General features: G+C 45.5%; 1 pseudogene; it reads right to left on the reverse strand.

Annotated features, from left to right (window-relative positions):
• Nucleotides 1-45,566: 45,566 nt before the first annotated feature.
• Nucleotides 45,567-47,167, reverse strand: LOC113891781 (annotated as a pseudogene).
• Nucleotides 47,168-64,644: the final 17,477 nt, after the last annotated feature.

Genomic DNA, 64,644 nt, shown 5'->3' on the forward strand with positions numbered 1-64,644 from the left:
AATAGTGAAAGAAGGAATTTTAATTCACCTGTAACCCACAATCCCCCAAATCTACCCAAAGATCTCTCTTTGCTTACTTTCTTTCAATTTTAAATATTTCCTGATATAAAAATTACTATTGCCCAGCTAGCTCAGTTGGTAGAGCATGAGAGTATTAAAAGGTACTAGCTTTGTTTCATCAAATTGTTATTGCTGAGCATTTAAGAGTATTTCTCATTTTAGCATTATTTATTTCTCATCAAACAGGTAAAACTTTATAGCTTATTATCTACTTGGTATAAATCCCCAGAAATGAGAAATGAAATCCCTAGGCCAAATAGGAAACATTTTAAAGGGTTTTGATTTGTATGTGCCACCAAAGAAGCAAACAAGACAAATTGTAGAGTACACAGATCTTCATGAATGAAAGCGACAGTCTTTGTTAGTGGGTAAGATATTATATTGGAAGATTCTTACCTCTTCGTGGGGAAGAAAATATTATTTCACTCTTAATTTGGTTTCTTTTCTATTTTCTGGCAACAATGTATATTTTTCATTTCAACTTTCCTACTTACGTTTCTTGCCAATTTTTCTGCTAAAGTGTTTACACTGCTATATATTTATAGGAATTATTTCTTGGGAATACTAGACCTCTATCAGCTATTAGAAGTTACATTCTGGGGTGGGGGGGGAAGCAGTAACATTCTGAGTTTGTGGTTCTCCTCTTATTTTTGACAAATAAGAGTTTAACAGTACTGTGTAGTAAAACTCTTTAAGCTTTTTCTGTGTAGTTTGACATTTAGGATAATATTATTTTCTTGTAGTTGCCTTAACAAAAGACCACAGGTTGGAGGGGAGCAGGGAAGGAATTGTAAGCAGCGAAAATGGATTTCCTCACAGTTTTGGAGGCTGGAAGCCCAAGGCCACGGCATGATGAGCTGTGGTTTCTCCTGAGGCCCCTCCCTGCCTGGCACAGGCAGCCTCCTCAGTGTGTGCTCAAGTCATCTGCCCTGTGCACATGCAGCCTGTGTTCCTTGTGGCTCCAAGTTTCCTCTTTCATAGGAAGGGGCACAGCCTGATTGGATTAGAGTCCACTTTAACAGCCTCATTTTACTGTTTAACTGTTTATAGGCCACAGATACATGTTTCGTCACACTTTGACATACTAGGGGTTAGGGCTTAAATATGTGAACTTGGGGGACAAAATTCAGTTCATAACAGTTTATAAATATCTTCCTTGACTATAGAAATATTTTTAGTTTTCATCTTGAAGTTCATGGCATCATGTTTCTATTTATATTCCCCTTGGAATTTATTTGGATGTGAGGTATTTTTTTTGGGGGGGGGGGGATACATACAGAAAGTGCATAGGTAATACAAAAGTCTTTAAATGTAAAAGAGTAAAAAAGAAACCATATTCACATCACCTGTCTTCAGAAGTGAGATCAGATCAGATCAGATCAGTCGCTCAGTCGTGTCCGACTCTTTGCGACCCCATGAATCGCAGCACGCCAGGCCTCCCTGTCCATCACCAACTCCCGGAGTTCACTGAGACTCACGTCCATCGAGTCAGTGATGCCATCCAGCCATCTCCTCCTCTGTCGTCCCCTTCTCCTCCTGCCCCCAATCCCTCCCAGCACCAGAGTCTTTTCCAATGAGTCAACTCTTCGCATAAGGTGGCCAAAGGACTGGAGTTTCAGCTTTAGCATCATTTCTTCCAAAGAAATCCCAGGGCTGATCTCCTTCAGAATGGACTGGTTGGATCTCCTTGCAGTTCAAGGGACTCTCAAGACTCTTCTCCAACACCACAGTTCAAAAGCATAAATTTTTCTGCGCTCAGCCTTCTTCCCAGTCCAACGCTCACATCCATACATGACCACAGGAAAAACCATAGCCTTGACTAGAGGGACCTTTGTTGGCAAAGTAATGTCTCTGCTTTTTAATATGCTATCTAGGTTGGCCATAACTTTCCTTCCAAGGAGTAAGCGTCTTTTAATTTCATGGCTGCAGTCACCATCTGCAGTGATTTTGGAGCCCAGAAAAATAAAGTCTGACACTGTTTCCACTGTTTCCCCATCTATTTCCTATGAAGTGATGGGACTGGATGCCATGATCTTCATTTCTGAATGTTGAGTTTTAAGCCAACTTTTTCATTCTCCTCTTTCACCTTCATCAAGAGGCTCTTTAGTTCCTCTTCACTTTCTGCCATAAGAGTGGTGTAATCTGCATATCTGTGGTTATTGATATTTCTCCTGGCAATCTTGATTCCAGCTTGTGTTTCTTCCAGCCCAGCGTTTCTCATGATGTACTCTGCATATAAGTTAAATAAACAGGGGTGACAATATACAGCCTTGACATACTCCTTTTCCTATTTGGAACCACTCTGTTGTTCCATGTCCAGTTCTAACTGTTGCTTCCTGACCTGCATACAAATTTCTCAAGAGGCAGATCAGGTGGTCTGCTATTCCCATCTCTTTCAGAATTTTCCACAGTTTATTGTGATACACACAGTCAAAGGCTTTGGCATAGTCAATAAAGCAGAAATAGATGTTTTTCTGGACTCTCTTGCTTTTTCCATGATCCAGCAGATGCTGGCAATTTGATCTCTGGTTCCTCTGCCTTTTCTAAAACCAGCTTGAACATCAGGAAGTTCACGGTTCACATATTGCTGAAGCCTGGCTTGGAGAATTTGAGCATGACTTTACTGGTGTGTGAGATGAGTGCAAGTGTGTGGTAGTTTGAGCATTCTTTGGCATTGCCTTTCTTTGGGATAGGAATGAAAACGGACCTTTTCCAGTCCTGTGGCCACTGCTGAGTTTTCCAAATTTACTGGCATATTGAGTGCAGCACTTTCACAGAATCATCTTTCAGGATTTGAAATAGCTCAACTGGAATTCCATCACCTCCACTAGCTTTGTTTGTAGTGATGCTTTCTAAGGCCCACTTGATTTCACATTCCAGGATGTCTGGCTCTAGGTCAGTGATAACACCATCATGATTATCTGGGTCGTGAAGATCTTTTTTGTACAGTTCTTCTGTGTATTCTTGCCACCGCTTCTTAATATATTCTGCTTCTGTTAGGTCCATACCATTTCTATCCTTTATTGAGCCCATCTTTGTATGAAATGTTCCCTTGGTATCTCTAATTTTCTTGAAGAGATCTCTAGTCTTTCCCATTCTGTTGTTTTCCTCTATGTCTTTGCATCGATCTCTGAGGAAGGCTTTCTTATCTCTTCTTGCTATTCTTTGGAACTCTGCATTCAGATGCTTATATCTTTCCTTTTCTCCTTTGCTTTTTGCTTCTCTTCTATTCACAGCTATTTGTAAGGCCTCCCCAGACAGCCATTTTGCTTTTTAACATTTCTTTTCCATGGGGATGGTCTTGATCCCTGTCTCCTGTAGAATGTCACAAACCTCCATCCATAGTTCACCAGGCACTCTATCTATCAGATCTAGGCCCTTAAATCTATTTCTCACTTCCACTGTATAATCATAAGGGATTTGATTGAGGTCATACCTGAATGGTCTAGTGATTTCCCCTCCTTTCTTCAATTTAAGTCTGAATTTGGCAATAATGAGTTCATGATTTGAGCCACAGTCAGCTCCTGGTCTTGTTTTTGCTGACTGTATAGAGCTTCTCCATCTTTGGCTGCAAAGAATATAATCAATCTGATTTTGGTGTTGCCCATCTGGTGATGTCCATGTATAGAGTCTTCTCTTGTGTTGTTGGGAGAGGGTGTTTGTTATGACCAGTGCATTTTCCTGACAAAACTCTATTAGTCTTTGCCCTGCTTCATTCCATATTCCAAAGCCAAATTTGCCTGTTACTCCAGGTGTTTCTTGACTTCCTACTTTTGCATCCCAGTCCCCTATAATGAAAAGGACATCTTTTTTGGGTGTTAGATCTAAAAGGTCTTGTAGGTCATCATAGAACCATTCACCTTCAACTTCTTCAAGGTTACTGGTTGAGGCATAGACTTGGATTACTCTGATATTGAATGGTTTGTCTTGGAAACGAACAGAGATCGTTCTGACGTTTTTGAGATCAGGGAGTTAGAATGAGGAAAGGTAATCTGATAATATGTATCTTCAGAAAAGCAGTTCAGAAGCCTCTCTGCTGAGAAAGAGGGAAGGGAAGATGTGGGTAGATATGAAAGGCCTTCCCTGGGGGCAGGAAGGGACTGTGGGCAGAGGAGCCTCAGGGAAACAGCTGGGAGGGTGTGTGCTCGTGATCTTACTTAGATCTGGAGATGCTCTGGAGACAGCTGAGCTGAGAGAGGGTGATGCACAAGGGGGCTCCTGGGGCCTTGCACCTGCATCTTGACCACCAGGTGAGCGCCGTCCCTCAAAGATGAACATCCAGAACTGGGGGGGTCCCACTGGAAGGAAAGAGTAACCAGGGGAAAAAAATGACCTTATATCACAACGTGCCCCATGGAAACTTAGCTTTGCATCTTTCTCTTCTGACAACTAGCTGAAAGTGACAGCAATATGTTATCAAATGCTGAGGTAAGAAGCCAGGCATTCTCAGTGCACAAGCCTGAAGTAAACCGTGCTTGTGTGAGTCGGGGGAACACGAGCTGGCTCTGAGTCACACAAACATCCACATCCTATCGCTACCCCTGTCTACTTGTGTGATTTTGGACAGGACACCTAGTGTCTTTAATCACCTGTTTCTTTACTTCTAGAGTAGAAATGACAATCCTATTGCATCATAGAGCTGTGTGGAAAGTTACATGAGGTAAGACATGTACTGGTACTTATATGAGGGTAGCTCAGTTCAGTTCAGTCACGCAGTCATGTCCAACTCTCTGTGACCCCATGGACACCAGGCCTCCCTGTCCATCACCAACTCCCGGAGCTTACTCAAACTCATGTCCATCGAGTCGGTGATGCCATCCAGCCATCTCATCCTCTGTCGCCCCCTTCTCCTGCTTTCAGTCTTTCCCAGCATCAGGGTCTTTTCCAATGAGTCAGTTCTTCACATCTGTGAGGGTAGCTAGTGATCCCCCCAGATCCCAGGGAATGACTCGTGATACTGAGCACAGGGGGATCACGCTTAGCATCCTCTGGGTTCTGGTCCTGCTTTGGATTCTTTCCATCCATCTGGCCTGTTTCTACTTCTGCATCCCCCTTGGTTCAAAAAAACCTTATTACTCTCAACTTTAAAAATCTACTTTTCACTGTACAAGGTTGGAGGACTTGGTGAGAAGCAGCCTTTCTCTGTGCCCACTCTGAGCCCTTTGAGTTCAGGAAACAAGGCTCTGAGGCCTCTGACAAAACTGACTTTGATACTTTTAGAAACCCAGCCAAGATTAGAACAAGTGAGAGTGACCACGATTCAAATGCAGTTGCGTCCTGTCCTTGGGTCTCAGACCCACAGGAGGTCCACTTCCCATTCTACTCAAATCGCCTCAGCAATTGCTTTCATGTTTCTGACTTTATAGATTTCTTGGGCTTCCCTGGAAGCTCAGCTGTAATAAATCTGCCTGCAGTGCAGGAGATATGGGTTCCAGCCCTGAGTCAGGAAGATGCCCTGGAGAAGGAACTGGCAACCCACTTCAGTATTCTTGCCTGGGAAATCCATGGACAGAGGAGCCCAGTGGGCTACAGTCCATGGGTTCACAAAGAGTCAGACAGAACTTAGTGATGAAACCACCACCATATTATTATCAAAGCAATCTATATTTTATTGTAGCAAACTTTGAAAAATATTGATAACTAGGAAAGAAGACATTTAAATTTACCTGTATACAATTCAGAAAATCAACCTATCAGAGATGATTTCATTTCATATTTTGGTTTATTTCCTTTCCAATTTAAACATTTCCATGGTGTGAAAGTTGCTATACTTTGTTTAACCAAATCCTTATGCTGAGAGTAAAGATTATTTCTCATTTTAGAGTACATATTCTAATAGTCAAAATAAATAGTCAAAATATTTACCTAATTACTTGGTATAAATTCCCAGAAGTGAGACTTAAAATTTCCATGTCAAACATAAGTCATTTTTACCACTCTTTGATCTGTATGTACTGTCAAAGGACCAAAAAGGAAGGAATGTTAAATACTTAGATCTGCTGAGGATGATAGCTACAATCTTTGTTAAATGTGTATGCTATTATTTTATGAGGCATTTGTCTCTTAATAGAAGAAAAAATAATATCTCAGCCTTAATTTGTTGAGAGAAGTTGACTTTTTTTTTCTGTCTTCTAACAAGCATTTGTATTTCTTTATATGAACATTTCAGTTTATGGATCTTGCCAAAGTTTTTGCTAGATTGTTTTATTACACACTTATAGGGGCTATGTGTTGGTAATGTCAGACTTTGTCAAGTGTATTATAGTTTTGAGTTTGTAACTTTCCTTTTCCTTTTTGACATGTAAGTGTTTAGCAATGTTGTAGTAAAACCCACGAAGACTTTTCTATGTACTTTGGCATTCAATGTAATGCTTATATATTAGTTTGCTGGGGCTGCCATGACAAAATCGCACATCCTCAGAAGCTTGAATGGCAGACATTTGTTTTCTTACAGCTCCAGAGGCTGGACATCCAAGATCATAGTGTGGTTGGGGTTGATTCTCCAAGGACTTGCTTCTTGACTTGCAGACAATGACTTTCTCTAGATCCTTACTTGACCCTTCCTTTGTATGCACCCATTCCTGGGGTTCCTTTCTGTGTTCAATTTCCTTTTCTTACATGCGCAAGAGTCATACTGAATTAGTGCACAACTTAAAGGCCTCAATTTATTTATCTCTTTAAAAACTCTGTCTGCAGATACAGTCACATTCTGAGTCTCTTCAGGTTAGCACTTCAACACATCTCCCTGGGGGGACACAACCCAGTCCATCAGAGTTTATCAAGGTCTTCCTCATCTCAAGATTGCATACATATTTATACTTTATTCTTAAGGTTTATGGTATCAAATTTTATATTAAATGCCACTTGGAATTTATTTTGATATGTGGCACAAATCTTACTGAGAAATAGATTATATAAAGAAAAGCTTGTAGGTAATATAAATACATAATTTGCAGAATATTAGTAAAGCAAATTCTCATGTTCTCAACACCCACTCTCGTTTAAAAAGATTCTAATTTTTCTGTATATGTCAATTCTATGTCATTCCCTGCCTTTTATTTGAGATTTGCACATGCATATGCGTTCCTAAACAGTACACAGGCTTTTCCTCTTTTGTCCCTTTATGTAAGTAGAATCACAGTGATTATCCTTTTGTGACATAATACTTATTTTGTGTGTGGTATCGGTTTCTGAGGTTCATTCATTTGTATGCATGCCATTGAATTACTTTTACTGCTATATAGTAGTCCATACTTTAAATGTACCAAATCTACCCATTCTATTGTTGCTGAATGTTGGAGCTGTTTACAGCTCTTTGCTGTTAAGAATATCATTCACATGTATCTGCTTTATGAGCTGGATGGGAATTAATGAAGCCTAGGGTGTGCACTTGTGCAGCTGTGCTGTGTTACTACAGTTGCCATTCCGATTAACAAGGAATGACAGCTTCTTCTGTTCCACATCTGAGCCAGCCTTTCATAGTCACTCACAAATGTTTGCTCAACTGTGAGCTGTGAGATGGTGTTTTGTTGCAATTTTAACTAGTATTTAATTTATCACAAATGAAATTGATCACATTTTAAATGTTCATTGGACTTCCATGTTTCACCTTCCATGCAAAGCCTGTTAACGTGTTTTTGACATCTACTTTAAAAAAATATTTGTTGGTGAAAGATCTTTACACTTGTTGCACATGTCACTTCCTACTCCCTGGCTTTTGCTTTCCTCATTTTATGTCTTTTGATGAGCAGCAGTTGTTACTTGTAACATGATCATATTTATCCATCTTTTACTTACCTGTTTGTTTGGCTTTTTAAAGAAGTTCTTCATCCCCTAGACATCATAATAGCATTCTGTTAGGTATGCTCCAAAAGGTTTCATGTTTTTTGTCTTTCACACTTAATGTTTAATTTATTAATATCTTCAATTTAAGTTCCAACTTACCTGCAGTTTATATTCATGTCTTGTCTCTGAAGAAAAACAGCTTCTTTTCCAGCAAAGCCTGTGGAGAGAAGATAGCACCCTACCCTCTCCCCACATCTCCCTTCACCCACAGCCCCATCCCTAGAGGCTGTCAGAGATGCAAGAAATAAGAGAGAGAGAGAGAGAGCAGGACAAGTGGAAGAGAAGGATAGAGCTGATGCCTTCCGTGTGTGGTGTGGGATCTCTCCCCCAGGATGGAGCATTTAAGTAAAGGCTTGAAGCCAATGGAGGAATGAGCTGTCTGTCACTGGAAGAGAAGCGTGTTTCAGGGGAATCAGAGAGAAAGGAAATGCTCTGTGACTGAGGGGGTGTTGGGATTTCAAAGAACAGCCCGGGGTGCCATGTGGTCCAGCACCTGAGAGGAGAAGGCAGGGGTGGGGGTGGGGATGAGGTTCATTTTCACAAACGTTCCCGTTCTTCACATGAGCTGCCTCCACCTCCAGGTAAAAAAAGCCTCACTTTTAAAGACTCACCTGAACCTCCCCTCCTCTATGAGACTGTCAGGGTCCCCAGACTCCTGGGCGGAGCGAGTGGACTCTCCACTGCCCTGTGATGGGGGTAACTTTCTGTATTACCAGCAGAGAATGAGCTTCTCAAAGAGAGATTTTGTTCTTTATCACTAGTGATAAAAATGTCCAGTAAATATTGGATGAATTTACAAATGAATCCAAGAAGGAATGAAGCTAACATTTTCTTCCATCTTCACCATGGCCCATTAGAAACTGGGTATAGTAGGAACCCTGGGCTTCTGTTAAAAAGAATCTAGTAACAGTCAGGTCAGTCTTTAACCTTGTAGGTAGGTCCTAGGAATGAGACTCAGGCCAAAGCTTCCTGCTGCCTCCCTCTCACTGAGAGTTGGTGACCAGTCAGCCCTTCTCTCTGTGTTCCACCCAGTGGGTGACAAGGTCTGCAGACTCCATGGGCCAATCTTCAACCTGGCTTGGCTCTCCTTGGCCACCCCAGATTCACAAGTGTGCATCTGGTACAGGGACCAAGAAGATGATGTCATTACCTGCTATGAGTCACAGCCCTGAGACCCTGGCTGATTTGCATTTGCTTCTGATGACAAGGGCGCCTGCCTGTCTCTGAACAGAGGGCTGGCCACGCTGCCCTGGTCAGCTTCCCACACAGACAACCTCCTGTCATTTCACCTTGACTCCTCCTGTCCCTTTGCCTTATTGGGACGTCTTGCCTGTGACAGCCACTGCTGTTCCTCACCCTGAATGAGGAAGTAGGTAAGTTCTTATGACCCCGAGAATCCCCAGGTGGTGAGTTATGTGGCCAGCCCTGGCCTTAGCACCCCAGGATGATCACCGACCTAGCCCACACTGAATGCAGTTGATTCATTCTGCCTGAGAGAGAGGAGGAGAAGGTGGACTCAGGGTGGGTCCTGAAGGTATTTACTGAGTCAGAGATGCTGAGATCAGGCCTGGTTTTCCTGATGGGGAGTCTGAATCATTGAAAGATGGCAACCTTCGCCAGCAGTCTGGGGGCTCAGGAAGCCTGGCCAGCCTGCGGGCCCTCTGCTGCCCCGAGTGAGCCCGCAGACAGCTGCTCTGGGGTCCATGCGCTGCTCTCCTCTTGGGATTTTCTGGTGCTTTTGGTTCATTGCTCCCCTCACATCTCCTTGGACTATTCAGCAGAAGTGATGTGTGCCTGTTCCCTGAGACGCTGAACACTGGAAATTCCTCCTTTTCTGTGACCTGGAGTTTTGTAAGCATCCTAAATACCTAACAGAATCAGGTACAAAATGTCAGAAGAAGAATGAAAATAAAGAGAAATGAAATGTCTTTTTTTTTTTTTTTTTTTTTTTGCTGGACTCAGTCTTTTAAAAATGTAACTAATTGATTGATTTCTTTTGGCTGCACCGGGCCGTCACTGCCGCACACCCGCTGTCTGCAGTGTGACCTGCAGAGGCTCCTCTACTGCGGCGCCTGGCTTCTCACTGTGGCGGCTTCCCTTGCTGTGGAGCACCCACTCCAGGGTGCGCACACTTCAGTGGTCGGGGTGCACAGGCTTCGTTGCTCTGTGGCTTGTGGGATCTTCCCAGAACCGGGGATCAAACCTGTGTCCCCTGCATTGGCAAGTGGATTCTTAACCACTGCACGTCCAGGGAAGTCCTCGGACTCAATCTTTCTGAAAGAACTGAATTTAGTTTCAGAAGGGAAGTATAGCACGGCACACAAGGTCAATGGTGGTTGGGGGATCTTTAAAGAACTACTCTAAAGGAAGTCCTAGGATGGCTGGAAAGAGCCCTCATGGTAAAATAAATGAAACAAGAAACCAGACCCAGAATTAGAGCTGCTGGGGACAGAATGGGGTGGTGCTGGGCCTCTGAGCACAATCTTCTCTTTCACATCAGCTGCTGCCCACAGACATCATTTAGGAAAATAGCCCTGAGCAGGGGAGACTTGGCAGATTAGTTGGGGAGGGAACTCAAGGATTCTCACCATGCTAGGTATAGCTTCTCATTCTCCTGGGGCCCCTAGATCATCTGAGGTATTTATTTCGAGGGCGAACTTATGGTTGAGGCCTGAGCTCTCTTATGAAGACAAGAGAGTAGGTGGGACTTGTACTCAGAGGAGGGACACCCTTTTGGGAAAATGGGAAACCTGGAGATGAGCAGGGTGAAATGAAACAAATGATTATATTTCTTAACTTTGAAGAAGATGGAGAGTGTCAACTAAATATCAGAATATGTTTTGAGTGAGCACACAAATTTGTTTGATGAAGAAAGTAATTAATTTTCCTTCCTTAGAGACAAATACCTTCCTATACAAAAAGTATGAAATGAAGAATGTTTCTGCCAATAATATTTAGCAGGACAGAAATCCATGTAGTATTTCACCATGCCTCTGAAGGTGTCAACTAGATTTCACCCCAAATTAAACTTCCTCTGCATTTGATGAGCATGTCTCCCTGTGGGACTGTGACAACCACCAGGGGACTCATGATGTATGTGCTCCTGTTTCTTTCCTGTGCAAGGGGGTTTAAGAGCTTATCTGTGTGACCAGAGTGCCTGACCTTTCACCAAGACATGACCCCTTAGGTTGCTTCACCCACCACTGAAAAGGTTCACAGTGGCTTGGTCACATATCTGAGGCCATGACAGAACTAAGGTTCGGGCTCCAAAGCTGCCTGATTCCCACATGGGGAGGACTCAAGATGACTGAAGGCGCTTGCATCCAGAGGGTCAGGGGAGGGCACAGCAGGAAGGGTGGGGACTCTAAACGACTTCAGTGGGTATCAGAGAACAAAGCCTGATGCATTTGATCAAGAATTAGTTATGGAAATGTTTGAGAGTGGTGTTTGTTCTGTGGAGTCAAGATTCCCCAAATGATCACTGTGAGGGTTTCCTGGGATTTGATGTAAATCATAGGAATTGAGTATTAATTAAATAACTCTGAATAAGTAGGTCTAATCAGAGTATAAAGCTCATGACTTTCATTTTTTTCTGTGTAAAATGGAAATATTACTACATTGTTTATGCAGGGAGTAGCCCATAGTATTTTTGCAGAAGGCAATGGCACCCCACTCCAGTGTTCTTGCCTGGGGAATCTCAGGGATGGCGGAGCCTGGTGGGCTGCCATCTATGAGGTCGCACAGAGTCGGACACGACTGAAGCGACTTAGCAGCAGTAGCAGCAGCCCCTAGTGTTTTACCTTTGACCCCAGAGAGAGGAGGGTTCACTATTTTTCTACATGCCCATGGTTTGGTGAGAGGAGTCACCCCCAGGTGAATGGTTGGGGACTCATGCCTGGAGTATCTAGCAGGGCTTTAGAGGCTTGGCTCTCATGACTTCTTTCCATCTCCTCAGCTTTATCTGGTCAGTTTCAAGCATTCTGCATGAGGATGCAGAGGAGCACAGTGGTGGCTGAGTTCTTGACCTTGAAACAATGAGAGGGACTTGCTCTCATTCCAGGTTTGATCTGTGTCTTGCCAAATTGTCCAGTTTCTCCTTTCAGCTTGGATCTTCTAACACCACCCAGGAAATACTAATGCCAGTAACATCCACCACTCTGTTAGGCATATGGCAGCTCAGGGACTGATATGGAAACACCCTCTTTCTGTCATTCACACCCACTTGTTACAGCATCTGTAAAGGTTGTGACTTTAGAGGAGAGATGGGAGAGGTTTCTATTAAAAGAAAAAAAAAAAAAACTACAATCCTCAGGCTCACTAGAGAAAAATCCCCTGATTTACCATGTGAATGGCTACCATGGCCTCAGGTGTGTAGTGAGCATAGAGGATAGTGATGAGTGTGAAAGAAGTCTCCAGACCAGGAGAACAGGCATGTCGTCAGGTGACAGAAGCTGGGGCAGAGGTGGTGATGGGCAAGGAGTAAGGAGGGATTATTTACTTTTCCTAATTTTAAAAAATATTAAGCTTTTATAGACTATATTTGAACATTCTGGTAGCTACAAAACAGATAAACAAAATTTTCTCACCACCTTTTTCACAATAACTAAATTTCTCTCTGTGTTCTTAATCTTTGTTCAAGTTTAAAAGTTGAATGCAATGTGTGTCGATTCTTGTTTCTTAACGGTGACTCTGCATTGAGGAGAGAGGGTAGAGTGGACCGAATATAGTGCAGGGTGCTGGACAGCAAACTGCAGACTAGGGCGCTCCAAGCCCGCACTCCCCACGGTGAAGTCAGCAAAGCAACCAGGGTCTGCCAGCGCAGAGGACCCGAGAAGCAGCAACAATGATCTCTTTTCTGCTCCCGCCATTGCCAGCCCTAGCAGGAGTCCAGATTAGCTCCTGGGGTGTGTGTGTGCCTCTATGTTTGTACGTGGGTGTGTGTGCATGCGTGTGTGTGCGCGTGTGTGTGTGTACTTCATATTTCTTCCTGCCACATAAGTGAGCCTGGATGCTTCAAGTAAGCAATGGCCATGCCATGCAAACAGCACAGTGGAAAGGGTAGTGTCTTTGGGAGTTGAGTGTGCACACAGAGTTTGTATAATGGGTCCAGGTGCAAACTTCCGGTTGTTCCCGTGGTTCATACCTGTTTTGTGAGGGGAATGGTCTTCCCTTGGGATATCAGCTCAAAGCTTATGGGGAGAAGGACTGCACAGGTGTATGTTAGAGCCAGCAGCTCTGGGCATGGATGATTGGGCAAACCAAGTGAATTGCTACAGGCTCCTGATGTGAAGGAAGAGACTGTGGACATAGGGATCCCAGGCCTGCAGAGTCAGAGTTCTGATTGCCTGCAGGGGCTGTGGGTGTTAGTGGAGCAGAGAGGTGCAGGGGCTGAGATGCCAGCTGCCTTCCCAAGACTATAGTAGGAGGGAGCAGAGGAACGTAGTGTGGCCCATCTTTGTTTCTGGCACATCTTTCTGTCCAGACTCCCAGGCTACAGGGAAGACTTGATTCTTACTCTTTAAAATCGCTTTAGCTATTCTAACTCTTCATTTTTCCACTTCACTTTTTAAAAAGGTAAATATGTATGTGTGTGTGTGTGTGTATATATATATGTATATATACACCACTGGAAGTGCTAAAACTTTGTGTTTTCATTTGACAGTTTGCCATCAACATCTTTCCAAGTCAATACCTATAGATCTAACTCATTTAAATAACAGCGATAAAGCAAAAAGCGAATTGACAATCTTGTGTTATGTGAATGCACTGAAAATTTACTTAACTGGTCCCTTGCGTGTTTTCTAAATATTCTGTTATTATGTAATGCTGATATCAACATTCTTAATATACACGTAGACACACAAATGTTCTCACACGTCCGTTTCTTGTCATCTGGCTTTGCTTGGTAAAGACTAAAAGACCAATTACATAGTCAAGTTTTCAGTCATTTCCTTCCTGGCTTCTGAACCTTGTATTTTTGTACTTCAGTAGCATCTCAACTCTGAAATTACAGAATAAAACGTATTCCGTGCTTTCCTTCTTTCTGTTTTACTTTCGCTGTTTCAGCTCACAGTTCACACAGCCCAGCCCCCTGCAGAATCTCCCTTGCTCAGGTTGGCCTGCGGCCCTGCAATCTCGCGGGGAGGGCCTCTCCGCCGCGGCCTCCCGCTCTCCGCGCGCCCTCGTCTGCCGCCTGGGCCGCTCCGCGACGCCGCGTCGCGCTGTCCCGAGCGGGGAGTCCCCTCCGAGGCAGAGGCCCCGGGCGAGCTCGGGCGTTAGGGCGGTCGGCGCCGCTGCGGCCTGCCGGCGACTCGTCCCGGGGACGCTCGAAATGGTTGTCGGGCGCCCCTGGCGGCCGCTTTCAGAGCGTTCCTGTCCTTCGGCGACCTTCACAAGGGCTGCGATTCAGCCGGCGAACGCGGTGCAGAGCTCCAGAAGCCGGCAGCACTGGCGGCGATAAACTCGGTGCTTCGGTGACCTGGGCACGCCTGCATCTGCTGAAGATTGATTCTGCAGGTGTGAGATGGCCTGGCGCTGCGGCGACGTGAGGTCGCTGGCGCTCGGGGTCGACCAGCATCTCTCCGCGTCCTTCTATACGCGGGGCCTTGGAGCAAGCAGGGAAAGAGTCTTCGCACCGGAGTTCCTTTGGCTCGGCGGCCAGGCTCCTGGGTCACCGTTAGGGGCGTTCGTTTCCCATCCTCGGTACCCCGCTCCAGGCTCTAGAGCTTGGCCAGCCGGGCCGAGTCCGTGCTTGGAGGGCTCGTTGGCGGGGGCGCCTGGGCCCCGTCTCCAGCCCTGGATGCGTCCTGCTCCCGCTGGACTTGAACGGTGAGGCTTGCGTGGCGAGTACGGCGATCGGAACGTTTTCTCCGCCCGCGGGGACACCTGGGTTAGCGCTTGCGCCCAGGAGAGTGATGGTGCCCCGAGCCTTGTCCTGGGGCCACATTTTCCGGTTTTCACGCCTCGGCTGGGAATGGCCGTGTCTCCGTCGGCGGACGGCGCAGGGTTCCCGCCGGCCATTCCTGGATCCCGGGCGTCCTCACACGGAGTGGGGCCTGGCCGGACCCGCGGAACAAGGCGTCTCTGGCCTGCGCGCCCGGCCCTCCCCGCGGCACCGAGATCCCCGTGCTTGGATCTCCCGGGCCCAGGTCCGCACCAGGGCCGGGCGGCGGGGTATCTGCTCCCCGACGGCAGCTGTCGTGTCACCAAGCTCTGCGATCGTCCAAGGCCGGGCTGCTCTTCGCGGGGAACGCCTGTAGTTTCTTCTGTTCACCTTGCGGGCTCGACGTTTGTGTGAACCACACACGGGTCCCTTGCCGCGTGTGACAACAGGGAACGAGCCGGGCGAGCAAGGAGGTCGCCCAATGCGCGGCTCTAGTCCTGCCCGGGCTCGGTGGTCAGAGGCGCCAAATGTTTGAGACCCGGAAAGTGGCCAGGGCCGTCCGTTGAGGGTAAAAGGAGACGCGAGCCTGGCGCGGTCTTCAGTCCTGGGAGAACCTCTCAGCACGCGCGGACGGGAGAACGCTTAGGGGAGAGAAATGCAACCTCCGACGGACTCGGAGGAAACGAGTGCGGAATGGTGGTGCTGTGCCTTCTCCGCCCCGCGATTCGGGTTTGTCCCGCTGGCGTTCATGCTGTTTGTAGCCGGGCGATCACCGCAGACAGGTCGACCAAATAACCAGACAACTTTGGTGCTTTAAAATTTGCTATGGTGTAGGTTTTAGATGAAACATATAGATAAAATCTATAATGAAAATTACTATTATCGTTATCACTCGACGTTACCGTCATTATTACCATTGTGTGTAGTTAATGATAAACTTTACCCACAAAATAGCTAGCTGCTCAGTTGAAGACCAGAATTTCAGTAAAAGGAGAGGAAACTACAAACCACGAGGCCCTGCCCCATTCCCCGCAGCAACTATTCTGGAAAATCAGACCCTCAAACTGCAGCAATAGGCCTCAAGGTCCAGTCTTGGTCAGTGACTGTTTCCTCATTTATCCTTTCCAATTAGAAACAAATCGGCGGGAATATGTTCCTCTAAGCAATCCCTTGGGCGCCCCTGTTCCTGTCAGCCTGCCTCCAACTTCCCTACATCACAAGCTCTGAGCAGGACATGCCTTCATGTTTTGCTACCACTCTTAAGCATACCCCCTAGTCTCAGCCTAATGCAAGTGGTGCTGGCTGACTCCTTGCAATGCAAATGGTAGCTGCTCAATGCACTTACTGATCGGTATTTTTAAATATTCATAAACATCATAATGGAAGGATAATACTGAGTTAGGAACATGTATGACATTGTTAACGATTTCCTTAGTATTTAGACATTAAATGTAGGGCTCCTTATAACTTTTCCATCCTAAAACTAAAGCTATTGAAGGAGGGGAGAGAAGCTCAAGAAGCAAGTGATATACAAATATATACATGTATATATATAATTATTGGCTAATTTGCTTTGTTGTATGGCAGAAACCAACACAAAATGGTAAAACAACTTTCCACCAATTAAAAAAAAAATTAAAAGAATACGAAAGCTATTTGAATGCCTTTTGCATGCAAAGACATATAGCCACATTTTTTCACTTTTTTAGAATTCTAAAATTGGAATGACAAGAGGTTTATTAATGTCTTTTAAAAAATTGCTTTCTAGAAACATCCATTTATGTGTGTACTGTGCACTAGCCTTCATTTAATTGCCGTATTTTGAAAAAAAATTTAACGTAGAAGGAATTGTTTTTTTGCTTGTGAGACCAATGTTTTATGCTATTACTCATTATGGAATCTCACCTGTGTCTCTTCATACTGATATTCGATAGACTTAAAGGGATCGTTAAGCAGTTGTGGTGGAGAAGGCAATGGCACCCACTCCAGTGCTCTTGCCTGGAAAATCCCATGGAAGGAGGAGCCTGCTAGGCTGCAGTCCCTGGGGTCGCTAAGAGTCAGACATGACTGAGCGACTGCACTTTCACTTTTCACTTTCATGCATTGGAGAAGGAAATGACAACCCACTCCAGTATTCTTGCCTGGAGAATCCCAGGGACAGGGGGGCCTGGTAGGCTGCTGTCTATGGGGTCGCACAGAGTCGGACACGACTAAAGTGACTTAGCATGGCATAGCATAAGCAGTTGCGGAACTTTTTCTCTGAGTAGCTCCCTCCTCTTTGATGCGCTACCACACAGATTATAGCCTCCATGGCCTCCCAGCTCACCAGTGTTCTCAATTCAGATTTTTACCAGAATGTTTATGGTTCCTCTGCCTGCAGCTGCAGCATGAAAACCGCCTGAAGGCAGAGAGCTGCGGAGTCATCAGGTTGACATGTGTGCTCACCTTCACTGGAGGAACCTAGCCCTAGAACCCTAACTGCCTGCTGTTCAGGGTCTGAGAACCGTTTCCTATTTTGTTCAGCTTTCTAATTCCCAACAGTAGGAGAGCAAGTCTAGATGCTGTTGCTTTTATCGTTGCAGAAAGGGGAACCCTTTCCAGGGCCCTAGAGTGGGCTCACACGTGCTGACACAAAGCAAGAGACTTGATTGGGAAGGGCACCCAGGAGGACAGCAGCAGGGTGAGGAAGCCCGGGGGACTTGTCTGCCACGTGACCTGCAGTCTCAGATTTTATGGTGATGGGGTTGGTTTCCAGGTTGCCTCTGGCCAAGCATTCTGACTCAAGGTTCATTTCATGTGTTTTGTTCAGCTTTCTAATTACCAATAGTAGGTGAGGAAGTCCAGACACTCCTCCTTGTATTTAGAAGCAGAAATCACATTTCAAGAGAAAATTATACTTTTGAATCAATAATTTAAAATTGCCTAACCACACAGGCTTGAAGGTGTCTTTTGTTTCATATTCTTTGTTTTGCTCATGAACATGTTAAAATGAAATATCAGGAGACCTGCTTAGATGGCTTTTTCCCCCCCAGAAGAACTTTATGCCAATAAATCCTGGGTAAGGTCTTAGGAGTCTCTGAGTTTGAATCCTTAAGGTATATCAAGTCACTGAGGCCATTTTTGCTCCTGTTTTCATAAGATCTGTTGGTCTAATAAGTCACACTAAATTTTCCTATGGTTTATATTGTGGAGAATTTTTTTGACCTGAATCCCAGTGTCCACCTTCTTTTTCAGCCACTAGCAGTTCATTCTGCTCTAAAGTGTGCAGTTCACTATCTCTGGATTGGTTTGAGGTGACCACTTGCAGAACACTTGGTAGCTCACTTCTCATTTCTAATCCATGAATTTGAATTAAAGGCACCTTTAAGGCTCTTGTATTCATTACTCAATAAATACTTATCAACTGAGAATTGTAATCACTGGAGGCACATTAATAAATGAACAGATAGGGACCCTGACCTCCTGTGGCTTTCTGGAGTACACAGACTCTTATACATAAAAATTTTAATTGGGGAAAAAGTTTTGATTAGCATTATAAAGAAAAAACTGAGCTTTCCAGGTGACTCCGTGGTAAAGAATCCACCTGCGAAGCAGGAGACATGGGTTCAATCTCTGGGTCAGGAAAATCCCCTGGAGAAGAAAATGGCAACCCACTCCAGTATTCCTGCCTGGGAAATCCCATGGACAGAGGAGCCTGGCAGGCTGCAGTCCCTGGGGTCGCAGGAGTCAGACGTGACTTAGTGACTAAAAACACTGATGGGAAACATCAGGGTCACGAGGGATGGTAAAGGGGAAACACCAGCATTAGACAGGCTGGTCCAAGGATGCTCATCCGAGAGGTTAATATCTGAGCTGCCATCCAGGTGAGCAGAAAACAGCAGCCACTTTAAGCTCTAGGACAACGGCATTCTAGGAGAGGGAAGAGCAGGGACAAAGGCCCTGAGATGGGCACCAACTTGGAGGGTGGAAACACATGGGGGCTGAGTTGACATGAGTGAGCGCACACGTAGGGAAGGGGGGGGGGCGGAGTCAGTGCTAGCTCAGTGCTGCCAGTCCCTGATCCTGGGATTTGATCCTGCTCTGAATACTTCTCACATAAATACAGCACGTCGATGCCACGTGCCCACACAGATGGATGACGCAGGGCCCTGGCAGTCCGACAGAGTGCATGCAGTAGTCAAGGCACCAGCAAGATCACAGGATCTGAGATCAGCAGGAACCTTGATGGTACCACAGAGCCTATTTTAAACTCAGGAGACTGAGGAGCAATTTTTGTAGTCTTGGCCAGTATGGACCAAAATAAATTTATTTCTACAGTTTGCAGAACTGTTGCCTCAAAAAAAATGTTGGGCTTTTTATGAAGTTTATGTAGAAAGGAAACACAGAACCCATGCCTAGAAGTCCTACTTCCATGGGAGAAAGCCCACCAGGAAAACTGGTTGGAAAGTTTAAGGAATGTGGCCTTTAAATTATAAAAGAGAAAGACACTAAAATACAAGAAAAGTTCAGAGACAAAAGGGGTTGATCCAAAGCTGGCAGGCTTTGTCCTGGTGAAAAACCGAGCACACAGCACACTTCCTCACGTTGCTGGGTTTATTCTTCCCATGCTTTCCCATGGACTGTAGCCCGCCAGGCTCCTGTGTGCATGGAATTCTCCAAGCAAGAATACTGGAGTGGGTTGCCATTTTCTTCTCCAGAGGATCTTCCTGACCCAGGGATCAAACCTGTGCCTCCGGCATTGCAGGCAGATTCTTTACGACCCAAACCACCAGGGAAGCCATTGCACTTTACATGGTGCGAATTTAAAATTCAGTTTAAGTAATTTTTTTCAGGTTAAGTAATTCCTAAGACCCAAATAGCTCCCTCTTGATGTTATCTGCACACTGGCACATGTAGTCTGCAAGAACCCCCTCTTCCCTGAAGACCTCCAGTCACCAGCCTTTTCCACACGTGTCTCCCATCACATCTGTCTGCCGGTGTCATGGGCTCTCTGCCCGACTCAGCACAGAACTGTTGCTGATGGCATCTCTTCTAGGCAGGGAATCATTCTGTCAGCCATCACCTAGACTTCAATGTCCTCCCATCTGAGATTGTATTTCTATGTTCCTTAAAAGAACATTTTAACAAAATCTTGATTTGAACATGAACGGGTTTTACCTACAAATTTTGTCTGTTTTTCACTGTATCCTATGGTCTGATTCTGCCCTTAGCCTCTCATGAAGCAACTTGCCAGGACTTATTAATGACTTCTGATCCCTTTTCCATTTACCGCCACCCTTCTGTGGCACATGCTTCTGTGACACGTCCTTATTGCCATGACGCTCTCTCCTTCCTTTTGGAATGCCTGCTGTTGCCTTCCTGCCTCTCTTCTGCATCCTGTTCCCTTGTGTGTCTCTCCCTGGCACTCACAGCAGGTTCGCAGCAGACTCACTCACATGCTGTTCCCTTTGGAGTCTGCACTTCCCATTTTAGCTGTGATATTTGGTACAAATTCCCAAGTACAAATTCTCCAACCAAGACTCCTGCTCCCATGTCTGGGCTCTATAGAATCTTCACCTGAAAAATTACCGTGGATCAAACCTAATATACCTTTCCTTCTCCCCAGTTACACCCCTTATGGACACTCCCTCTCTCCTGGGCACCAGGCTCCCTGGCTCAGATCATCCATGAACCATTTCTCTACACTCAAGGAGTTATCTGGCCACATTGGCTCCAGCTCTAATGGAGTGAGTTGAGCAGAGATGGACCCAGAGAAGAGTGGAGACAACAGGTATGTACCTGGTGAGGTTGTAACTGCACCAAGAATAAAGGGCAGTGCTGATGATAGGAAAGACTGTAGAGGGTTTCTGAAGGTTAGAAAATGTTGGAAAGCAGTTTTAAACACAGGTGGGGGGTGGTGTGATGGAGAAGTTGCAGTTTAAAGAGAAAGGCTCATTGCTGGCTCAGAAGGATCTTACTGGTAGCATCTTATCAAATGCTCTCGCAGTTACAAATACTCCAGGTTACAAATCCTTTAGAAATATATCCTACACTTGCTAGCAGCAGAAGAGCACAGGTCACAGTTCTCCATTGCAGCATTGTTTGTAATATAAACAGATTGCTGCATATCAGTGTTCACCCCAAAGTGGATGGGCAAGAAGTATTATACTACTACATCATCCACTCAGTGCACTGCTCTGCAGGAAATTATGTCCTGATAGAGGACAACTTCCAAGGCATTGTCAAATAAATAAAAGGAACATGTAAAAAACACCATGCTTAATATGCCACTATTTATGTTTTGAATTAGGGCATGAAGGAGAAATATATTTTCATGTTTGCTTACAAGGAACTCTAGAAGGATCTGTAAGAAACAAAATACTACCTGTGGAGGCAGATGGCCCTGGACACACAGGCTGAATGACAGGGGGCACAGATTAAGGCAAACTATATTTTCAGTATCTTGAATCATGTGCCTGTATTATAATGTCTTTGGAATTTTCAATAAATTGAATTTTTAAAACCTCCAAGAATAAAATGCATTTTACTGTTTTTATTTTACTATATTATTTTACAGTTTTTATCAGCTGAATGACTTTCTGGTTTGTTTTACCACGGTTGTTGTTTGGCTTCTCTAAAATGTCTATTTATGAGTTTTTATGGTGGTTTTGATGTTTTTATTTTAACTTTGGTAAGAAACAAAGAAAAAGATTTTTCTCAACACCCTAGGTAGTTCGTCCTTGTCTCTTTTCCTCCTTTCGGATACTTTATATTTTCATAACTTTTATTTGCAAGAAAGAGGATAAAGCTGTGCTAGTTTGCTAGGGTTGCCAGGATAGAATATCACAGACTGAGGCTTAAATAACAGAATTGCATCAGGTTATTCCATCTCACAGCGCTCAGCTGCTCAGAGCTCTCCCTTACTGTGCTATTTTCTCATATCAGCAGTTATGTTTCCTCTTTGTTGCTGATTTGAGTTGTCTTTTTTCTTAGTCAGTATATCTAAAGATTTGTTACTTATGTTGACCTGTTTGAAGTACCTTTTGTTTAAAATTGATTTCTTTGGTTTTCCTCTTCTGTATATTTATCTGAGAGCTAATCTTTACTATTTTCATTCCTTCTTCTAGCTTTGAGTTTGGTCTGCTCTCCCTTTTCTGCCTCGGTGTAAAGATAGGTTGCTTATTTGAGCTTTCTTTTTAATGTATGCATTCCAGCTTTACATTTCACTGTTGGTAATGTTTTTGCAGAATCCCATACATGTTGGTATGTTCTGTTTATAGTTTGATTTGTCTCCAGGTATTTTCTAAGTTCCTTTTTTTAATTATTTTTTAGCCTACTGGTTATTTAAGAGTGTGTTTAATCTTCACAAACTTGTGGATTTTCCCACTTTTCCTTCTACTATTAATTTTTCACTTCATTGCATTGTGACAGGAAAAAGTTCCTTTGTATGATTTGAGTCTATTTAGAGTAGACTTATTTTCTGGCCTAACATATGGTCAGTTTTGGAGAATGTTCCCCTTGCACTTGTGAAAAGTATGGAATCTGTCTCTCCCCAGGTCACACGGTGCCCTAGCTGCACGGTTCTTAGGGGTCACCTCTCACTGTCGGGCACGACTGTTGGGTCGGTCGGCCATTTCCGTGCATTAGTCACACGGGGAGATCACTGGGACAAAAGGGACGCTTTTCTGTCAGCCGGTGACCCTCAGTACCCCATTCTATGGCAGATAGGCTGAGAGTGAGCTCTGGTACATCCTGGGAGCCTCTCTCAGACTCACCCCTTGGCTACATTCTCAGAAACTAGAAAATTTAGCCCTGCAAAAGGCCTGGCCCAAATACAAACTCAGTTCAGTTCAGTTGCTCAGTCGTGTCTGACTCTTTGTGACCCCATGGACTGCAGCACACCAGGCCTCCCTGTCCATCACCAACTCCCTGAGCTTACTCAAACTCATGTCCATTGAGTTGGTGATGCCATCCAACCATCTCATCCTCTGTCGTCCCCTTCTCCTCCTGCCCCCAAACCCTCCCAGCATCAGAGTCTTTTCCAATGAGTCAACTCTTCTCCAATGAGTCAACTCTTCCAATGAGGTGGCCAAAGTACTGGAGTTTCAGCTTTAGCATCATTCCTTCCAAAGAAATCCCAGGGCTGATCTCCTTCAGAATGGACCGGTTGGATCTCCTTGCAGTCCAAGGGACTCTCAAGAGTCTTCTCCAACACCACAGTTTAAAAGCATCAATTCTTCGGTGCTCAGCTTTCTTTATAGTCCAACTCAATGTTCGCTCTTGCCATCTCCTGTTTGACCACTTCCAGTGGACCTTGATTCATGGACCTAACATTCCAGGTTCCCCTGCAATATTGCTCTTTACAGCATCGAACCTTGCTTCTAAGACCATTCCCATCCACAACTGGGTGTTGTTTTTGCTTTGGCTCCATCCCTTCATTCTTTCCGGAGTTATGTCTCCACTGATCTCCAGTAGCATATTGGGCACCTACGGACCTGGGGAGTTCATCTTTCAGTATCCTATCTTTTTGCCTTTTCATACTGTTCATGGGGTTCTCGAGTCAAGAATACTGAAGTGGTTTGCCATTCCCCTCTCCAGTGGACCACATTCTGTCAGACCTCTCCACCATGACCCGTCCATCTTGGGTGGCCCCACCGGGCATTGCTTAGTTTCATTGAGTTAGACAAGCTGTAGTCCGTGTGATCAGATTGGCTAGCTGTCTGTGATTGTGGTTTCCGTCTGTCTGCCCTCTGATGCCCTCTCTCAGTGCCTGCCATCTTACTTGGGTTTCTCTTACCTTGGACGTGGGGTGTCTCTTCACGGCAGCTCCAGCAAAGCACAGCCACTGCTCCTTACCTCGGACATGAGGTAGCACCTCTTAGCTTCCGCCTCTGATCTTGGACATGCGGTAGCTCCTCCCAGCTGCACTCCTGCACCATGGGGGACCCCAAAAAATGGCCTCTGAAAGGCACACTAGCTTTTGCCAAAAGCAGTGAGAGAACTTAGAATCTCCTTATGTTCAGTCCTTCGGGGCCCTCAGTCGGAATCTGGGTCTCAGGGACTCATGCCGCATGTCTTCCTGTTGCCTCCCTGTCTCCGGTCCCCCTCTGTCTCTCTCCATCAGGTTTCCTAGATGACCCCTACTTGACTTTTCATGCCCACATGATCTCTTGGAGAGGATTCTGAGGTTCCCTTTGGTCCAGGTCTTTCTCCTATATTCAAAAGCCTGAAGGATCAAAAGCTCTCCTAACATTCTGAAGATCCCCTTCTAACTATGCTTATCTCTCAGGTCGGGAGAGAACCAAGCTTCCCCCACCCCTGAACATCCTAAAGAATTCCCTTGTAACTACTCCTGTTTCTCAGGGTGGGGAAGGACCAAGCTTCCCCCACTCCTGCAAATTCCCTTAACCCTTCAGATCCTTCTGATGGGACAAAGACCTCCCTTCCCACCAGAGGGACAATCCACGATTTGTATCAGCTGATCTGCCCCTGACAGCAGAGTCAATTTGAGCACTATTTGACATATAATTTAGGTATAAAACTATGACTACAGAAAGGAAAGGTGACTTTAGGACACAGGATGGCCATGATGATCTTTAGACTCCGGAGAAAACTGGTTAAACTGAAAGTTTTTTTTTCTTGGAAACTGCAAAACCAGTTCTATTTGCAAATGCAATTAAAAACAATAAGTTTGTTAAAAAGACTGCCTAGGGAAAAGCTTGAAGTTAACCCTTTTCATGTCCCTGAAATACACAGCCCACTTTGCCTGAGACCTCAGCCTTGGGCAAATTAGAACTTCAAAAAAATGGCGGGGGGTGGGGGGCGGTCAAAGAGACATTTTAAATGTCAAGTGGAAAACTATGAGATTTCTGTCTGTCTGTCTCAATTTATGTATGTCTCAGTGTATGTCTTGTGTTTGTTTGTTTGTTTTAATAATATTGCCAAAATGGTAAATGAGTTCTAATTTAATTGGCCAAAGAAAAGTTGAAGAATAAAAGTTCTTAAAGGAAGGGTTGGGGGAGTTGGTTGGTGTGTTTCACTTAACGTCTCTCTAGTTGTTCCACCTCCACTTGTTGAAAGACTGTCCTTTCAGGATGCTGGTTGAAAGCCAGCTGGCCATAGATTTGAGGGTCACATTTCCCTGGTGGCTCAGATGGTAAAGCATCTGCCTACAATGCAGGAGACCCGGGTTCAATCCCTGGGTCGGGAAGATCGCCTGGGAAAGGAAATGGCAACCCACTCCAGTATTCTTGCCTGGAAAATCCCATGGACAGAGGAGCCTGTTAGACTACAGTCCATGCCATTGAAAAGAGTTGGACACAACTGAGAGACTTCACTTCACTTCAAAGGAAAATAACTACTTACAAATCAGACAACTCTAAAAACAAGAGAAATTAACCTAAATGAATATCAGATTCACGTGAACTGGGAAATATTCAATATTAAATACCTAGTACTAATGTTTGTTTGCTAATCTAATATAGACATGTCTAAGAGTCATTAACATTAAGCATAATATTTTAATTGTGCCTAGGTTTATTATAAGTTAAATATTGTTATATTATTATATCTGTTACAAGTTTGTCAACAAGGAAAGTACCTCTAGGAAAAAAAAACTTGTAAAAAATGTAAATGAGATATGAACTTTTAGATAAACTATTAAGAATAAAAGACGCTTACTCCTCGGAGGGAAAGTTATGACCAACCTAGATAGCCTATTCAAAAGCAGAGACATTACTTTGCCAACAAAGGTTCGTCTAGTCAAGGCTATGGTTTTTCCTGTGGTCATGTATGGATGTGAGAGTTGGACTGTGAAGAAGGCTGAAGGCCGAAGAATTGATGCTTTTGAAGTGTGGTGTTGGAGAAGACTCTTGAGAGTCCCTTGGACTGCAAGGAGATCCAACCAGTCCATTCTGAAGGAGATCAGCCCTGGGATTTCTTTGGAAGGAATGATGCTAAAGCTGAAACTCCAGTACTTTGGCCACCTCATTCGAAGAGTTGACTCATTGGCAAAGACTCTGATGCTGGGAGGGATTGAGGGCAGGAGGAGAAGGGGACGACAGAGGATGAGATGGCTGGATGGCATCACTGACTCGATGGACGTGAGTCATTGAGTGAACTCCGGGAGTTGGTGATGGACAGGGGGGCCTGGCGTGCTGGGATTCATGGGGTCGCAAAAAGTCGGACACGACTGAGTGACTGATCTGATCTGATCTGATTAAGAATAATTATATTTTAAGAATGTCTGTCTAAAATAGTCTCTCCAGATTGGGATAACTTGAATTTCTGCTGCTGCTGCTGCTGCTAAGTTGCTTCAGTCGTGTCCGACTCTGTGTGACCCCATAGACAGCAGCTCACCAGGCTCCCCCGTCCCAGGGATTCTCCAGGCAAGAACACTGGAGTGGGTTGCCATTTCCTTCTCCAATGTATGAACATGAACAGTGAAAGGGAAGTCGCTTAGTCATTTCCGATTCTTAGTGACCCCATGGGATTTTCCAGGCAAGAGTACTGGAGTGGGCTGCCATTGCCTTCTCAACTTGAATTTCTAGGGGGGTGCTAAACTAAGTGACAGAAGCTTATTGAATAGCTAGGTCATTTCCAAATAAAATAAGATTCTGAAACATTCATTACTGAACACTAACTTCCTCTTAGAGAGAAACTAGAGATTTTGGACTATTAATGAATAATGTTTGATACCATCCTGAGATGTTCTATAGAATTTTCTTTAGAAATTATCACTGGTAATTATGTTCACCAATCTATAGAATGCTAATATAAAGGCCAGTTCTTGGTTGCTTAAGGAAAGTAAGATGTGTGTTTTCAGTAAAAAAGATATGAGACATGAAATTACATTTTATGAAGGGAGAAGGAAGTGGGTCTGACTTACAGGTGGCTGTTTCAGGCAGGAGAACAAAGTAATGGGTACAGAACGTGATGAGGTTTTATGGGAAGTGGACCCCAAGGGAAGAGTTTTGTGCATAAATACAAGTTTTCTTGAGATGTTGAACTGCCTTTGATAATGGATTTTAAGTTTCTTTATCTCTGAAGTGATCTACGTTTACCTTTGAAATCTTTGTTAACTTTGGCTAAGTGAGTAGCTATTGTTTCATAGCGACTTATATGATCCTATTCAACTGAGTGTTATAAACCCGTTTGATATTTATTGAAAACATTTCCTAAATCATTTGACGTCTAGCTAACTTTGGGGTGCTTCAGAGGGTCCCTGAGACATCCCAAAGAGAGATATTAAACTACCTGAGTTCATTTGCCATGTTAAATTACATGGGAAGTACTCTTGGAGGAGTAGTGAATCTTGTCAGGTTATATTGTATGGTTGATGTTACTAATATAGATATCCTAGAAATTATGTGAAATTCATGAAAATCTGATATGTCCTGGTAAAATGTTGTCAGTTATAATTCTAGTTATCATATTAAAGTGTTACATATCACAGCAATGACCAGGCTACTTTGTCAATTGCAATTTAATCAGATTTTAAGCATGCCTTCTATGGCTTCATTCTGATGCCTTTGCAAGAATACTGCTACTTCAAGATTTATGGAAAAGACTTCTAAGATTCACCGTTAAGCACATTTTGTTTGTTTGTTATCTGGTAAGCTGGTACCAGACTGGGATTTAGTCTACTGTCTATGTTAAGAGAACAAAGTGTTCTTAGAATGAGGCTTTCAAAAACAGATTATGAATTTCTTTGCCTTTAAGTGATTTATATTTGTTTTTAAAATCTTTTCTTACTTTGGTAAAGTAAATAAGCGTTATTTAAGATTTTGGAACATGTAAAAGCTCATTCTGCCTCCACAAAAAAATAACGCTTCACTGTTAGACTTTTGCCATTCTGACATCCTTAAAACATGGCAACAATCTACTCCTAAAATGAGGAATTAAAAATGCATGAACAGTAGCTGTAAATCAAGGAGTCAGGGCTATGGGAAATCCAAGGAGGTCATTTGGCTTTTCCCGGCTCCCTGACAAACCTCATTTTTATTTGATGGGTTAAAGCCTTCCCTGGCTTCAGGGCTAATGCCCTCACAATGACAAAAAATATGCTAAGTCACTTCAGTCGTGTCAGACTCTGTGCGACCCCATAGATGGCAGCCCACCAGGCTCCCCCGTTCCTGGGATTCTCCAGGCAAGAACACTGGAGTGGGTTGCCATTTCCTTCTCCAATGCATGAAAGTGAAAAGTGAAAGTGAAGTTGCTCAGTCGTGTCTGACTCTTAGCGACCCCACGGACTGCAGCCAACCAGGCTCCTCCGTCCATGGGGTTTTCCAGGCAAGAGTACTGGAGTGGGATGCCATTGCCTTCTCTGGACAAAACATATATATATCTATATCTATCTATCTATATATATATATATATATGTATTGCACTTAATATTAAGTTCTAGTTTTCTTAGTTAAGGTCTGTGTTTACCATGACCCACTTCTGAGATAGTTTCTTGCTGTTATGTTATATTGCTAAAAGGTTTAATTAGTTAAGTTATTTGAAAGGACACTCTACGTTTTTTTCTAAAGCTTATCTTAGTAACCAATCTTTGGATAAAGGTCAGATCCTCCATGATGTACAACCAGGAGATTAACACCTGGCTATAATCACTTAACTGTGTCAGATGACCTGGGGTATACTGGGCTGTACCTAGTGAAAGTTCTTGACTTAAATTCTTGCTTGTGACCTTACTAATACCTGCTAGCTATATTATTTTCCATGTTGCTTGTTTCAGAAGATTGTTTCTTACATTACTAAATGTGTGACTGACGTGATAAAATGCTGATATGCAGTTCCTTATGCTTTTGAACTGTGGTGTTGGAGAAGACTCCTGAGAGTCCCTTGGACTGCAAGGACATCCAACCGGCCCATTCTAAAAGAGATCAGTCCTGGGTGTTCTTTGGAAGGAATGATGCTAAAGCTGAAACTCCAGTACTTTGGCCTCCTCATGCAAAGAGTTGACTCATTGGAAAAGCCTCTGATGCTGGGAGGGATTGGGGGCAGGAAGAGAAGGGGACGACAGAGGATGAGATGGCTGGATGGCATCACTGACTCGATGGATGTGAGTTTGAGTGAACTCCGGGAGTTGGTAATGGACAGTGAGGCCTGGTGTGCTGCGATTCATGGGGTCGCAAAGAGTGGGACACGACTGAGCAACTGAACTGAACTGAACTAATGAGATCAATGAATGTAATAATGTAACTCTAGATATGGAAAGAAGCAACAAGAGGGAATATTCTCCTGGGCCAAGAGGCTAGTAAGACAGGTATGGTCCTGAGACTTTTGCTACTTGCAAGGTCTGGTCTAGTAACAGCACACAGTGGCCTGTCAATGGAATATTCATTAGACCTGAGACACGAGGGCCCTGAAATGCCCCCAAAGCATGGTCAAACATGTGGTTATGAAGGGACCCTGCTGACTGGAAGTTGGCCCTTGCCAGCTGTCTCTACAAAGATTACATCATGACCACTGCAAGCTGCTGACCTTGAAAGGAGTTCAGGGTGGAGATCAGAAATAAGGCACTCTGTGCTCTGAGAAAAACCAAGAACTGGCCTTCCGAGAGTCGGATGTTTTCAGGTAAAGGTTTTTATGAGCCCAGCTTCTCACCTCTTCTTGCACCCAGAGAAACACTAATGTCATGACCAAATGTCTGGCCCTGGTTCTCCTGGCTAACTCCTCGGGAGCTTTTCTGCTTCTCTCAATCTTTGGGCCATGTATCTTTAACTTTCTTGTTAAGTTTGTTTCTTCTAGAATACAACAAATCTCCAAGTGACAGTTTGACAAGAATACTCCCTGGCCAACACTCAGACAACGCTGAAACAAGTTGCCTTATCGTTCCATGGGCCCTCATCTCCTTCTGTAAATGCATCCTGGCAGAGAGAAGGCAAAGGGAACCTAGAGCGCCATGATGCCCCTCCAGCCTGAAGAAGCCAGAGTGGTCACTACCCCTTTCCCCTGAGACCGGGTTCCCAAATGCCTGAGAAGGGAATTAGGTAGATAGTTAGACGTGAGCAGGGTATCAAAAGGGGCCAAAGAATTGGCCCTAAAAATAAAGAGAGGGAGGAAGGTGGAGACCCAAGGACGGAAGAGCAGAGAAAACCAAGGGGGAATGGAATACAGGAACGAGAACCAGACCCTGGTCGTCCTTCCCTCCCCCATGGTGTAACTACTAACGGATTTCAGGTCCTCCTGAGCAGTACAACCTGTCTCCCCTCCTAGCCCATAGGGAGAAGGTCTTTGCCTTACTCTCCGCCCCACACCCCCTTCTCATCCAATCAGCAATGACCCGCAAGACCCCTATCCTGCTCCCTGTACCCTGGGTATAAAATTGGACTAAGGGCCCCTGTTCAAAGACGGTTCTCTCTTGAGTTGGCCCGCTGTTGTAATAGCGTCTCCCACTCTAATAAACTTTATTTCCCTCTCACTCTGTCTCATGTCAGGAAATTCTTTTCCAACCAGTGCCCAGACCATGACAATTTTCCTTACTGTTGTTACAAAATACTTATTAAATTTTCCTATCTAAAATAGGAATGTCTGATTTACTTACAGGGATGACTATAACTGACACAGGAAACCCCACAAGATTATCAGGGTATTTCTCAAAAGAAAACTACAGGCCAGGAGAGAGTAAAATGAATATTCAGAGGGTAGAGCAATAAAAATTGCCAACCAGGAAAACTCTATTCACCAAACTTATCCTTCAAATATGAAGGGAAAATAAAGGTTTTCCTAAGGAAAAGCTGAGGGCATTCATCACCACCAGACCTGCCTTGCAAAGAATGCTGAAGAAGTTCAAGCAGAATAAAAAAGATGCAAAATAACACATGAACACACACAAAAGTATATAACACACTAGGTCAGGTAAAAATGTATAGTCAGATTTAGTTAATTCCAATTACTTAGAAGAATGGTATATTAACAGCTTCAAGTATAAAGGTTCAAGGAAAGGATGACTGAAAGGTTGTTGTTGAATCACGCGAATACACCGGGATTCTTGGCCCCCAGAGGAGAAGAATTCAATCTGGGACCAGAGACGAGGCTTGATCGCTCAGAGCTTTTGTGTAATAAAGTTTTATTAAAGTATAAAGGAGATAAAGCTTCTGACATAGGCATCACAAGGGGGCAGAAAGAGTACCCGCTTGCTAGTGTTAACAATGAGGTTATATAATCCAAAGAATGTCTGGAGGTTGTAAAGACCTCCTCAGACCTACTCCCATAATTTACATTTTAAGATAACACTGTCCTCAGGCAAGATACATCCTTGTAAAGACCAGGTCTACTCCCATAATTAACATTTTAAGATAACAGAAGGTTGAATCCAAAGACTGTCCTTAGGCAGGATACATTATTGTTATATAATCCTAAGAAATGTGGAAAAAGAAAAAAAAGTTTGTCCTTTCTTCCTCCTTGAGAATTCCAGATCCCTCTCTCCTTGGGAACCCCTAGACTCCTTATCAACCTGCCTAGGAACTGACTCTCTCATGACTAAAAGTAACTACAGCTAATATACCTTATTACCAAACACACAGCATAAAAGAGAGAACTGGAACCTCAAACTATTACAGAGGAAGAGTTAAATGGCAGAGCCACTTTATTGGCTAATAAAGACAGGTTGAATCAGCACAAGACAAACTGTTTTAGGTATAAAATTTTAATGTAAGCTCCATGGTAACCACAGTAAAAATCTAGAGTAGATGCAAGAAATATAGAAAGGGGAAACAATACCACGATGAAAAACCACCAATTTACAAAAGTAGGCAGAAACAAAGGGGAAGGGACTCAATGGAGACAAAAAACAACCAGAAAGCAATCACTCAGATGGCAGGAGTCAGCTCTTACATATCAATACCCAGTCTACATGCAAATAGAGTGGGTTCACCAATAAGAAGACACAGATGCTTAAAAAAAAAAAAAAAGACCCAACTATATGCTGTCTACAAGAAACTCACCCCAGATTTAAGGATATACAAAGGCTCAAATGAAGGTGATAGGTAAAGGTATTTCACAGGAATGAAAACAGAAAGAAAGGGGGCATAGTAATTCTTATATCAGACAAAACAGACTTTAAGAAAAAACGATGACAAACATCAAAGGAGGTCATTGTATGACAAAGGGTTAATACATCAAAAAATATACATAAACACACACACATATGCAAATATATAAAACAACATTGGATCACCTAAGTATTTTAAGCAAATAATAACAGATCTATAGGAAAAAAATAGACAACATTACAACAATGTAGGGGGTTTCAACATCTCACTCTCAGCAATGGATAGATCATCCAAACAGAAAATCAAGAATGACATGTTGGAATTAAACCAAACTTTAGACCAAATTAAATTAAGAGACATATATAGAACATTCCACCCAATGGAACCAGAATACACATCTTCCCAGGTCTACACAAAACCTTCTCCTTGGACAGATAAGGTGATGGACGGGACATGAGCAAGTTTAAGCAGAGGCCGTTGTTGTTGCAGATGCTGTTGTCACTCAGTTGTGGCTGACTCTCTGAGACCTCTGTCCATGGGATTTCCCAGGCAAGAGTCCTGGAGTGGGTTGCCACTTCCTTCTCCAGGGCATCCTCCTAACCTAGGGATCAAGCCCAAATCTCTTGCATTGGCTGGTGGATTTTTTACCATCTGAGCCACCACAGAAGCCCCTAAGAAGTATTTATTACATATGGTACAAATAATTTTATTCCTTTAAAGACAGTAACTGCCAAGTCGTTTCAGTCATGTCCGACTCTGTGCGACCCCATGGACTGCAGCCTACCAGGCTTCTCCGTCCATGGGATTCTCCAGGCAAGAACACTGGAGTGGGTTGCCATTTCCTTCTCCAACACATGAAAGTGGAAAGTGAAAGTGAAGTCACTCAGTCGTGTCTGACTCTTAGCGACCCCATGGACTGCAGCCCACCAGGCTCCTCCATCCATGGGATTTTCTGGACAACAGTACTGGAGTGGGGTGCCATTGCCTTCCCCTTAAAGACAGTAAAGTGCTGGCTTAAAAATTATGCACAACCTAAAAGTTTAGAGTTACGTTTTCTTCAGCAGGAATTTTTAGGATTCAAAACAGGGAGACAGCACCTCAAGAAAACCTGAGGGAACTGCTCTGAGGTGAGGGGGGAGCCAGGTTATATAGAAGTTTTGCACAAAGGGCAAGTAGTCAGAACATCAAAGATTATTGTTAATTAAAAGAAAGCCAGATATCTCAAGTGAATGAATTTAGCACTTTTCTATATGTGGGAAGATGCAAGAGGCTGGGCTCACTGAACTCATCCCTTTGATACGCATCTCAGCTGTTTGGGGACAGGATCCTGTGGTTTTGTTCTGGAAGGAATAGCAGTCTTTATTTATTTATTTATTTGGCTGTGCCAAGACTGGGCTGTGGCACGTGGGACATTTTAGTTGTGGCATGTGGGACCTAATTCCTTGACTAGGGACAGAACCCGGGCCCCCTGCATTGGGGGCACAGTCTTAGTCTTGAAGTAGGATCTTATTTCCCCATCTAGGAAGTGAATCTAGCTGCCAGTCCACCAGTGGCCAGAGTCCAAAAGCTAACTTCCTTGATTCTTACTCCATTTGAAAGCAAAAATGTTTCAAGCAGGCAAAAACTGCAGAACAAGTGCAAAGATTTTTATATAGAGACACAGCGCAACATATAGGCGAGCACTCAGAGAAATAATTTATTTATGTCAGAAGCATGACAGTAATACACACTGGGAGAGGAGCACGGTGTCCTGAACGGGAAGTGCAGTAAGAAGCTGATTTAAAGCACTTATATAGGAGTGTCCTTATATAGGGTCTTTGTTTACATTTGGCCAATTATTTTATTTCTTTTCTCACACCTGGCTGGTCTTCGACCCTAAGATGCTTGTGCAAATTTTTGCTAATATGGATTCGACCACATAAGCCTGTAGGTGTATGTTCACACTTATGGGATGGGACTCCCTTCCCTTTTTGACCCTCAACAAGCCTTCCTGCACATGTGTGCACAGAGAAGTCCTCCTTGACCTAAGGAGTGGGCACTGTATCTCTACTTCAGCAGAGCTCAGTGTTTGCCACTAGCTTTGTCCTTGGAGTGTCTGGGTGAGAGCAGAGCTTCAACTTTACTGCCCTTGACAATCACCAGGTGTGCAGCCTGGGACCCATCTATATCCTACCGCATTTTCACATCTTGAGTTCCCTCGGGGCTCGCCATGGGGCATAGCTGCAGTCTGAAGGCTGCCAGAGGGCAGATAGTCTTTCCCTCCTGAGTCCCCTCAGGGCTTCACCAGCTCACCTTTGGCTGGTGGCTGCAATCACTGATGACTGTGAAATCATTTGTTACTGACATGGCAGGAAATATTCCATTTCTCAATGGGAAAGCAAAAGTATAATAAGTTCTGATTCCTTAAAATATAAAACCTGTCGACTTAACCACCATGAAGGATTTTAGCCCTTTTCTAGATACCAGGAGATACAAGAATTGGCCTTACAAACTTGACTCCTGAAAATATCTATCTGAAGACTTGTTCCACCAGTTTTTCCCACAGCACAGGGGGCTTCATTTCTGCTCTCCAGCCTGAACTCCTTTCAGGGGGTGTTGAAAATCAGCAGCTGCAGCAGCACATTATTTGATCCTTGTAGAGGTGGAAGGCAAGTGACCATTGCAAGTGCCAGTTTGCAGTTGACAAACCTAACATAGCGCGCTTTAATACATCTCTGCTTTACCTTTTCAATATTTTCTCAACTGCGTCCACGTGATATCTATGTCAGCTACAAATTGGCACTTGTGACGAGCATTGGCCAGAGACTCACCTGCAACAGGGGATTTGCCAGCTGCCTCAGTGGAGATTGACCCTGTGATGCTGAAGCTGCCGACCTTCAACATCCGCTGAGGGGAATTCAGGGTGGAGAGCCAGGCACTCTGCTCCAGGGAAACTGGTAGACTGGGTCTTTTAGATAGTCAGATGTTTTCAGGAACTGATTTCTTGATCCCAACTCTTACATTTCTTCATATCTAGAAAATCACTAAATCCCGTCATGGTGATATCAGCTCCTCGTGACCAGCAGAAAACCTTTTGTAAAATAAGTGCTTGATTGCATTGAACTCCCCATTCACCAAAATCCTATATATTGACCTCCCCCCACTGCCTCTTTGGAGCAGTATCTCAGAGTTATCTGAGGTGCTGTCTCCTGGGCTCAGTCCTCGTTTTGCCCCAAATAAAATGTAGCTTGGCAACTATCACATTGTGCGTATCTCCAGCTTTCTCAACGAGCTCTCTATTCTTTCCCATTCTATTGCTTTCCTCTATTTCTTTGCATTGTTAAGAAGATTTTCTTATCTCTCCTTTCTATTCTTTGGAGCTTTGCATTCAGATGGGTATATCTTTCCTTTTCTCTTTTCCTTTCACTTCTCTTCTTTTCTCAGCTCTTTGTAAGGCCTCCTCTGACAGCCATTTCCTTCTTTTGGGGATGGTTTTGGTCACTGCCTCCTGTAAAATTTTATGAACTTCCACCCATAGTTCTTCAGACACTCTATCAGACCTAAATGCCTTGAATTTATTTGTCACCTCCACTGTATAACCATAGGGATTTGATTACATCATACCTGAATGGCCTAATGGTTTTCCCTACTTTCTTCTATTTAAGTTTGAATTTTGCAATAATGAGCTCATTATCTGAGCCATGGTTCACTCCTGGTCTTGTTTTTGCTGACTGTATAGAGCTTTTCCATCTTTGGATGCAAAGAATATAATCAATCTGATTTGGGTATTGACAGTCTGGTGATGTCCATGTGTAGTCATCTCTTGTGTTGTTGGAAGAGGGTGTTTGCTATGACCAGCGTGTTCTCTTGGCAAAGCTCTGTTAGCCTTTGCCCTGCTTCATTTTGTATTCCAAGACCAAACCTGCCTGTTACTCCAGGTATCTCTTCACTTCCTACTTTTGCATTCCAGTCACTACAAACAAAGCTAGTGGAGGTGATGGAATTCCAACTGAGCTATTTCAAATCCTAAAAGATGATGCTGTGAAAGTGCTGCACTCAATATGCCCCCCAAATTTGGAAAACTCAGCAGTGGCCACAGGACTAGAAAAAGTCAGTTTTCATTCCAATCCCAAAGAAGGGCAATGCCAAAGAATGTTCAAACTACTGCACAATGGCACTTATTTCACATGCTAGCAAAGTAATGCTCAAAATTCTCCAAGCCAGCCTCAACAGTATGTGAACGAAGAACTTCCAGATGTTCAAGCTGGATTTAGAAAAGGCAGAGAAACCAGAGATCAAATTCCCAACATCCGTTGGATCATAGAAAAAGCAAGAGAGTTCCAGAAAGACGTCTACTTCTGCTTCCTTGACTATGCTAAAGGCTTCAACTGTGTGGATCACAACAAACTGTGGGAAATTCTTCAAGAGATGGGAATACCAGATCATGTTACCTGCCTCCTGAGAAAGCTGTATGCAGGTCAAGAAGCAACAGTTAGAACATGAAATGGAAGCAACTGACTGATTCAAAATTGGGAAAGGAGTACGTCAAGGCTGTATATCGTCACCTTGCTTATTTAACTTATATGCAGAATATATCATGCGAAATGCCGGGCTGGATGAATCACAAGCTGGAATCAAGATTTCCCAGGAGAAATATCAATAACCTCAGATATGCAGATGACACCACCCTTATGGCAGAAAGCAAAGAGGAAAAAAAGAGTCTCTTGATGAAGGTGAAAGAGGAGATGAAAAAGCTGGCTTAAAGCTCAACATAAAAAAAATGAGGATCACGGCATCTTCACTTCATGGCAAATAGAATGGAAAACAGACACAGTAACAGACTTTATTTTCTTGGTTTCCAAAATCACTGTAGTTTGTTGACTGCAGCCATGAAATTAAAAGATGCTTGCTCATTAGAAGAAAAACTAGGATGAACCTAGACAGCATATTAAAAAGCAAAGAGACTTTGCTTACAAAGGTCCATATAGTCAAATCTGTGGTTTTTCCAGTAGTCGTGTATGGATGTGAGAGTTGGACAATAAAAAAGACAGCACAAAAGAATTGATGCCTTTGAACTGTTGTGCTGGAGGAGACTCTTGAGAGTCTCCTGGACAGCAAAGACATGAAACCAGTCAATCTGACAGGAAATCAACCCGGAATATTCACTGAAAGGACTGATGCTAAAGCTGAACCTCCAATGCTTTGGCCACCTGATGCAAAGAGCTGACTCATTAGAAAAGACCCTGATGCTGGGAAAGACTGAGGGCAGGAGGAGAAGGGGATGACGGAGGATGAGACAGTTGCATGGCATCACCAACTCAATGGACATAAGTTTGAGCAAACTTTGGGAGATGCTGAAGGACAGAGAGTCTGTACTTCAGTCCATAGGGTCACAAAAGAGTCAGACATGACTGAGTGACTGAACAACAACCCCTATGATGAAAAGAACATTTTTTTTTTTTTTTTTGGTGTTAATTCTAGAAGGTCTTGTTCTTCTCTGGCATTAGTGGTTGAGGCATAGACTTGAATTATTTTTATGCTGAATGTTTTGCCTTGGAAATGAACCGAGATCTTTCTGTCATTTTTGAGATTGCACCCAAGTACTCCATTTCAGACTCTTTTGTTGACTTTGAGGACTACTCCATTTCTTCTAAGGGATTCTTGCCCACGGTAATAAATATAATGGTCATCTGAATTAAATTTGTCCATTCCCATCCATTTTAGTTCACTGATTAAAATGTCGATGTTCACTCTTGCCATCTCCTGTTTGACCACTTCCAGTGTACCTTGATTCATGGACCTAACATTACAGGTTCCTAGGCAATATCGTTCTTTACGGCATCCGACTTTACTTTCACCACGAGACACCTCCTCAACTGGGCGCTGGTTCCACTTTGGCTCAGCCTCTTCATTCTTTCTGGAGCTATTTCTCCACTCTTCTCCAGTAGCACACTGGACTCCCACCGACCTGAGGGGGTTTTCAGTGTCATACCTTTTTGCTTTTTCATACTGTTCATTAATGCTGAGTCACAGAAAATCTCAGTGCTTGGCCTATCTGCAGATGGCACTTGTGATGCTCTGATCCAGCCATGCCTGCTCTCATGCCTAGGGTGCGCCTGACTCCTTGGAGCCATGCTTGAAGAATAAGAGTGTCATCTGGCTTTTAGGTCTTCTGGGCAGCGGGAGGGAATGCCTCTATTCTGTGCCACAGTGACCGTATCCATTTCAATTCCTAGAAAAGAGCCCCCAGTATCCACCATCAGATTCTCCACTGGATGTTTAACCCATTAGACACAGAGGACAGCTGCTCTGCTTGGAATAAAATTTTCTAAACTACTATCCAGCCTTGATCACAATCACAAATAACTGAAACAGAAGATGGAAGTGGAATATCTATGGACTTTTCGCCATTTCAGAATAGAAGTCCAGAGTTAATTCCAAGGAATCAATAGCTATCTGAAGCAATGGGATACAGCCGGCATATCTTTGAGCTTGTCAGGCAAGGAATTAAACTGTGCTTTTCCCTCATTTAGCAAATCTGTTGTAGCCACGCGTTCTGGGAAACAAACTCACTCAGACAATGCAGATAGTTCAGTTCAGTCGCTCAGTCATGTCCGACTCTTTGCAACCCCATGAACCGCAGCATGTCAGGCCTCCCTGTCCATAACCAACTCCCAAGTCTACCCAAACCCATGTCCATTGAGTTAGTGATGCCATCCAACCATCTCATCCTCTGTCATCCCCTTATCCTCCTGCCCTCAATCTTTCCCACCATCAGGGGCTTATCAAATGACTCACCTCTTTGCATCAGGTGGCCAAAGTATTGGAGTTTCAGCGTCAACATCAGTCCCTCCAATGAACACCCAGGACCGATCTCCTTTAGGATGGACTGGTTGGATCTCCTTGCAGTCCAAAGGACTCTCAAGAGTCTTCTCCAACACCACAGTTCAAAAGCATCAATTCTTCAGCTCTCAGCTTTCTTTATAGTCCAACTCTCACCTCCATATATGAATACTGGAAAAACCATAGCCTTGACTAGATGGACCTTTGTTGACAAAGTAATGTCTCTGCTTTTTAATAATGCTATCTATGTTGGTCATAACTTTCCTTCCAGGAGTAAGCATCTTTTAATTTCATGGTTGCAATCATCATCTGTAGTGATTTTGGAGCCCAAAACAATAAAGTCTGACACCGTTTTCACTGTTTCCCCATCTATTTCCCAAGAAGTGATGGGCCCAGATGCCATGATCTTAGTTTTCTGAATGTTGAGCTTTAAGACAACTTTTTCACTCTCCTTTTTCACTTTCATCAAGAGGCTTTTTAGTTCTTCGTCACTTTCTGCCATAAGGGTGGTGTCTTCTGCATATCTGAGGTTATTGATATTTCTCCCAGCAATCTTGATTCCAGCTTGTGCTTCTTCCAGCCCAGCATTTCTCGTGATGTACTCTGCGTATAAGTTAAATAAGCAGGGTGACAATATACAGCCTTGACATACTCCTTTTCCTATTTGGAACCAGTCTGTTGTTCCATGTCCAGTTCTAACTGTTGATTCCTGACCTGCATACAGGTTTCTCAAGGGCAGGGCAGGTGGTCTGGAATTCCCATCTGCTTCAGAATTTTCCAGTTTATTGTGATCCACACAATCAAAGGCTTTGGCATGTGGATAGTGGAGTGCAGTTTATTACACCAGCAGGCCCAAGGCAGAGTCTCCTCTTAGCCAAGGACCCCGACCGACTTTTGTGAAAACCTTATATACCTTAAGTGTACTCATCCCCAAATTCCTTAAACCTAGCCTGGAAAGTGTTAAAGGGAGATACAGTCAGGTTACAGCCATGATTCATAATCAGAAGAGTCAGCTGGTTAGACATGGTAGCCTACACCAATGGGTGCCATAAAGCTTACAAAGGTGACTGACTATATAGGGGATTATTACAAGCCTTTTGGCAATGGGAAATCTTGGTATGGAATCTCATGTTTGGCAGTCTGGGAGGCCAGTTCGGCCAAAGGCATCTTATCCCCATGGCTACCAGGCACATAGTCCTGAGAGAGAAGACTCTTGAGAGTCCCTCGGACTGCAAGGAGACCCAACCAGTCCATCCTAAAGGAAATCAGTCCTGAATATCCATTGGAAGGACTGATGCTGAAGCTAAAACTCCAATACTTTGGCCACCTGATGAGAAGAGCTGAGTCATTTGCAAAGACCCTGGTGTTGGGAAAGATTGAGGGCAGGAGGGGATGACAGAGGATAAGATGGTTGGATGGCATCATGGACTCAATGGACATGGGTTTGGACCCATCTCGGGTAGAGAGACGCCTCAAGGCCGAGGGAGCGTCACCAGGCCCCTCTCCCACAATGAGCGTTTTTGAGATAGAATGGCACAAGGTGTGTCGTCCCCAGCCAGGAAACAACTGACATGAATACTGATCTGTTGAGCCATTATCAGCCCAAGGTTTGAGACAAAAGTTAGTCTTAGGCAGAATGGATTTGAAGAAAGTGAGATCCCAAAGCAAGTACATAGTTTCATTAGCATAGCTTAAGAAAAACGTTTCCATAAGAAAACCACATTGGTTAGCTCAAGGTGGTGTCCTCAACAGAGAAGGAAAAGGAGTCTGCCACTTGCAGTTCGTTTCTTCCTGCTGCTTTGGGACCACTGGCCTCCCTACCCAGGCTGCTAACACTCTCAGTTGTTACCATTAGCACCTCCTGACAAGCTCTCTTCATTGACAGCTCAATAAAAATAAAATAAAAATCGCTTTCAAATAGCAAGTGATTCTTCTTGTTGATTTTCCTCCAGTCAGAGATTCTGGGACTCAGCAACCTTTAATTTGTGGATTTTCCATCCTCAACATGTGCTTTCAAATACAGGCATGTTCCTTGGGCTTATTTCACTCCGTTGTAAAGGGGAAATGTATGGCACATCACGGGGCGTGTTTGCATAGCCTGAGCGTATACACGGCAAACATCCCTTCCACATTCCATTTACTTGCTGGGAACTGCTTCCATGTGAATTATCTGTCCTTAGGGCTTCAGAAAATGCGGGCCTTTTAGAGGCTGCAGGTGGGGTATCAGAAAGAATTCAACTTCTGAGCGGAGCCCTTGGTCCAGTGTCCGTGACTGTGCAGGGAGGCGGGCACGGGAGCACTCACTGTCCCTGGACCTGCACATGCCCTCTGGCTGGTGCTGGGACGGGGCAGGTGTCCTGGCCACTCCTGCTACAAGCTCACCTGCCTCTGCCCACATCAGGAGCACAGGTCTCCTGAGACCACCCATGCCAATAACCCATCTATTGTTGCTGGAGTCAGAGAACACGTTTGCCTGTGCATGAGCTAATGCAGCTTTTTATCCAAGCCCTCTTGGTATAATTTGAAAACTAAAGCCTAGAAAGAGGCAGATTGTCTGGAACACAGTATGTGAGCAGAGGCCAGTAGGAAAGTGAGGACCCCAGCTCCCTAAGCCAGTTCGCAGTCCTATCCATCATGCTTGGTTTGGAAGTGAGACCCTAAGTTCCTGGTGAACTCTACCAACCTGGCCCCACTTGGGCCATTATTCTCTCTGCATTTTCATGCTCACACAAGCAGGCACAAACAGAAATAGGGTCCACAGTGGGGACGATGTGAGATGGTAAAGGAGGAGAACACAGTGTCAGGGCTGGGAGAGCAGGAAGGGCTGGAGGCAGCTCCGCCATGGAGCAGGGGCCTCCACACCCCGCTCCTGGCAACGGGCACTGCGTTCAGAAGTCCAAAGCGTGAGGGGGATTCTCCACGTTCCCCTGCCTGGGTGTGGGCCCTCTCCTCAGTGTTCTCCAGTGAACGCGGTCTCAGTCCCACAGTCCACTTTTCTGGGAGTTAAAACCAGGCTGAGCACACACCCCATTCCCCAGTATAGACGGTGCTACAGGGCAGAAGGACTTGCTTTCCTTTCCTGAACATTGTGTGCTTGCTGTTGGGCCCCCCAAGCGTTCACTCAGTATGCTTGGGAAATCTGTCGACCTTGGTTCTCCACCATTGACCCCTGTGTCTGAGAGCTTGGAAAAATGCTTTCCACTCACAGAGGTCCCTCAGAGGAGAGAGGAGCTGAAGGAACAAGGGCTTGTGGTGAGCAGGAGAGGGCTCAGTTGTGGACCCAGAGTCAGGGTTCCAGAAAGAAGACCAGCCCTAACCGGATTCCAGAGGTTCTAATTTGAAAGTAGGGGGAAATTATTGCCCTGTCTGAGCCGAGGATGCAACATGAACGAACTAAACCCCAAAGAGAGGAGAGGAAATGAAAAATGAGGAGATTCCTGGGTCTTTCCACAGCCCTGGAAGCCTGCCTGAAGTACACTTTCACCTCTGGAACTCTGGAGAGCCTCCGCCTTGAAGACCTGAATGAAGGTTCGGGTTAGTCCTGCAATGCTAGCGCGGGCCACCAGGAGGCACCGGGTCGGGGCTGCTGGCTGAGATTTGCTGGAGCAACTGGAGAGAGAAAAAGGATGGCGGAGGTCATTCTGGCCACGCTCCCACCTCAGAAACAGCATGCGCTTCCTAACAAGAGTGATCATCTCAAGAGACTGACCTGGACAGAAGAGGAAGGGGAGCCCCAGGATCGTCCCGTTTATTTACTCAGCACCCAGGCTGTGAGTACTCACTCTATGCCCGGTGACTCAGTGGTACCAAGAACAGTGCTGAAAATGAACAGCGGCCCCTGCCTTTCAAGGAGCTCTCGATCTAGAGTGAAGAAAGAGAAAAGTATGGAAGCCAGACAGGGGAAGGAAAAGAAAAGTGCTCTACTGAAAATAAAAAAGGGCGTTGTGAGGGAGGGCTTGGAGTCAGTGGTCAGGAGGGTCTAAAAGGCCTTGCTGTGGTGACCAGGATGAAAGGAAGGAGCTGGGCCTGCACAATTCTAGGAGAAGCATGTCTGAAAGCAGGCAGCCCTTACACAGAAACATGAAGGCAGAAGTGAGCTGGCCAGGTGAGGCTCGGAAGGTGAGCGTTGTCTCTGGAGGGAGGCTGGTAGGAGATGGTGGTGAGTGGTGAGGTCAGTTCCTGGTTCCTGGTAGACTGTGCTTTCTGTTCCTCTCTGGCAGCATTACTCCAAGACTGCATTACTAAACCTTGCCTATTAAACTCCTCAGAGTCTGTGAGCTAGAAATGGCTTTTCTGGGCGTTTCTGCCTCAAAGTCTCTCTGCTGCTATGGCGGAGAACTCAGCTTATATTAGTTTGGGGCTTCAAAATCATTGCAGACGGTGACTGTAGCCATGAAATTAAAAGATGCTTGCTCCTTGGAAAAAAAGTTATGACTAATCAACTCAGCATATGATAAAACAAAGACAATACTTTGCCAAAAAAGGTACTTTTCGTTAAGGCTATGGTTTGCCCAATAGGCGTGTATGAAAGAGAAAATGGACTATAAAGAAAGCTGAGCACCGAAGAACTGATGCTTGTGAACTGTGGTGTTGGAGAAGACTGTTGAGAGTACCTTGGCTGCAAAGAGATAAAACCAATCCTTCCTAAAGGAAATCAGTCTTAGATGTTCACTGGAAGGACTGATACCGAAGGTGAAACTCCAATAACTTGGACATCTGATGAAAAGAAATGATTCATTTGAAAAGACACTGAGGGTGAGAAAAATTGAAGGCAGGAAAAGGAGACAATTCACGATGAGATGGCAGGATGGTACCACCAACACAAAGGATAATAGACACACTAAATTCGGAGACTACCCAATGGATATGGAATCCTGGAAGTTGCAGTACATGGGGTAGGAAAGAGAGGAATACGAGTTACCGACTGAACTGAAATGAAGTGAACGAATTTCCCTCCTGGAGGAGGATGACTGCTGCTTTCCTTCTCGGTGTGTGACATGTGTGTTTGTTTGCTCTCCCGTCCTGGACATTATGCTTGCCCTCCAGGACTATGGGGCTTTGACCGTCCACAGGTTTACCATAGCTGGAGTGTTGATTCCGTTGGTCCTTACTAGGAAAGAAGGGCCCTGACCCCGTTTTCTTCCTTAGCCTATTGCACCCCTCCCACCTCCCGCTCCCCCCATCCCATCCTAGGAGCCTACCGCTTTGTGCTTTATGATCCAAGTGCTCACACCCTTGCTGTCCTCTTACCTCCTTCCCATGGCACAGAGAAGCGAGATCAGCCAGGATTTTTCTCTCTTTTGCACGGATTCCGCCCAGCATAAGGCCACCTTCCCATTCCCTCTGCCACACTGCTCCAATCGACATTCTTCTCCTTTTTCTCCTCCTCCTCCTCCTCCTCCTCCTCCTTCAGAGGGTGTGCATGGGGCAAGCAGTAAGTCCATTTGAGACGATGGGGCGGAGGAAGATGCGTGGTGATGATGAGGGCGGACCGTGGGTGGCTCCGCTTCCCCCGGCAGGGCACGCTTGTTCGTGTTCTCGGGGGAAGATACTGCTCATCATTCTTTGTCCTCTCTACGTGCGGAGGGCATGGTGCGGCGTAGGCAGCCATGCGGGGGAAACAAGCCATCGGGACGTTCTCTGTTCCTTGCCACGCCGACTAGCGCGGTCAGGAGCCAGAGTTGGCCCTCGAGGTCGGACATGTTACATCGCAAATTCCCGGTCTGCCGTTTGATGGAGGGTTTGGGGTTTGAAGCCATCAGCCAAGCCAAAGAAAGGAAAACGCAAGAGGTGGTCGATAAGGGGCCTCAGGTGCCCCTCCAGCGGGTCACGGGCCCATGAGGCAGTCGCGAAAGCAGCTAGGGGAGGACAGCTTCCCCACCGCCCCAGGCACTTTGGAGGCCGGCCGCATCTCCTGGCGTCCAGAGGCGTTTGCCCGGGGCCCAGCTGGATGAGACTGCCAGACAGGACGGGCAGAGTCGGAAGTCCAGTTGTCTTGCTATCACAATCTAGGGTAGGCTCGGGTCTTTCCTCAGTGCGGGGAGGACCTTTGCTTTCAGAAATGAACGTGGCGCGACATATCTCCACTCAGGCACCGGTGCGATGCTGGTGGAGAAGTTTCTTTGGGACTGGTTGGGTTGCCTTTCTCCCCTTGGCCTTCGTGTTGGTGCTGGTGGGGCTGGTGGCGGTGCTCATGGCCTTGTGGATCGCTTCTCCTGTTTGGCACTTGGAGCTTCTCCAGCGTACTCCTTGCACCGGACATGGAGCCCCAGGGATCTTTGCGGACGAGCGTCGTGCTGGGGACGCGCGCATCCCCGCCTCATTCCTGCCGGACCCTCCGCCAAGTAGCACGAGGCCTCCCAAGGACAGACACCCATAAAGGCTGCTTGCCCGTCCTCTCCCCGGACGCCTCTCGACGTCTGGGGCATTTTCGAGAGCCTGACCGGCCGGAAGGAGACGGTTCATGGACCTGCACCCGCTCTTCCCTGCCCCCCGAAGGGCTCCCGAGATCTTCTCCTTGCTCGGCTGGCCGTGAGCGCTCTGTGAGGCGTCTCCAGGCCGCGTCACTCACCCGAGGCCAGCGGTGCGGCCAGGGAACGGAGACGGGGAACGAAAGGCAAACCCACACCCAAAGTCCCATCCCGAGAGGACTCTCCCATCCTCGCAGAAGTCGGAGGCCCTCGGACCGTGCCCAGACCCGCTCATGCACCCCATCACCCCATCACCCCATCCTCTCCGGCGACCCCCCAGCAGAGCCAGCCCTCGAGAGCTCAGCCGCTCAGGCACGAGCCCGTCCCAAGTGAACACCGAGACCCCGGGCACACTCCCAGGAGTGTGCCCCGCTCTTTCCCAGGAGGCTGCATCACGCCCACGGCCGAGAGGAACTCGCTCCTCGTCGGAACTCTCGGTGCGTCACACAGGGCGTGCCGCACACAGCGTGTGCCTGGGCGTCTGCACGCATGTGCGTCAGAGCCGACCTACCGCCACAGCCCCAGAGACGGCCACGGCTTCTTGTTCTTCCCCTTGGTGGCTCTGGCCCTCCCGCCGGCACAAGGGCCGTTGCCAACGTTCTTCGGCCCCGGAGGCGGGGTGTCCGTGCTGGGACGGTCGAGCCGCTCGTGCTCCTGTTGGGGCGGCGTGCGGTTTCTCCCTCCTCCGTGTTTGGACTGGTGAATCACGACTGCGCCGGCAGGCAGGGCAGACTGGACCTTCCGCAGCTCCAAGGCCGGCTTCGGTCGGCTGTGTTCTTGCAGGCGTCTCCACTGCTCTAAGCTCATCCCTTCGACCTCTGTGTCCCCCCGGGACTCCTCCGACCCAGGAGCTCTGCCGCTGGCATCTCCTGCGGGCTGCCCGGGGTCTGTGGGGTCAGCCCCGACGGGGGCCGCTGCCCCTCCCCCAGCGCCCCCTTCCCACGCACCCTCCCGGGCGTAGAACAGGACGTAGGCGCTCTGGCTCAGGGCAGCGGTCTCATCATAGGCAGTCACCTTGGCATCGTCCATCTTATACCATTGGCCGTTGCCCGCTCGGACGTAACAGAAGTAGTGTCCTCACTCACACCTCCACCCGGAGTGCACCAGCACGGCATAGAGCACGTAGCCCAGTGGCCCTGCCTTCCGCTCAGACGTGTAGGGCTGCAGGTCCAAGCACTGGGGATAGCGCACCTCCTGAGCCCTTTTGGCCCCGCTCACCGGTGTGAACCGCTTCAGCACCAGCACCAGGACCTGGGAGGTGCTGTGCAAAGTCAACCTCTTGGTGGCAGGCACCTTCCGGAGACAGACGCCACAGTCATAGGCATTGTCCGCGTCCAGCTTCTGGGGCTTCACCAGCTCTCTCAGAGCTTGCTCCACACTCTGAGCCGCCGTGATATCCAGGCTGATGTCCAGATAAGGGTTGAACGTGTCGGAGACACCGAGGCAGCGGAGACACTGGATCTGAGACCTCCAGGTCCCGCCGAAGATCTGACAGATGACGGTGGTGTCCTCCGAGGCATGGCCCAACGGCTGGGATGCACTCAAGCACCCTTGCTGCATGGCATTCAGAGTGAACATCAGAAACTCGTGGGCATCTTCCTGCTGGTGTCTGTGGAAGCCCGCCAGCAGGTCCTTGCGGGGCAGATCACCTCTCCCGTGTGAAGGAGGGCTCGGGTCACGTGAGCTCGCATGGCACAGAGCGTGCAGGCGCTGCGGGCCGGACAGAGGGTGGCGTGCTGCTGGGACACCATCCAGCTGGCCAGGGGCGGCGTGTGGCTCAGACACTGCAGCGCCGCATTCACGTAGCAGGTGTTCCCCAGATTCTGAAGCCCAGCCCCCACCCCCCACGGCCCCTTCCAACTCAGGGCGCCTTTCTGGCCAGGCGTCAGCCCTGCTGACCCAGGAGCCAAGTCACCCCACTGAGGACGCCCAAGCGCCAGCGACGGCCCCTCAGGGACAGAGGGTCCCCAAAGGGCATCCGCACCAGCGGTGCTAGGCCCACAACCTTGCCCTCCAGGTAAGACGTTGAAGGGAGACGGACACTTACCTCCCCCGTGCTCAGAAGCAGCCCCCGGGGCTCTGCACACAAGGCTCAAGAGGGTTTCCATCTCCTACCTGCAGCTGCACTCCGACGCCTCCTTCCCTCTGGCAGTCGGGCTCCAAAAAAGGGCCTGGGCCCCGCCCCCTCGGGCCTCTGGGGGCTTTCCCACAGCCCCACCCCACCACGTGCAAGCTCCTCATTGGCTGAGGCCGCGAGGGCGTGCCCACTCCCACTCCCGCCATCCAACCACCCACACTTTTCTTGGGGAATCCCCCTTGACGAGGCCCCACACGCACTTCCGACCTGGCCCCCTGGACCAAAGGGCTCAGGATGCAAATGATTCCGGGGCATTGGGCCTTCCAGCCTTGCCCGCTAGACAGTCACTGCGGGGCTTCCAAGTTCAGCACACAAATGCCGGCTGCACAGGACTTCCGTGGGCTCACCATTCACATCCTAACACACGTGTGGAAACATATGTCTGCCCACTGAACCTCTCCCCTTTAGGGGTCTCCCGACCCCAGACCCCTGCCTGAGGACAACCCCTCCCCAGACAACAATAAACCCTTGCCTCAACTTTGTGCTCCAGCGAGGTCCTCCCCAATTTCTATGCGTTCTCACTGAACACTCTTCTAGCGTTCAGGGTCCTAGCACCAAAAGATGCCAGCAGAGTGCCACATATGCTTTTCTCCCTTCAGGGCCGTTGATCAAGACCCAAAGCGAGCTCATTTAGAAAGGCATAGGCTTCCTGCAACTTTGGATTCATTTCTTCCGCTGCTTTTCTCTCTCTCTGTTGCCTTTTTTCCCCCTTTTTTTCCTTTCTTTTTGTTTTTGTTTTGAGGGGTTCCCTTTCTTTCTTTCTTTTTTTTATTTTGTGTTCATTTTATTTATTTTATTTTTATTCTCTTTTTCTATTTTAAATACACTCGTTGACTTATAGAGTCGACTTTCCAATTCAGGGGCTCAGCATGTGGAATCTAGTTCCCTCACTATGGAGCGAAATTGGGCTCCTTAGGTCAGGAGCGTGGAGTCTTATCCAATGGGCCACCAGGCACATCCTTTTCGAAGTATTGGAAGTGTATTTCCTCATTTAATCTTCAAGATAATTTCCTGAGATATGTACTATTCTCTACATTTTACTGTTGAGCAAACTGAGGCCCAACTGGAGGCAGCAGAACCATTATTCAAACCCAGATCTTTCGACTATGGAGCCCATGAGCTTAGTCCATGAACTACACTGTCTCTAAATAGTTGACATATTTATTAGATTATTTAGAAGTTTGGAGACATTTCAAATTGGAAAGATAAATTTTAAAATCGTAATTAACATGATATTAATCAAAATATATAATGTAAGATCTACTCTGAATTTGAATACGGTCATTTCATAAATTGGAGAAGTCAGTGGGAACCCACTCTAGTATTCTTGTCTGGAGAATACCGTGGCCAGGGGACCCTGGTGGGCTGCAGTCCATGGGGTTGCAGAGAGTCGTACATGAGTGAGTGACTAAGACACAACACATTTCATAAACTGTATGATGAGTTTTAGGAGCCAGGAGATCCAGGAATCAACCCTATTCTTATCCTCCTTTCAATCTGACGGTGACAAAGTGAAAGTGAAAGTGTTAGTTGCTTAGTCATGTCTGACTCTTTGAGCCCATGGACTGTAGCCCCTGCAGGCTCCTCTGTCTGTGAAATTCTCCAGGCAAGAATACTGGAGCGGGATGCCATTCCCTTCTCCAGGGGATCTTCCCAACCCAGGGACTGAACCCAGGTTTTCTGCACTGCAGGCAGATGCTTTACCGTCTGAGCCAGCCATGAAATGGTAACAAATTCTGCAAAGTGCTGTCTAGAAATGGCCACATGGGGGTGACAGTGAATAAACATTAGCACAACCCTGACACAAAGCCAGCTCTTCTTGAGGTAAAACCCAGCTCATTCAATGTCTACAGATTATTTTTATAGACTATTACGATTATAACTTTTTTATCAAAAAACCCCAAATATTGGGAAACTGCTAAATTATTAATATGCTTTTTAAATTCTCAGATTGGTCTTAGAGCTAATGGATCATAATTGAATATATTCAGGTTTAATTAGGAAAACACTGTATTTATAGCCTATTTATTTTCAGAAAGAATTTGTGTCAAGCGCTGGAAGAGCACGCGGTGGAGAGGAGAAACCCAATGTCCAAAGTCAGTAGTGGCGGCCTTAAGGAAATATCCCATGTCCAAGGTAAGAGAAACCCCAGTAAGGCAGTAGGCTCTGAGAGAGGGCATCAGAGGGCAGACAGCCTGAAACCACAGCCATAGAAAACTAACCAATCTGATCACGTGGACCACAGCCTTGTCTAACTCAATGAAACTAAGCCATGCCATGTAGGGCCACCCAAGATGGACAGGTCTTGGTGAAGAGTTCTGACAAAATGTGGTCCACTGGAGAAGGGAATGGCAAACCACTTCAGTATTCTTGCCTTGAGAACCCCATGAACAGTATGAAAAGGCAAAAAGACAGGACATTGAAGATGAACTCCCCAGGTCGGTAGGTGCCCAATATGCTACTGGAGATCAGTGGAGAAATAAATCTCAAAAGAATGAAGGGATGGAGCCAAAGCAAAAACAGCACTCAGTTGTGGATGTGACGGGTGATGGAAGTAAAGTCCGATGCTGTAAAGAGCAGTATTGCATAGGAATCTGGAATGTCAGGTCCATGAATCAAGGCAAATTGGAAGTGGTCAAACAGGAGATGGCAAGAGTGAACGTCAACATTTTAGGAATCAGCGAACTGAAATGGACTGGAATGGGTGAATTTAACTCAGATGACCATTATATCTACTACTGCGGGCAGGAATCCCTCAGAAGAAATGGAGTAGCCATCATGGTTCACAAAAGAGTCCGAAATGCAGTACTTGGATGCAATCTCAAAAATGACAGAATGATCTCTGTTCATTTCCAAGGCAAACCATTCAATATCACAGTAATCCAAGTCTATGCTCCAACCAGTAATGCCGAAGAAGCTGAAGTTGAATGGTTCTATGAAGACCTACAGGACCTTCTAGAATTCACACCCAAAAAAGATGTCCTTTTCATTACAGGAGACTGGAATGCAAAAGTAGGAAGTCAAGAAACACCTGGAGTAACAGGCAAATTTGGCCTTGGAGTACAGAATGAAGCAGGACAAAGGCTAACAGAGTTTTTCCAGTAAGAGAATGCACTGGTCACAGCAAACATTGTCTTCCAACGACACAAGAGAAGACTCTACACATGGACATCACCAGATGGTCAACACTGAAATAAGACTGATTATACTCTTTGCAGCCAAAGATGGAGAAGCTCTATACAGTCAGCAAAAGCAAGACCAGGAGCTGACGAGGCTTAGATCATGAACTCCTTATTGCCAAATTCAGACTTAAATTGAAGAAAGTAGGGGAAACCACACAATTCAGGTATGACCTAAATCAAATCCCTTATGATTATACAGTGGAAGTAACAACTAGATTTAAGGGACTACATCTGATAGACAGAGTGCCTGATGAACTATGGACGGAGGTTCATGACAGTGTACAGGAGACAGGGATCAAGACCATCCCCAAGAAAAAGCAATGCAAAAAAGCAAAATGGCTGCCTGAGGAGGCCTTACAAATAGCTGTGAAAAGAAGAGAAGCCAAAAGCAAAGGAGAAAAGGAAAGATCTCATTTGAATTCAGAGTTCCAAAGAATAACAAGGAGAAATAAGCCTTCTTCAGTGATCAAAGCAAAGAAATAGAGGAAAACAATAAAATGGGAAAGACTAGGGATCTCTTCAAGAAAATTAGAGATACCAAGGGAACGTTTCATGCAAAGATGGGCTCAATAAAGGACAGAAATTGTATGAACTTAACAGAAGAAGAAGATATTAAGAGGAGGTGGCAAGAATACACAGAAGAACTGTACAAAAAAGATCTTCATGACCCAGATAATCACGATGGTGTGATCACTGACCTAGAGCCAGACATCCTGGAATGTGAAGTCAAGGGGGCCTTAGGAAGCATCACTATGAACATATGAACAAAGCTAGTGGAGGTGATGGGATTTCAGTTGAGCTATTTCAAATCCTAAAAGATGATGCTGTGAAAATGCTGCAGTCAATATGCCAGCAAATCTGGGAAACTCAGCAGTGCCACAGGACTGGAAAAAGCCAGTTTCATTCCAATCCCAAAGAAAGGCAATGCCAAAGAATACTCAAACTACCACACAATTGCACTCATCTCACACACTAGTAAAGTAATTCTCAAAATTCTCCAAGCCAGGTTTCAACAATACTTGAACCATGAACTTCCAGATGTTCAAGCTGGTTTAGAAAAGGCAGAGGAACCAGAGATCAAATTGCCAACATCTGCTGGATCATCGAAAAAGCAGGAGAGTTCCAGAAAACATTTATTTCTGCTTTATTGACTATGCCAAAGCCTTTGACTGTGTGGATCACAACAAACTGAGGAAAATTCTGAAAGAGATGGGAATACCAGACCACCTGACCTGCCTCTTGAGAAACTGTATGCAGGTCAGGAGGCAACAGTTAGAACTGGACATGGAACTACAGACTGGTTCTAAATAGGAAAAGGAGTACGTCAAGGCTGTATATTGTCACCCTGTTTATATAACTTAAATGCAGAGTACATCATGAGAAATGCTGGGCTGGAGGAAGCACAAGCTGGAATCAAGATTGCTGGGAGAAATATCAATAACCTCAGATATGCAGATGACACCACCCTTATGGCAGAAAGTGAAGAAGAACTAATGAGACTCTTGATGGAAAAGGAGAGTGAAAAAGTTGGCTTAAAGCTCAACATTCAGAAAACTAAGATCATGGTATCTGGTCTCATCACTTCATGGGAAATAGATGGGAGACTTTATTTTGGGGGGCTTAAAATCACTGCAGGTGGTGACTGCAGCCATGAAATGAAAAGATGCTTATTCCTTAGAAGGAAAGTTATGACCAACCTAGACAGCATATTAAAAAGCAGAGACATTACTTTACCAGCAAAGGTCCATCTAGTCAAGGCTATGTTGTTTCCAGTAGTCATGTATGGCTGTGAGAGTTGGACTATAAAGAAAGCTGAGCACGGAAGAATTGATGCTTTTGAACTGTGGTGTTGGAGAAAACTCTTGAGAGTCCCTTGGACTGCAAGGAGATCCAACCAGTCCATCCTAAAGAAGATCAATCCTGGGTGTTCATTGGAAGGACTGATGTTGAAGCTGAAACTCCAAACTTTGGCCACCTGATGTGAAGAGCTGATTCATTTGAAAAGACCATTGAGGGCAGGAGGAGAAGGGGATGACAGAGGATGAGATGGTTGGATGGCATCACCGACTCAAGGGACTGAGTTTGAGTAAGCTCCAGGAGTTGGTGGATGGACAGGGAGGCCTGGTGTGCTGCAGTCTGTGGGATCGGGAAGAGTCGGACACAACTGAGCAACTGAACTGAACTGAACTGACTCAATAGTATGAAAACCATGCAAAACAGTCCTGGTCAGAGGAGAATGTATCAAGAATCCACAACCACAGAAGAGAAGTAGCCAGAGAGCTTACAGGAGTAACAGCTTCACCAGCGGGGCTGGAGTGCTGGATCTGTGGGGCATCGGTAGCTCGCATGCTCCTGGAAGCCCCTGGGGGGCCATCGGTCAAGCAGGGCTCACATCCTTGGTGCACACAGTCACTTCCTCCCAGACCCCCCTTGGCTTCTCCAGCTGACTTCTCGGAACTCACATTCTGTTCTTTAATTCTGTCCTCTGTGAAACCAGAGCTTCATATCTTCCACAGTGATTTATAATCACTGTGCTCTAGGAGCACCCCCAGGGTCAGGGCTGGAGTCCTGGACACAGGTGGAGCCCAGCAAGCCCATCCTGCACCTGCTGTGAGGAAGACCTGATCCAGGTGCTGCTGTTGAGACGGCCTGAGGCACATTAGCCAAAGCCTTGGGTTTGAGTTCAGAGCAACAAAGTACCGAAGTTCAACCCTTCAGCCACGGCAAGCGGCATGTGGGTGCCCCCTGCAGATACATGCTGGCCCGATGTGGCTCTGGGAGCATCTCAGGGCCCGCAGTGTAGACAGAGGGATCAGGAAGGGAGGGGAGGGCGGGGTCAGAACTCAGGAGGCGGAAGCAACCCTGGAACCAGCCTGAAACCTAAAGTAGGTCAAGAAATACCTATGGAACAGATAATCTAAAGCATTCCCTAATTCTGCAAGTGAAGAGCCCAAAGCTCAAAATAAGTAGTTGCCTACAGTTGTACTAGAAGTCGGTGGCTGAGCTGTGCTGAGATCCGAGGGGCTTCAGCCAGGTCCCCAAAGTGGCTTTGCATGCGTGCTCAGTTGCTCAGTAATATCTGATTCACGACCCCATGGACTGCAGCCCGCCAGGCTCCTCTGTCCGTGGGACTCTCCAGGCAAGAACGCTGGAGTGGGTTGCCACTCCCTCCTGCAGGGAATCTTCCTGACCCAGGGATCAAACTCGCATCTCCTGCAGCTCTGACATTGCAGAAAGATTCTTTATCTCTGAGCTGCCTGGGAAGTCCCCAGAGTGGCTTTACTAGAGCTGAAATCACCCACTTGGTGACCCTCCACGTGGAAGGAGAAGGCGGCCTCAGAGAAACATCCCAGATGGTTGTGACCAGCTGGTGAGGTGGATAGAGTCCTCAGCCACATCCGTCTCAGGGTGTGAGGCCACCCCTGGGTGGTGGGAAACCCACACATCAGCAGAAGGAGGAGGGAGATGGAAAACACAGGCGGACAGAGGTGGGCACCCGCTCAGTCCTGCCCCCAGGGACACCTAGCATCCAGCAGGATGGCACCCCCAAGCATCCCAGGGCCTCACAGAACTCACCCTCAGGTCCTAAGCTGGGCTTTACAGGGGCAGCCTGAGCCCCGGGCAGCTCAGGGTAGGAGCACCGGATACAGAAGGTCACAAAACCACAGGATCAACAGATACATGCTACTGGAGCGTCAAGTCCCTTCAGATATACACTGGGTAGTTAAAAGTTCACTACTAAAATTCTGCTGTATTTGTTTAAAAAGAAAGCCATGCATATCACAGAGTAAAACCTATTTAATTAACAAACACTGAGTGTCCACTTTGTGCAAATAGTGTGAGGCATGAAGAACCAGTGGGCAGTAGGAAGGAATTCCCACAAAGTGATACAGGCTCAGGGGGCTCCACACAAGGGGCGGCCCTGCACAGAGATGCTGGGTCAGAGACCTTCTGAGAAGGTGGCGTTTGAACCAAGACCCAGTGAAGGGGGCACAAGGCGTGTGCATGGCTATCTGGGGGAGAGCAACAGAGCAAGTTTATTTTTCATCGTCTTTAAAGATAAAGCATGACTATTAAGATGTTTTGACTTAGGTGCCACGTCAGGACCTTTGGCTCTGCTCCCCAGCTTCTTGGAATACATACTTACTTTTCCTCTCAAGTGAGCTAAGAAAAACGTGTTGTTTAGATGTTGACTTCTCTTGCTAAAAGGCAAGCAAGTCAGCCTAACTGGTGATAGAGTCTTCAGAGAAGGGGCATGAGACAGCTGACCTTCCACGATTAAGGAAGCTGGTCCAGAATAGCAGGGCATGCAGGGTTCCTGGTCACCTCAGTAGGGGCAGCAGGTCCTGAGAAAGGCTTCTCCAGGGTGAGGCATGCTGTCCTGACTCAGAGTGCGGCCTTCTCCACTGACTTTTCTCACCTCAAACCACATTGTTCCAGCACCAGTTGCCTAAGCATTCCAGCCTGTCTTCATCCTTCTTTGTCTGAACTTTCAGATCTGACCAGTTTAGCATTTAAAGACTCCATAATTAAAACCCTTTGCATGGCCAAGAGACAGAAGCCCCCTTCAATGTGGGGAGACAGATCCGTCTGTTCACTAAGTACACACTAGTACGTAATCACTAAGTTGTGTCCAACTCTTTGCAACCCCATGGACTGCAGCTCGCCAGGCTCCTGTCCTCCACTGTCTTCCGGAGTTTGCTCCATGTCCATTAATGCAGAAATGCTATCTAACCATCTATCTCATCCTCTACGATTGGTTCATGTAATAAAAGCCTTGGCATCCCCAAGTAGACAGGAGCCTTCTTCAATGTGGGGAGAAAATGCCATCTGTTTGCTACTCATGTGCAATAATTTTTGACTGGCCAGAAAGAGAGAGGGAAGTGTGCGCTGTGATAACCACAGAGTAAGAACACAGTGAGCAGGCCTGCGGTGGCGCTGGGGAGCAGCGGGTGGGGAGCGGAGACTGGGAAGCTGGGGGTGCTAAGCGGGGCCCAAACACTTCCTCTCCCCCCAACCCCGAGGATTTTCCAAGGCAGAGTTTGGAATCCGCTATCTTGCAGCTTTACTTTTTTATCTTTTATTTTTAAACATAATTATTTGGGAATTCCTTTACTGTGTTTTATTTTGGTTGTGAAAATGTGGCAAGCAGATCATCACAGTGGAGGGCTTTGCCTGGTCTGCATGAATGGCCAGTGACCAAACTGGCCTAAAACTGAAGACTCTGATGTTCAGACATTGAATTTCCACAACTCCTGGCCACAGGGTGTTATTAATAGATGTCCATTAGCTTTGACTGATGAATGTCAGGCAAATTATTGGGAAAATAAACATTTTCCACTTTTACAATGATAGTGAAATTCAGTTCTAGTCTTCTCTAAGTTATAATCTGTAACTCAGCTATAGTTATATCTGTTATAAATAGTTCTAATTATGTCAGTTATAAATATCTCAGCTACAGTTATAAATCTATTTCAGTGTTTTTTGGTTGTGTTCTATTTTTGTCATAACATGTTATTTTGAACTTCATTAAAATGACAGATAGTCACAGATTACCAATCACAGCCAACACCACAATTGTCTAGTTTAAGTATTGCAAATAATGAAACCAAGTGAAAATCTGCCAAAAGACAGGCAATTTTAGATGGCCTTGCAATCCCAGTTGCTGTTGACAGCTATTTTCATTTTAATTTATACAAAGTATCCATATAAACAATATAGATACATTGAATATATGCAGATGTATGACTTGAGCACTACTTTGCTAGCGTGTGAGATGAGTGCAATTGTGTGGTAGCTTGAACATTCTTTGGCATTGCTGTTCTTTGGGATTGGAATGGAAACTGAACTTTTCCAGTCTTGTGGCCACTGCTGAGTTTTCCAGATTTGCTGGCATATTGAGTGCAACACTTTCACAGCATCATCTTTTAGGATTTGAAACAGCTCAAATGGAATTCTCTCACCTCCACTAGCTTTGTTCGTAGTGATGCTTCCTAAGGCCCTCTTGACTTCACATTCCAGGATGTCTGGCTCTAGGTGAGTGATCACACCGTCATGGTTATCTGGGTCATGAAGATCTTTTTGTATAGTTCTGTGTATTCTTGCCACCTCTTCTTATTATCTTCTGCTTCTGTTAGGTCCCTACCATTTCTGTCCTTTTTTGTGCTCAACTTTCCATAAAATGTTCCCTCTGTATCTCTAATTTTCATGAAGAGATTTCTAGTCTTTCCCATTCTATTGTTTTCCTCTATTTCTTTGCACTGATCACTGAAGAAGTCTTTCTTAGGTCTTCTTGCTATTCTTTGGAACTTTGCATTCAAATGGATATGTCTTTCTTTTCTCCTTTGCCTTTAGCTTCTGTTCTTTTCTCAGCTATTTATACAGCCTCTTTAGACAACCATTTTGCCTTTCTGCATTTCTTTTTCCTGGGAATGGTCTTGATCACTGCCTCCTGTACAATGTCATGAACCTCCATCCATAGGTCTTCAGGCACTCTGTCTGTTGCTGAAGAATTGATGCTTTTGAACTGTGGTGTTGGAGAAAACTCTTGAGAGTCCCTTGGACTGTAAGGAGATCCAACCAGTCCACCCTAAAGGAAATCAGCCCTGAACGTTCATTGGAAGGACTGATGCTGAAGCTCCAATACTTTGGCTCCAATACTTTGACTGTAAGGAGTCCAACCAGTCCACCATAAAGGAAATCAATCCTGAATGTTCATTGGAAGGACTGATGCTGAAGCTAAAGCTGAAGCTCCAATACTTTGATTCGAAGAACTGACTCATTTGAAAAGATCCTGATGCTGGGCAAGACTGAAGGCAGGAGGAGAAGGGGATGGACAGAGGATAAGATGGTTGGATGGCATCACCGATGCAATGGACATGAGTTTGAGTAAGCTCCGGGAGTTGGTGATGGACAGGGCAGCCTGGCGTGCTGCAGTCCATGGGGTTGCAAAGAGCTGGACACGACTGAGCAGCTGAACTGAACGGTATGACTTACAGTCAACACTTGAGCATTCCAGGTTGCTTATTTTTGTATTCAATTTCTCTAGATCTTATAAAGCAAAGAAGTGGGAAATGCCCAGATAGAGCAAAGGTTTCACTTGTTTGAAAGCAACTATTGAGACATTTTACATATTCTAGACTGAAGCGTTTGTAAAACTCAGACAGAAGATTTACATATCTGTGGAGCAGAGCACATGAGCAGGCAGGTTAGATTCCTGGTGTGTGTCAGTGCGCCCTTGCTTTGTGAGAACTTTCAAATGGAGAAAACTCGATCCACGGGTGGTCACTGTGAGAAACGGCTCTGCTCAAGCAGTTCTACCCTCTTGCTGCTTTGCAGTTTTCCTCGCTTTGTCTTTGCTCTGACCTCACCGTCTGTGCTTTCTCCCTCACTCTGCGTATTCCCGCGAGAGTCAGCTGATTAAAGGGCAAGGCTCAGTGATGACTCAAGGACAAAATTGCTTCTACAGACTATCTGTGCTTTGATACACTTCTGAATAGTGGCAAGCTGACACTCACAACCCCCTTAGGACACATCTCTAATGAGGGAGACAGATGCAGGAACTTATATTTTCAGGTGGAATGTCTCTGAGACATAGCAGTGCTAATCCAAGCTTACTGCTGGCTGGAGGTCCTGACTCCACGGCAGATATGAGGTTCTCCACACCGGTGCTTGCAGAGTGACCAGCAAAGCGAGACTCGGGGGGGTCATCGAGGAGCACGGAGGACTGACTGCAAGGAGCAGGTAGTGGGAGAAGCCCTGGAGGGAAAATCACCCAAAGCCTCAGACTCATGAGGGCAAAGCCACGAGAATTGACAAGGGAAAACTGATTTGTTCAAACAGGACTTGAGCTTGGCAGTTCAACACTGGTTAGTGCTCTGGAGTTCAGCCTGGGTCAAGAGCTATAGCTTGAGTGTGTTGGGATTTCAAGACTTGGCTGAAGTCCAGATAGTACACTGGGTCACGGACCACACAGAATCACTTCACCCTCAGGCTGGTTCCCGCTGACTGCCATCGGTTTTCTGAGAAGTGGTTGTGGTTTTGGTTTTTCTTTCTGTTGGTCTGTTTCCGTCTTCTGTTGCTTTGTGTAATTTCTTGTACTCTCTGGACTCACACTCTGTGAATCTTCAATTTTATTAAACCCAAGTTCCATCTTGTGCAAGATTTGCTCCATGACCGTGGGCTTCCAGAGCTACAAAGAGATCCACCACCCTTTGCTCCATGACCGTGGACTTCCAGAGCTACAAAGGGATGGATCCGCCACCCTTTGCTCCATCTTCACCCCCTTCCACTCCGGGATATCAGCATCTCCACACTGGTCTCTAACTGTCCAAGGAGTCACAGTCTGGCCCCACTTCCTAGGCAGGAGACGGTCATAACAGATTCGCTTCCATAAAAGCTTATTGGGCTTGTGTTTAAATTTTTCCAGAGCTTGGTTTTCTAGTAAATAATTGGAGATCAAACTTTCAGCTATTAAGAAATACCAAGGTATTACTAATTAAACTGGCTAGATAAGTTATCACCTCCTGAACTCATTTACATTTTAAAAGAGAAATTCTGGGAACAAGCGTACAGGCCCACAACAGTAGCTCTGTGGCGTTGCATATTTCAGGCACTCAGGGAGAACTGGTGGATATGCCGTTCTAAACAGCAACAGCATCACCAGTCTTTGAGTCTGTGTTTACACCAGCCTCTGGCCTACATTCTTTTTAAACAACATATCATTTAAGTTCTTATTTCGTAAGAACCTTAGGAAACGAGTATTTCTTTTTTGGGGGGGAGGGGCGTGGAATGGGAAAATAGATGCTCAGATGCTTAGTGTGCCTATGTCATACAGCTGACAAAGGTCAGAACTGAATCAAGCATTTAACCTCTGTAATCTAATGTCTTTCGGCAGGAGGTTGTCAACAGTGAAACAAACACAGAGCCTAGGTATTCACCTATGATATATAAATAAGCTGTTCTCAGGGTTTGGCTTTGGCTTTTCTCCACAAACACATTTTACCGGCTCTGTTAGGCTCTCCCATCTGTAATGCTTAGAAACGCTAAGAGCTCCAAGGACAGGAAGTGAAGGTCAGCCTCTCAGAATGCCTTGTCGTCACCCAAGCCCACAAGTGACCCAAGCCCACCGCTCCACAGCCGTGCACAGCACTTCCAACTGGAAACTTTAAATATTTGCCTTGTGCTATATTTGGGAAAGAGACTACTTTATGTTTATGAATGTCTGTTCTCCTTGTGTTTACTTTACGCTAACGGAGCTAAATGTGAACTCTCACGGTCTAATCACCATAGCTTCTGTCAGACTTGTTCCTGGCCCTGGCGCTCCAGCGCTGATTCCTTGTGTTCCTTCCTGCTTTACGGCTCCGTTTCCCAGTCTGCCCTCCCGTTCCTGGAGCGGTTAATGGCTGGGGTCCTCGGGAGACGGCGTTCGTGCCTAGAATCCCCTCCCTGCCGTCCCCCCAGCGCCGCGTCCCAGGGCCGTCAGCCTCTGTGCCCCGCAGGAGCTGAGTCACGCTTGTGGCAGGGCTGAGGGGTGGCTTAACCGTCTCCGAATATTTACACTTAAAAAAGTGAATATATCACAAAAAATAAATGAACTTCTAACTGTTGAAGCTTGAGGCAAAGCAACGATAAATTGTGAGGATTTATGTGCAAGATGTTTATTATTTTTATTTCAGTTATTGTACTTATAAGTCCACAATTTCTATTTTGAAACATGTATTTATATTCTTTCACTTATTTAATATGTATTTTTATATTTTATATTAACTTTCAAATTTAAAAAACTTTTAAACATACAATTTAAATTCTAAACATATATTTATAATTTCAATCTCACTATTGATATTCTCCATTGTGGTGAGACATTATGGTCATACATTAGTTGTTTAGGTATGGCTTTCTTTATTTTTTTAATATAGTTAAAATATCTGACTTAAGTCTTTGACTAGTAATTCTACCATGGGCCTCCTCCAGGAGTTTCTGCTTTCTTCCCTGTGTGTGGGCTGTACTTTCTTGCCCCTTTGCATGTCCTATAAACTGACCTTTTAAGCACTATATATAACACGGAAACACTGGAATTGGGTCCACCCTCTCCACGGCGTTTGTCGCTGTTGCCTTTTGTGCAGTACTAGTACTTTTCATCGCTGTTTGCTTTTCTGGTGATTTCTGAACTAATTCTGTAAATCTATTTTCTCAGTCTTGTGTGGCCATGAAAGTCTCTGCCCAGCTAGCTTAGTGGTCAAAAACAACTGGGCCGGTTTTCTTGAACACCTGGAACCGCGAAGCCTCTAGGCCTGCCAAGGTTCTGTGCGGTGGCAGGCCCTCAGCACCCAGCCAGGCAGTCAGGAACTCTGCCGTGGCTTCACCTCCCACCGGCTCAGGGCTCAGGTTCATTCTAGCATGTCCACAGCCCTGGGCCTGCATGTGACTTCTAGGTTCCCAGGGAGGTCCTCACAGAGCCTTAACAAACCCCTGTGGGCAGCTCATGAGCCTCTTTTCCTTTTGTGCTTCTGGTCAGACTGTTGTTTGCCCCACTGTTATCCAATGTCTTGGGCAGCTGATTAGAAATGAAAGAAGAGAAGTTACAGCTGACACCACAGAAATACGAATATGCCAATAAAATAGACAACCTACAAAGAATAGATAAATTTCTAGATATGTGCAGTCTCCCACTTACTCAGGAAGAAAGAGAAAACACGGACAGACCAATTACTGGTAATGAAATTGAATCAATAATCAAAAAACTCCCAACAAACAAAAGCCCAGGACCAGATGACCTCACAGGTAAATACTACAAAATATTTAATGAAGTTTTCACTAATCCTTCTCAAACTAGTTCAGAAGAATTGAAGAGCAAGGAATGCTTCCAAGCTCATTCTGTGAGGCCATCATAACCTGATACCAAAACTAGACAAAGACACCACAAAAGAAAAGAAAAAATAAAATTAGAGACCCATAATATTGATGAACACAAGTGCATCAGTGTTCACTTGAAAAGTCCTTAACAAAATATTAGCATGCTAAATTCAACAATACATTAAAAGGATCATATGCCATGATCAAATGGTATTTACCTCAGAGATGCAAGTTTATCTGTAAATCAATCAGTGAGATACACTAAATTAACAAATTAAGGAATAAAAATCATATGATCATATAACATACGCAGGAAAAGCTTCTGACAAAATTCAACATCTATTTATTACAAAAATTATCAACAAACTGCATAGAGAGGGAACATACCTCAACATAATAAAAAGACAAACCCACGGCAAACATCATCAATGGTGAAAAGCTGAAAATATTCCCTCTAAGACTGGGAGCGAGACAAGGATGCCCACTCTCCCCACTCATCTGAGCAGCCAGGGAAGCCCACCAGAGGTGCCAGTCACAGCAGTCAGACAGAGAAAGAAAACAAAGAAGTGATATGAATCCAAGTTGGAAAGGAAGAAGTAACACGTCACTGCTTGTAGATGACAATATCTCACTCACACACACACACACACACACACACACACACACACACGCAGAGCTGACTCATTGGGAAAGACTCTGATGCTGGGAAAGATTGAGGGCAGGAGAAGGCGGCAGCAGAGGATGAGATGGCTGGATGGCAGCACCGATTCAATGGACAGGAATTGGAGCAAACTCCAGGAGATGGTGAAGAACAGGGAAGCTCTGTGTGCCACAGTCCACTGGGTCTCAAAGAGTCAGACACAACTTAGTGACTGAACAATGACAGATATAGAATCCTAAAGACCTCACCAAAAAACCTATTAGATTTAATAAATGAACTCAATAAAGTTGCAGGATACAAGATTAATACACAGAAATCTGTAATATTTCTATACGATAATAACAAATTATCTGAAAGAGAAAATAAGAAAACAATTTCATTTACAATTGCATCAAACAGAATAAAACACCTAGGAACAAATCTAACCAAAGAGCTGAAAGACTTGTATTCTATGACTATATGACAGGTCTACAAGACCTGATGGAAGAATTTGAAGATGACACAAATAAAGGGAAAGATAAACTATACTGGTGGATTGGAAGAATTAACATTGTTAAATGACCATACTACCCACAGATTCAATGCAATTCCTATCAAAATAGCAATGGCATTTTTCATAGAACTGGAGCAAATTCTAAAAGATTTAGAATAGGCACAAAAGATCCTGAATAACCAAAACAATCTTGAGAAAGAAGAGCAGAGCTGGTGGTACCAAGACCCCTGACTTCAGACCATACGGCAAAGGTGCAGTAGCCAAGGCACGCTGTCACTGGAGCAAAAGAGACAGCAGTGGAGCAGACTAGGGAGCCTCAAAATAAACGCACAGGTACATGGTTACTTAATCTACAGCAAAGGAGGCAAGATTATACACAGGAGAAGGTGGGGACACGACACAAGTGAAGGAGATTAAGAGATACGAACTTACAGTTAGAACCTAAACAAGTGACAGAGATAAAATATGCAGCACGAGGCAAAGAGTCAGTAACGCTGCATTACCTGTGTGAGCGTCAACTGTTACTAGACGGTAATCGTAAAGCGGTAATCGATGAACAGTGCAGTGAAGGTCAAATCACTATGCGCAGCTGAAGGGACTGTAATAGGTACATGAACTGTACTTCAATGAAAGTGAAAGTGAAGTCATGCCCAACTCTTAGCAACCCCGTGGACTGCAGCCTACCAGGCTCCTCCGTCCATGGGATTTTCCAGGCAAGAGTACTGGAGTGGGGTGCCATTGCCTTCTCTGACAAATCCCCACAAATTCTAAACAGAAGCTCCAAGCAGAACTGCTGACACCCCCCTCCCCAGGCTCCCACAGGCCCTGCTTGTCCAGCCCTGGCTGCTGTGGCTGTTCACTCAGAAGATGCTCCAGATGTGAAGTTGCATCACCCAAAGAAGAAAACTGCCAGAAATGTCCACTTACCTCCTCCCTACACCAAGCACCATCCGATATGAGGGAACAAGACGCCAGTGCTCTTGCCCAGAGGCAGGACCTACTCTGAGCCCAAATGCCCTGTCATGTTCTGAGCTTCTCTGACCTCTCACCCTGCCCTGCTCCTTCCCTCCCTGTTCCCTCACTCCCAGAATCCTTCCTAGATAAATCATCTCACTGGGGTCCTTGACTCAGGTTCCATGTCCTAAGACCCCTTTTCTTATCTCTCTTCTCACACAGACCATGTTCCCATTCATCATCACTCAGTCATGTCTGACTTTATGTGACCACATGGATTCCAGCACGCCAGGCTTCCCTGTCCATCACCAACTCCCAGAGTTTGCTCAAACTCATGTCCATCGACTGGGTGATGCCATCTAATCATCTCATCCTCTGTCTGTCCCCTTCTTCTCCTGCCTTCAATCTTGCCCAGCATCAGGGTCTTTTCCAATGAGTCAGTTCTTCCCATCAGGTGGCCAAAGTATTGGAGTTTCAGCTTCAGCATCAGTCCTTCCAATGAATACTCAGGACTCATTTCCTTTAGGATGGACTGGTTGGATCTCCTTGCAGTCCAAGGGACTCTCAAGAGTCTTCTCCAACACCACAGTTCAAAAGCATCAATTCTTCAGCTTTCAGCTTTCTTTATAGTCCAACTCTCACATCCATACATGACTACTGGAAAAGCCATAGCTTTGACTAGCTGGACCTTTGTCAGCAAAGTAATGTCTCTGCTTTTTAATATGCTGTCTAGGTTTGTCATAGCTTTTCTTCCAAGGAGCAAGCATCTTTTAATTTCATGACTGCAGTCACCATCTGCAGTGATTTTGGAGCCCAAGAAAATAGTCTCTCACTGTTTCCTTTGTTTCCCATCTATTTGCCATGAAGTGATGGGACTGAATGCCATAATCTTAGTTTTCTGAATGTTGAGCTTTAAGCAAACTTTTTCAGTGTCCTCTTTCACTTTCATCAAGAGGCTCTTTAGTTCTTCTTCGCTTTCTGCCATAAGGATGGTGTCATCTGCTTATCTGAGGCTATAGATATTTTTCCCGACAGTCTTGATTCCAGCTTGTGCTTCATCCAGTCTGGCTGACAACCATGTCCGGAACTGTGCTGAGGTCACAGCAGAGGGCAAAAGAGACCGGGGCCCCTGCAACCTTCTTCTAGCTCAGCTGTGTGCCAAGGGCCTCAGTAGCTCAGACCCTGGGGGCATAGGGATTGGAGGCTTCCACCTCTGGGGCGAGTCAGCCAGAACAAAGTATGGTAGAGACATAATCCAATGAGGCAGAGCTGGCCTCTCAGCAGGTCCCCCCAACAAAGAG

Source organism: Bos indicus x Bos taurus, chromosome 4 (genome assembly GCF_003369695.1).
Source record: "Bos indicus x Bos taurus breed Angus x Brahman F1 hybrid chromosome 4, Bos_hybrid_MaternalHap_v2.0, whole genome shotgun sequence".
Classification (NCBI taxonomy): domain Eukaryota; kingdom Metazoa; phylum Chordata; class Mammalia; order Artiodactyla; family Bovidae; genus Bos; species Bos indicus x Bos taurus.